This window comes from Eubalaena glacialis, chromosome 13 (assembly GCF_028564815.1).
Source record: "Eubalaena glacialis isolate mEubGla1 chromosome 13, mEubGla1.1.hap2.+ XY, whole genome shotgun sequence".
Taxonomy (NCBI): Eukaryota; Metazoa; Chordata; class Mammalia; order Artiodactyla; family Balaenidae; genus Eubalaena; species Eubalaena glacialis.
In genome coordinates this window covers 22,038,623-22,109,816 of record NC_083728.1, presented here as the reverse complement: position 1 = coordinate 22,109,816, position 71,194 = coordinate 22,038,623, and the positions used below count along the sequence as shown (strand labels likewise).

The 71,194-nt window shown below is 48.3% G+C and overlaps 1 protein-coding gene across 1 annotated transcript; it reads right to left on the bottom strand.

The window, feature by feature from the left end:
• Nucleotides 1–27,475: 27,475 nt before the first annotated feature.
• Nucleotides 27,476–69,556, bottom strand: KIAA1755 (KIAA1755 ortholog). The gene is made up of 15 exons (XM_061209814.1): nucleotides 69,280–69,556; nucleotides 69,048–69,211; nucleotides 58,117–58,314; nucleotides 53,128–54,448; nucleotides 52,442–52,639; nucleotides 44,625–44,748; nucleotides 41,997–42,090; nucleotides 41,017–41,103; nucleotides 39,548–39,664; nucleotides 37,543–37,641; nucleotides 36,552–36,700; nucleotides 33,694–33,832; nucleotides 32,497–32,619; nucleotides 31,627–31,845; nucleotides 27,476–28,177 (listed from the first exon to the last, which is right to left on the bottom strand). The coding sequence occupies exons 1-15, from the start codon at nucleotides 69,554–69,556 to the stop codon at nucleotides 27,476–27,478; spliced, it is 4,011 nt and encodes a 1,336-aa protein (XP_061065797.1).
• Nucleotides 69,557–71,194: the final 1,638 nt, after the last annotated feature.

The window sequence follows — 71,194 nt, the reverse complement described above, 5'->3', positions numbered from 1 at the left end:
GCTTGATGAAATTTCACAAACTGAACATGACAGATCAAGAAATAGGACACGACCATCTTCCTGCCTGTCTTGCATCCAGTCACTAACCCCCCAGAGGTAACCGCTATCCTGACTTTTAATAGCATAGATTAGTCTATATTATATATATAGTATGTTGACTTCTAATAGCATCAGTTAGTGCTGGTTTGAGGACTTTATAGAAACGGCATTGCTCAGGACAACCCCTTTTATGTCTGGCTTCTCTCACCCAACTGCATGTTCAGGTAAGATTCATCTGCAGTGTTGTGTGTACTTGTAAATAGCTCGTTCTTTTTGCTCTGGAGGATTCCACTGTGTGGCTCACCTCAGTTTATGTATCCATCCAGCTTTGATGGATATTCCGTTGTTTCCAGTTAGGGATTATTAAGAATGTGCTATTGCCAACATTCTTGCACATGTCTTTTGGTGAAAACTTGTAATGTTCTAGTAGGATATAAACCCAAAAGTATAATTGCCAAAGCCTCTTTTTCATAGCAAATATTTTATGCTTCCTTTCATTTTAGTTTTCTGAAATGAAATTCACAAGGGATAATCTACCGAAACACATGTATATCAATACGATGCCCAGTCTGTAATATAAAGGAGGTATAAAAGAGAAGTCATTTATAATAAAATCATGTGTATCTCCATATGTTCTTGGGCACAACTACCCAAAAAGACATAATAACCCATATCTATTCATAATGAGTAAGTTTGGATTCCAAAGATGTAAGCAGATCAGACACCCATAAACGCAAGAAGTGCAGAAAAATGACAGGGCAGGAGGTGCAGGTGAAAATTAAAATAAAAACAGTTGTTAGGGCAAGACACAACAGACCCAACTCATTCGTATACGATAAGAGAAAGAGAGAAATAACCTTAATTGAAGTAGGGAGAACACACCAAGACACATCGCAACCTGTCAGGTGGAGAGAAAAAGGAGGGTGAACATCTAAGTGTAGTGATAAGTAATTCCCATTTTACGGCACATGACAGGTGAGTGGTGTGACCACGCAGAAAACACATCTTCCATAGAATCTCACTCCTCAACAGAGGGGTGCTTTCTGCCTTCAGAACTTTAAAAAAAAAAAGCCTTTTACTACCACATCCCTCATTAAGGATTAGCAGATGGATCACAAGAGGAAGCTTTCCATTCAATGTTATCGAGAAACCATGTGGTGCATCCATGGGGACAGTTTCTGAGTAAGACTGAAAAACAACAGGTAACCCCCAAATAAATCATCTCAATGTGTAGTTTTCACAACATAGATTCAAAGCAACTGTCCCTAAAGAAACTCAGATTTCTTGCATCTCTAATTTATTAATATTTGGCTCTAAACCTGTAAAAAAAAAAAAAAGAGCTACATATCTCTTCTATTCAGTATTTACAGTTGGTTTCACTGTCTTTGCTGTAATTGCATCCATGCCCTGGAAACTTTTCCTCTTAATATGTAATTGGTGATAGTCTAATACATTGACTAGACAGACTGCCGAAAGAGAAAATTATTCAATAACTGAGTTGCTGTCCTTATTCCATTTACGCTTCCCTGTCAATAACAACCTTCTCCTAAGTTACTGAGTTTTTCACATGATGTCTCATGAAAACCTTTCAGTATTGTGATGCACTAAAGCCTGACCTATTTAGATTTGTCTTGAGTTTTCATCGGGTGGACATTTGAAAGTTGTGAAGGATGCAGGGCAATTACCAACAGGGTGAGACTATTCTGTGCATTGTGAGTTGCCCAGGATCCCTGGCCCTTGCCCCTAAATGTCACAAGGGCCCCCCAATTGTTAGTGACAGCCCAAAATGACCCCATGAATTTGTAAAATGCCCCCTAGAGAACTACTGGCTTAAATCTGCTTCATCTCAATCCTGTCCTCTTCATCCCAAACTCATTTGTTGGTATTTGGGTTCAAGTACAGGGGTTGACATTCACCCTTATTATATTTCATCTTCTTATATTCAGCCCATTGGTCCTGCTTGTCAAGGTCTTTGGACACTCTTGTTCTGATACTCAATGTCCTATTGCCCTTCCCAGCCACACTGTAAAGGGCCATCTTTCCATCTTAAAATGATGGATAGATAGTTGAACAGGATGGGGCTGGGACAGAACCCTGTGACAATCTACTCTAGACCTCAGGCCAGAGGTGAGCTGATATTTGACATCTTCTGGCTGCTGGTTATTTGTGGTCTCACAGGATGCAACCCACATCGCATCAGTTTCTTCTTAGAACGTTTACATTTTACAACTTCCTAGGAGTGGAAAGAGCACAACTCAGAACAGAGAATTGACTTGCCCAAGGTCACTTGGCAAATGAGGGTCAGAGCCGGGGTACAGCTGGCTGCCCCAGGGCTGACCCACTCCAGGCTCCAGAAGATTTACATTCCTCTAATGGCTACTAAGCAGCCCAGGGTGGACCGTGCACTGCTCTGATCTGGCCTAAAAAGGGGTGGAATCCAGGGGCCTCTCCCAGCCAAGGGCACCGTGTCCACAAGTCTATTTTGGCATCTGGCTTGTCTCTGGAGAATGGGCAGGGAGCCAGCGCTCCATGGAGAGTGTGGGGTGAACACTCATCAGATTACAGACACCAGCAGCCGCCTGCTCAGGCATCCGGGACAGAGTGGTGGACAGAGTCCCAGGACAGGTGACCCAAGCAGAGTCTCCATCCTTCAGCCCTCTATTTCCCTATCTGTAAAGTGAGAGCAATCCCTCCTCCCTTGCTTACCTCCCAGGGGTATTATAAGGAGCCAACAAGGAGGACCAGACTGTTTAGGCCTTCTAGAACATTCCAAAGACACTGTCTTTTACTCTGGGTTTGATGGGAGCCATTGAAGGAATTTGAGCAGAGGAGACAAGAGATCTGACTTAGGTTTTAACAGGTGTTCTGGATTCTGCAGGGGTGAAAGCTTGAAGTCGATAGATGCATGAGGGGGCTACCGCAACATCTGGGCGAGAAATGATGGTGGTAGTCCGGGAGGTGGTGATATATCTGGATAGATCTTGGATATATTCGGATATATATATATATTTTTTTTGGCTGCACCACGCGGCTTACAGGATCTTAGTTCCCCGACCAGGGATCGAACCTGTGACCCCTGCAATGGAAGTGTGGCGTCCTAACCACTGGACTACCAGGGAAGTCCCTATCTGGATATAACTTGAAGTAGTGCCAGTAGGATTTGCTAACAGATTGTGAGAGACAGGCATCAAAGATGATTCCAAGGGGGACTTCCCTGGCGGTCCAGTGGTTAAGACGCTTCCACTGCAGGGGGCATGGGTTCGATCGCTGGTCGGAGGGAGCTAAAATCCTACATGCCACCTGGTGCAGCCAAAAAAAAAAAGAAAAGATGATTCCAAAGGTTCTGACCTAAGGAAGGAGGAAGTTTTCACTGTCTGTGATGGGACGGCTGTGGGAGGAGCTGGCCAGAAGTTTGATTTGGGACGTGGGAAGTTTGAGTTGCTTCGAGTGGGAATATCAAGTTGATCACCATTACATAAGTAAGCCCTGATGCTTCTCCCAGAGAGACACTTGACTCTGACAGTGTGCACTTGATTTTGTGATGGTAGCTTGGTCAAAAATCGGTGTCTGTATCTGGAGCATCCACCCCTCCTCCCCTGCTTGTTTGCTCTCTCTGCTTGGCGCCTGGATACACTTGCCTCAATTCCCACCAGTCTCTTTTTGTGCCTCAGGTCCAGCCCTGCTAGATGGTAGCTGCTTTCTCCCTGAGATGCCCCGAGTAGACCTGGAAACCCCAACGTGAGTTCTGAATACTCTAGCGTGGCCTATATTTAGCATCAGACTGTCCCAAACATACCCTCCCTGGTGTGTGAAAATCCACTCAGTTGTTTTCGTGTGATATGGTAACAGACAGTTTATGTAAGTGGGCTGTAGTTCATGCAGAAGGGCTCTGGAACCCATTCCTGCTGCTGAAAGGTGAGGAATTATTAGTGAGCTGCTGAGTCTCTGAGCCTGTTTCCTCATCTGTAAAATGGCCATAATGTCCTTTCCTGGGTGGAAGGGAAGAAATAATCCCAGTGAGGTTCAGAACCGTGTCTTCCTGTCACTAGCTCAGGGTTAGACAGCCTCCTGAGTTAGGATTCTGGGATTCAGCCCCAACCGTCAATTGCACTGGAAGCAACCCTTCAAGACCATATGGTTCTAGCTCCCAGCCTCTAAGAAATCTAGGACCTACAAATGGGCAGTGGCTTTCCTATGTCACCCAGCAGCACACGCCTGAACTGGAGCTGGGACCCCGGTTCTCCTGACCCCAGTCCAGGGCATTGCCCTTACCCCAGCCTACCCACCCCCCCCCCCACCACATGCACACACCCTCAGGGTCTCTTAACCTAAAGTAAAGCAGTCCATCTTCCCAGTCAAAGAAAGATGGGCTCCACCTGCCACACGTTCTACCTTGCCCTGGAACCTCTCTCTCTTCTCCCCCCTCCTTCCCTGGACACTCTCCCTGTCTGTCCTGCTGCCCATCTGTTTGGCATTGCTCAGGTCTCCAGGAACTAGACCTTCAGGTAAGGGTCTGAACTTCGGGTCTCCCACAGGTCCCTGAATCTAAGTACAAACTTATTATGGTGTGTGCCAAGCTAATATAATATCGCTTATCCAATCTTCTTAGCAACACCAAGAGATGGAAACTATTCTTAGTCCCATTTTACAGATGAGTAAACTGAGGCCTAGCAAAGTTAGAAGGCAGAGCTGGGATTTTAAAAAGCAGCCATCAGGCCCTTAACCACCATGCTCTGCTTGTCCAGAAATCTCACCGTGGTCAAGCCCTATGGTCACTGCTACAGGCAGCCCCCTTGGCCCTCACCGCTGCTGGTCTCTGGTGTGGGAGAGCCAGGCCCCTGAGGGTGGCTTCCAGGGGAGATATGCCCAGGCTGAAAAGCAGGAACTGCCGACGTGGGGCCAGGCCAGCTTTGCCCCCTGGTACCTCCCGCCCCAGCTGAGGCCTGGCTGTGCCAGGGGCTGGGCTGAGCCCTGAGGCTAAGGACAGGACGCCCCCAGGGAAGGCCAGGCCCTGAAAAACAAGCCTCCTCCCTCTGCCAGCTCAGCCTTCCCAGCCCTGCTGGGGGCCTGGTGGCAAAGCTGCCCTCCTCTGGGCTGAGGCTGCGCTTGGTGGGACTTTCAGCCCCAAGAGTTTGAGGCTCCCAGCCCTGCCCTGAGCTCCGGCTTCCTCTTCTGAAAACAGACTCCTGTTCCCTCCCTGAGCACATGTTTTGGCCCTTCATTTTCCCCAGGGCCAAGAGACAGGGAGAGGAGCCCCAGAACTCCCACAAGGACTTCTACAACTGGGGAGATTGAGGCAGTGAGTGTGGAAGTGACTTCCCCAAGGTCAGTTAGCTAGCAAAGGAGCCAGACATCTGTCTGTCTGACTCTCCAGTCCAGCTCTCCACACACCGCAGGGCCTCCCAGAGGAGGTGGGAAGAGGCTGGGCGGGTACAGTGTGTGTGGGAACCCCCAAAGGGGAAGGCGTCAGTTGCTACCCCTGGACTTGCCAGATGCTCCCGTGATGCCAGGGCCCATGATTTCCTGGAAACGAGAGAGTTAAGACAGGGCCCCTCGGGACTGAAACCGTTTCCTTAGAAAAGGAAAAACCAAAAATGAAATGAAATGAAATCCAAAACCAGACAAACCCACAATGAGCAGTTAGACCCACCCCCAGCCCTGACATTTGAGCTACAAACTTACATGATAAATCTGGCGGTGGCTTGATGTCTTCATTCATTCATTCATTCACCAAACATTTGTTTGACCTCCTACTGTATTCCAGGCCCTGTGCTGGGCGTTTGGGATTCAGTAATGAGCAAACCAGTCCCAATTCTCCTGGAGGCAGACAAGTCAAGAGGCAATTACAAAAAGGCACATATGTGGCCAGCTCTGTATTGGGTCAGGAACGGGAGATGTGGGTGCCCAGAGAAGGCGTTAAACCCCACCTGGGGAACAGCATGGTCAGGGAAGGTTTCCAGCAGGAGGTGACATTGGAGCTGGGCTTTAAAGGATGTGTAGGAGTTCACTGGACAGGCATATGATAACAGTAGGTGCAAAGACCTGGAGGAGCAGGAGAGTGCAGCTTTTTAAAGAACAGGTAGGAGGCCAGGCATCCTGAAGTGAGGCTTGGGGAACCCATGCAGATCCCTGATGCTTAGGTCTCTGAGTACTTCAAGACCTGCTCTGACCCAGACAAGGGGCAGGAGGATGCTGTGGGCATGCTGGAGACTGGGCCAACGACACTCAGCAGGGACAGGAAGCTGCAGGCCAGGCTGTTTCTTTGGAAATTTATAGAACAGACCCCTGAGCTCCTGACACATGCACAGCTCAGGGCCAGGGTGGCTGCTTTTCTGAACTTGTATATCCCATTTGAGGCTTCAACAGGTGGTGGGATCCAGGATGTTTAGAGTTAGAACTTGCTGGTGACAGACATGGACACTTACTGTCACTGAGACCCAACATGGACTTGGCCTGGATCAGGCACCCCACAAACACCGTTTCTAATTCTTGCTGCTGCGTCTTACAGAGGAGGCTGGGGAGGCGGATGAAGGTGCCCAGGGCTGCACAGTTGGTCAGAAGCAGAGTCGGGGCTGGACCCAGGAGTGTCTGACTCAAGCTTCTGCCAGGTGTGAACGGGGTCCTGAGTGAGATGAAGCAGAGCCCGGGACAGGATTGCGTGCAGGTGGTTTATTAGGGAGTGTCTCCAGGAAACACCAGAGGCTGAGTGGGGAAGTGGGACAGGGCAAGGTAGGAAGTCAAGCAAAGGTGCACCAACCAGGTAAGTGCCCTACCGGGCAGATGGGGCAGAGAGCTGGAGTCTTTATTACCCTGTACGCAGGAGGCACACCCCAGGAGTGGGCAGGGGGCCTCAGTTCCCAGGTATTCCCAGCTCCCCCCCGGCATAGGCGATGGGGCTTCTGGCAGCCCGAGGCAGCCCAGGACAGAGACCCAGGTGCAGGCTGCGGAAATGAGCGCACACCAGAAGCTGGTGTGCAGAAAACAGGAAAGAGATCCAAGGATGTGGGCAGAGCACAGCCCGAGAGCTTCTGAGGGAGCAGAGCCACGGTCCCAGTCCCTGGGCCAGCCCCTGTGGCCGCCTTGTCGTCTATAATATGCTCCTGCACTGTCTAAGCGTCTGCACGTGTTGTGTGTGTGTTCAGTCAACCAATGGGCATCGAGTCCCTGTAACCTACCCACCATGTGCTAGGCTCTGAAAACGGAGGTGACTGGAATAGCACCTCATGGTCCCTGCCTGGTGGAGGTTAGAGCCTGGTTGGGGACACAGACACCAGACTGTCACTGCAAATAGATGTGGGCTCTGAAGGGAGAGTGTGTGACTCTCTGAGAACAGAGGAACTTGACCTAAACTGAGGGTATCAGTGAGGGCTTTCTGGAGGAATTGACATCTGAGGAGGATCTGGAGGAGGAAGGGGCACAATACAGGCAGTGGGAACCGTGCCTGGCACTTCCCAGATCAGGGCCTTTCCACCCAGGAGCTCCTGTGGGAGATGGGCCCTGCTCAGGACACTTGGACAAGCCAATTCCCTAGGCTGAGCCTCAGTTTCCTCATCTCTACAATGGTGCAGAGGAGGCTTGGATATCCAGCTCTGATCCTTGGTTCAAAACATCCACTGGGAAGTGGGAATAGCAGCCTTCTCAGGACTCTCAGTGACCTCTCTCCTTCCTCCCTGTGCCCTCAGCCTTCCTCCCTGTGCCCTCTATGGTTAGACCGTGACCTCTGGACTTATCAGTCTGACCGCTGAGTTCCGCCACATATGACGCCTGGAGTTGTGAAACAACTGCCCAGTTCTCTGGAAGGCTGCCAGTTCAGACTCACTCTGCCCAAACCCCAGACAGCTGTTCTTACTGCCCAGGAAATGTCAGCCCCCAGGGGAGGCTAACCTGGGGTCATTGCTTTAAGGGACCTTCCAGAAACAGCTCCATTTCTGGAGAAAGCCTGGGCTCAGTGCTAGCAAACCTGGGTCCTGGACTCAGAGCCGACAACGGCCTGGAAGCCTGTGACTGTACAGTCATCACATCTTATCCTTTTAGGGCTTTTAAACCTTCGGTGTATGTTTCTTAATTTGACAAATATTTACTGCATACCTACTATGTGCCAGGCACTGTTCTAGGCACTTGGAGAGACAGCAGTAAACAAAAACCAAGCAGAAAAACAAAAACAAAACCCTTGCCCTGGGACTTCCCTGGCAGTCCAGTGGTTAAGATTCCATGCTTCCACTGCAGGGGGCATGGGTTCAATCTCTGGTCGGGGAACTAGGATCCCACATACCTCACTGCAGGGCCAAAACAAACAAACAAATAAAACCCTTGCCCTTGTGAAGCTCACATTCTGTTAAAGGAGTTGACAAAAAATGGACCACAATGTTGAGTGGTGACAAGTGCTTTGCAGAAAAATGCAAAAAGGATAGAAGCTACTAAATAAGACAAGGAGGTCAAGGAAGTATTACCTGAAGCGGCAAGATGTGAATAAAGTGAGAGAGGGAACTGTGTGGATATCTGGAGAAAGGATATCTCCTCCAAGCAGAGGAGAAGGCAAGCGCAAAGGTCCTGAGGCTGGAATGTACTTAGTGTATGAGGAAGGGCAAGAGCCAGTGTGGCTGGAGTCCAGTGATGGAGATAAAGAGTGTTAAACATCAGGGTTGCATCTGGGAGTTCACTTTGTTTGTCTGTGTGTGTGTGTGTGTGTGAGAGAGAGAGAGAGAGACAGAGACAGAGACAGAGATGCAGTCAGAGAAAGAGAAACCTAGAGACTCACAGTCTCCTGTCTTTCTTTCACCTCCCCCTCCTCATCTTGGCATCTCAAGATTAAGAGGGGGGAAAAGACAGATGATTAAATGATTTAAATGTGCAAGTAAAATAACACCTCAGTGAGCACATTATGCAAATCTATGCAATTAACATCACAAATGAGGTGAAGCCACGGGGGCCAAGGAACTAATTTCTCTGGGAGCTCCAACTCCATTCTTGCCCCTCCCTGCAAGCCAGAAACTTCTCAGGGTGGAAGGGAAGAGGATAGGCAGCCGCTCACAGGACTGAGGGCCTGCCGTGCGCCATGTGCTGGGCTTGTAGGCAAAGGGTCTTTACCCTCCTTTTTCCTCCATCCTCCCTGCACCTGTCAGGAGCAGGAACAGTTATTGCTCTATGTTGTAAAAGAAAAAAGTGAGGTCTGCAGAGAAGGAGGAGATTAGAACCCAGGTCTCCTGGGGTTAAACTTAGAGCTTTTTGCTGAAAATTTTCCGTTTCATCCCTTGGGGAGGTTTGAGCTTCTGGGAGGGGCTGCAGTTTCCTCAGGCCTTTAAGGAAGGCGAACGTTCAGTAAAGGACCAGTTGGTAAATATTTCAGGTTTTTGGGGGGTTTTTTTGAATTTTTGAATCTTATTTTATTAATTTTTTTATACAGCAGGTTCTTATTTGTCATCCATTTTATACACATCAGTGTATACATGTCAATCCCAATCTCCCAATTCATCACACCACCACCCCCACCCCCCGCCGCTTTCCCCCCTTGGTGACCATAGATTTGTTCTCTACATCTGTGTCTCAATTTCTGCCCTGCAGACCGGTTCATCTGTACCATTTTTCTAGGTTCCACATATATGCGTTAATATGCGATATTTGTTTTTCACTTTCTGACTTACTTCACTCTGTATGACAGTCTCTAGATTCATCCATGTCTCTACAAATGACCCAATTTCGTTCCTTTTTATGGCTGAGTAATATTCCATTGTAATATATGTACCACATCTTCTTTAGCCATTTGCCTGTCAATGGGCATTTAGGTTGCTTCCATGACCTAGTAAATAGTGCTGCAATGAACATTGGGATGCATGTGTCTTTTTGAATTGTGGTTTTCTCTGGGTATATGCCCAGTAGTGGGATTGCTGGGTTATATGGTAATTCTATTTTTAGTTTTTTAAGGAACCTCCATACTGTTCTCCATAGTGGCTGTATCAATTTACATTCCCACCAACAGTGCAAGAGGGTTCCCTTTTCTCCATACCCTCTCCAGCATTTGTTGTTTGTAGATTTTCTGATGATGGCCATTCTAACTGGTGTGAGGTGATACCTCATCGTAGTTTTGATTTGCATTTCTCTAATAATTAGTGATGTTGAGCAGCTTTTCATGTGTTTCTTGGCCATATGTATGTCCTCTTTGGAGAAATGTCTATTTAGGTCTTCTGCCCATTTTTGGATTGGGTTGTTTGTTTTTTTAATATTGAGCTGCATGAGCTGTTTATATATTTTGGAGATTAATCCTTTGTCCATTGATTCGTTTGCAAATATTTTTTCCCATTCTGAGGGTTCTCTTTTCGTCTTGTTTGTAGTTACCTTTGCTTTGCAAAAGCTTTTAAGTTTCATTAGGTCCCATTTGTTTATTTTTGTTTTTATTTCCATTACTCTAGGAGGTGGATCAAAAAAGATCTTGCTGTGATTTATGTCAAAGAGTGTTCTTCCTATGTTTTCCTCTAAGAGTTTTATAGTTCTGGTCTTAGATTTAGGTCTCTAATCCATTTTGAGTTTATTTTTGTGTATGGTGTTAGGGAGTGTTCTAATTTCATTCTTTCACATGTAGCTGTCTGGTTTCCTCAGCACCACTTATTGAAGAGACTGTCTTTTCTCCATTGTATATCCTTGCCTCCTTTGTCATAGATTAGTTCACCATAGGTGCGTGGGTTTATCTCTGGGCTTTCTAGCCTGTTCTGTTGATCTATATTTCTGTTTTTGTGCCAGTACCATACTGTCTTGATTACTGTAGCTTTGTAGTAGAGTCTGAAGTCAGGGAATCTGATTCCTCCAGCTCCGTTTTTTCCCTCAAGACTGCTTTGGCTATTCGGGGTCTTTTGTGTCTCCATACAAATTTTAAGATTTTTTGTTCTAGTTCTGGAAAAAATGCCACTGGTAATTTGATAGGGATTGCATTGAATCTGTAGATTGCTTTGGGTAGTATAGTCATTTTCACAATATTGATTCTTCCAATCCAAGAACATGGTATATCTCTCCATCTGTTGGTATCATCTTTAATTTCTTTCATCAGTGTCTTATAGTTTTCTGAATACAGGTCTTTTGTCTCCCTAGGCAGGTTTATTCCTAGGTATTTTATTCTTTTTGTTGTAATGGTAAATGGAAGTGTTTCCTTAATTCCTCTTTCAGATTTTTCATCATTAGTGTATAGGAATGCAAGAGATTTCTGTGCATTAATTTTGTATCCTGCAACGTTACCAAATTCATTGATTAGCTCTAGTAGTTTTCTGGTGGCATCTTTAGGATTCTCTATGTATAGTATCATGTCCTCTGCAAACAGTGACAGTTTTACTTCTTCTTTTCCAATTTGTATTCCTTTTATTTCTTTTTCTTCTCTGATTGCCGTGGCTAGGGCTTCCAAAACTATGTTGAATAAGAGTGGCGAGAGTGGACATCCTTGTCTTGTTCCTGATCTTAGAGGAAATGCTTTCAGTTTTTCACCATTGAGAATGATGTTTGCTGTGGGTTTGTCATATATGGCCTTTATTATGTTGAGGTAGCTTCCCTCTATGCCCACTTTCTGGAGAGTTTTTATCAAAAATGGGTGTTGAATTTTGTCAAAAGCGTTTTCTGCATCTATTGAGATGATCATATGGCTTTTCTTCTTCAATTTGTTAATATGGTATATCACATTGATTGATTTGTGTATATTGAAGAATGCTTGCATCCCTGGGATAAATCCCACTTGATCATGGTGTATGATCCTTTTAATGTGTTGTTGGATTCTGTTTGTTAGTATTTTGTTGAGGAGTTTTGCATCTCTATTCATCAGTGATATTGGTCTTTAATTTTGTTTTTTTGTAGTATCTTTGTCTGGTTTTGGTATCAGGGTGATGGTGGCCTCATAGAATGAGTTTGGGAGTGTTCCTTCCTCTGCAATTTTTTGGAAGAGTTTGAGAAGGATGGGTGTTAGCTCTTCTCTAAATGTTTGATAGAATTTACCTGTGAAGCCATCTGGTCCTGGACTTTTGTTTGCTGGAAGATTTTTAATCAGAGTTTCAATTTCATTACTTGTGATTGGTCTGTTCATATTTTCTATTTCTTCCTGGTTCAGTCTTGGAAGGTTATACCTTTCTAAGAATGTGTCCATTTCTTCCAGGTTGTCCATTTTATTGGCATGGAGTTGCTTGTAGTAGTCTCTTAGGATGCTTTGTATCTCTGTGGTGTCTGTTGTAACTTCTCCTTTTTCATTTCTAATTTTATTGATTTGAGTCCTCTCCCTCTTTTTCTTGATGAGTCTGGCTAATGGTTTATCAATTTTGTTTATCTTCTCAAAGAACCAGCTTTTAGTTTTATTGATCTTTGTTATTGTTTTCTTTGTTTCTATTTCATTTATTTCTGCTCTGATCTTTATGATTTCTTTCCTTCTGCTAACTTTGGGTTTTGTTTGTTCTTCTTTCTCTAGTTCCTTTAGGTGTAAGGTTAGATTGTTTATTTGAGATTTTTCTTGTTTCTTGAGGTAGGCTTGTATAACTATAAACTTCCCTCTTAGAACTGCATCCCATAAGTTTTGGATCGTCATGTTTTCGTTGTAATTTATCTCTAGGTATTTTTTGATTTCCTCTTTGATTTCTTCAGTGATCTCTTGGTTATTTAGTAATGGATTGTTTGACCTCCATGTGTTTGTGTTTTTTACATTTTTTCCCCTATAATTGATTTAGAAATCAATTACAGGGAAAAAAAATCTCACAGCATTGTGGTCAGAAAAGATGCTTGATATGATTTCAATTTTCTTAAATTTACTGAGGCTTGATTTGTGACCCAATATGTGATCTATCCTGGAGAATGTTCCATGCGCACTTGAGAAGAAAGTGTAATCTGCTGTTTTTTGGATGGAATGTCCTATAAATATCAATTAAATCTATCTGGCCTATTGTGTCATTTAAAGCTTGTGTTTCTTATTACTTTTCTGTTTGGATGATCTGTCCATTGGTGTAAGTGAGGTGTTAAAGTCCCCCACTATTATTGTGTTACTGTCGATTTCCTCTTTTATAGCTGTTAGTAGTTGCCTTATGTATTGAGGTGCTCCTATGTTGGGTGCATATATATTTATAATTGTTATATCTTCTTCTTGGATTGATCCCTTGATCATTATGTAGTGTCCTTCCTTGTCTCTTGTAACGTTCTTTATGTTAAAGTCTATTTTATCTGAGAGTATTTTATAGCTACTCCAGCTTTCTTTTGATTTCCATTTGCATGAAATATCTTTTTCCATCCCTTTATTTTCAGTCTGAATGTGTCGCTAGGTCTGAAGTGGGTCTCTTGTAGCCAGCATATATATGGGTCTTTTTTTTGTATCCATTCAGCAAGCCTGTGTCTTTTGGTTGGAGCACTTAATCCATTCACGTTTAAGGTAATTATCGATATGTATGTTCCTGTGACCATTTTCTTAATTGTTTTGGGTTTGTGTTTGTAGGTCCTTTTCTTCTCTTGTGTTTCCCACTTAAAGAAGTTCCTTTAGCATTTGTTGTAGAGCTGGTTTGGTGGTGCTGAATTCTCTTAGCTTTTGCTTGTCTGTAAAGCTTTTGATTTCTCCGTCGAATCTGAATGAGATCCTTGCCGGGTAGAGTACTCTTGGTTGTAGGTTCTTCCCTTTCATCACTTTAAGTATATCATGCCACTCTCTTCTGGCTTGTAGAGTTTCTTCTGAGAAATCAGCTGTTAATGTTATGGGAGTTCCCTTGTATGTTATTTGTCATTTTTCCCTTGCTGCTTTCAATAATTTTTCTTTGTCTTTAATTTTTGCAATTTGATTACTATGTGTCTTGGCGTGTTTCTCCTTGGGTTTATCCTGTATGGGACTCTCTGCGCTTCCTGGACTTGGGTGGCTATCTCCTTTCCCATGTTAGGGAAGTTTTTGACTATGATCTCTTCAAATATTTTCTCTGGTCCTTTCTCTCTCTCTTCTTCTTCTGGGACCCCTATAATGCGAATGTTGTTGTGTTTAATGTTGTCCCAGAGGTCTCTTAGGCTGTCTTCATTTTTTTTCATTCTCTTTTCTTTATTCTGTTCTGCGGCAGTGAATTCCACCGTTCTGTCTTCCAGGTCACTTATCTGTTCTTATGCCTCAGTTATTCTGCTATTGATTCCTTCTAGTGTATTTTTCATTTCAGTTATTTTGTTGTTCATCTCTGTTTGTTTGTTCTTTAATTCTTCTAGATCTTTGTTAAACATTTCTTGCATCTTCTTGATCTTTGCCTCCATTCTTTTTCTGAAGTCCTGGATCATCTTCCTATAATTATTCTGAATTCTTTTTCTGGAAGGTTGCCTATCTCCACTTAATTTAGTTGTTTTTCTGGGGTTTTATCTTGTTCCTTCATCTGGTACATAGCCCTCTGCCTTTTCATCTTGTCCATCTCTCTGTGAATGTGGTTTTTGTTCCACAGGCTGCAGGATGGTAGTTCTTCTTGCTTCTGCTGTCTGCCCTCTGGTGGGTGAGGCTATCTATGTGGCTTGTGCAAGTTTCCTGATGGGAGAGACTGGTGGTGGGTTCAGCTGGCTGTTGCTTTGGTGGGCAGAGCTCAGTCAATATTTCAGGTTTTGTGGCCCATACTTGATTGTGCCCCTGTAGTGTTAAAGCAGCCACAGGAGATATGTAAATAAATGGACATGGCTGTGTTACAATAAAACTTTATTTATAAAAACAGGCAGTGGGCCAACCCCATGGCTGTCATTTGCAATTGCTCTAAGAGATCTTGTTTAATCAGAGCTTCCCCGCAGCAGGGCAGCTAGCCACTGAAGTCTGTGGTACCCTAGGCAAGTCCCTGGTCCTCCTGAACCTGTTTCTTCACCTGAATAAGAGGGGATGTTCTGGGTGAGGTTCAGTAAGGAGAGGGAGATGAGACCCACATGGTGGGGGAGGGCTCAGGACTTTGGGTGGGCACCCTCTAGCAAGGCCACTGCTCTCGTACACTCTCAGCATTACAAACCACCCAAAACTTCATGGTCTAAGACAAGCATTTTATGATACTCCCTGGTTCTGTGGGCCAGGAATTTGGACATGGCACAATTAGGGACAGTTTTCCCTGATCCATGTTATCAGCTGGGAACACTCGAAGGGTGATTCAGTGGCTGGAGGCTGGAATCACACGGAAGCATCCTCACTTGCACGTCTGGAGATTGATGCTGGCTGTCAGCTAGGGGCTCAGCGGGGCTGTCGCCAAAACACCTACATAGGGCCCCTCCTGGTGGTCCTTTCTATGTGGACAATTTTGGACTGCATTACAGTCTGGTGGCTGAGTTCCAAGATGTTAGCAAGACAGTTATAAGGAAAGGATGGGGTTAAACCAGACTACATTGTATTTTGCGGAAGTAGAATACAATGCAATAAGAGAAAGTGTAACATGAGCTGGACAAGCTTAAATTAAGAACCAGAGTGTGAATTTCAGAACCCCTCTGTGTTCTCTTTACTGATGATTGGGAGAAAGGTGAACTATAGCCTCCTATAGGTCTTCACGTGGAAACAAAAATAGGTCTCAGTAATTAATGATTTTAAAAAGAACAAAGAATGCAGGAACAAACGACAGTGATCAGGCAAGAGAAGTAACTATAGCAAAGGTAGTAAGTCAATCGTGAAGACTCCCAGTTCTGTTTCAAAGGTAGAGATCAGCTTGAAGCACATTTTTGAGTTGTTTTGCAGGATCCAACCTCCCTCGAGCACTCAACCACCAGACTAACTGGAGCCTAAGGAATGAAGATACTGACCTTTGCTGACCCTCGTGATTTCACTCAACTAAATGCCTGGATTTTGTCAACCTAGACTAAACTTTGCATCACTGGTGGTGCAATGGTTAAGAATCCGCCTGCCAATGCAGGGGGCACGGATTTGAGCCCTGGTCCGGGAAGATCCCACATGCCGTGGAGCAACTAAGCCCGCGAGCCACAACTACTGAACCTGCGCTCTAGAGCCCGCGAGCCACAACTACTGAAGCCTGCCCGCCTAGAGCCCGTGCTCCACAACAAGAGAAGCCACTGCAATGAGAAGCCCATGCACCACAACGAAGAGTAGCCCCCGCTCGCCGCAACTAGAGAAAGCCCGCGCGCAGCAACGAAGACCCAACGCAGCCAAAAATAAATAAATTTATTAAAAAAAAAAAATTTCCATATCTTAAAAAAAAAAAAAAGAAAAGAAAAGCATATGAGATGGTAGGGGCTCTCGCGGCCGCCTTTGGGAAATGCAACCCGCCCCATACACATGGTGTGAGGGCCCCCGAGTGGGGTCTGGGCCCAAGATCTCCTGGTTCAAGGCAGCATCGGCACTGTCACTGGGAGCCCATATGGCTCAGACCCCTTCCTCAGACCACATCATGCCTTTTCTGGTCAAACCCAGCTCATGCTCAGTCTTATATCTTCTTCCAGAGCTAATCCTGGGTCTCTTCCTCAGCGGGAACGTATTAACAGCCAGAGTTGCTAAGCCTTTTTCTTACAAACAACGAAGGAAACAAGAACAGCCACCTCCACGCACACAACAGCCCTGGTGACCCTAGCTTTGCAGGATGGTTGGCCAAGCAGGTAGGGAAATGCTGAGACAAAACCAGCTGGGAAATGCTTCCTTGAGCCACAGGACGTGGTTATGTGTTGAGGGCTGGAGGATGGAGCTGGGATCCTGGCCTGGACCCACAGAGCAGAGACCCTTGGAGAGCAGATGGTAGAAATAGGGCCCCTTTAAGAGGCCAAGGGCACCCCTGGGTTACATGGTCATGAACAGATTTCAGAGAAAGAATCACTGAGATCAGCGTTGCTGAGACTCAGAGGCAAGATGTGAGAACCAGGCCAGCCCCCAGGTAGATTAGCAACAGCTCCCTGATCCAGATGATTCCAGACTTCCACCTCCTCCACCATCTGATACTCTCCCCAGTAACCAGAGGAGAATCTGGGGCCTAGAGAAGGGGAGGGACTTGCCTGGGGTCTCATGGTAAACCAGTGGCCAAGCTGGGACTTGAACCTGGGGCCCCATCTCCTTCCACTGAGGTGGTCCAGCAGAGGTCTCTTAGGGTTCAGAGTCCCTTGCAAATGGATCATCAATAATGATGCCACCTCCCATTTATAGCCCTCCAATGCTGAGCATTACATGCGTCTCTGGAATACTACTCAGCCATAAATAAAATGAAATTTTGCCATTTGCAACAACATGGATGGACTTGGAGGGTATTATGCAAGTGAAATAAGTCAGACAGAGGACAAATACTGTATGATATTACTTAAGTGGAATCTAAAAGATGTAACGAACTAGTGATATAACAAAAAAGAAACAGGCTCACAGATATAGAGAACAAGCAGTTACCAGTGGGAAGAGGGAAAGGGTGAGGGGCAAGATAGGCATAGAGGTACAAACTACTATGTATAAAATAAATAAGCTACAAGGATATATTGTACAGCACAGGGTATATAGCCAATATTTTATAACTATAAATGGAGTATAATCTTTAAAAATTGTGAACAGCTATGTTATACACCTGAAACATATAATACTGTAAATCAATGATACCTCAATAAAAAATTTTAAAAAAGAAAGAAAAAGTCATTGCTCCTGTTTCTAAAGAACTTAATGATGCCCCCTTTTCTCGGTATAAACACCAAAAAAGAAAGTTCGTTTAAGTTCTGCTTTCTATCTTCACAACAACTTCCATGCTCTTTTTGAGACGTCAAGTATCAAATTCTTTTCCCTCAGAAGTTCCTTTTGGGGGACTTCCCTGGTGGTCCAGTGGGTAAGACTCTGCGCTCTCAATGCAGGGGGCCCAGGTTCGATCCCTGGTCAGGAAACTAGATCCCGCATGTGGCAACTAAGAGTCCGCATGCCACAACTAAGACCTGGCGCAGGCTAAATAAATAAATAAATAAATATTTTCTAAAAAACTTCCTTTTGGGATCCTTGAGCTCACATTTCATCTTCTATTGCTTCATCCCAGTTGCAAGGAACACAAGGCCCTAGGGCTTGCTGAAGCATGAAAAGAGACAGGGAGCAGAGGTGGTGAGTGCTGGAAGCAGTACTGAGCAGGGCAGCCAGGCCTCAGGGTTGGGGCTTGGGGATGGGGGCTAGACTGGGAGCCAGGGCCTTTGCTACCTCTCGGTCTCTTGAGGCTGGCTCTGGGTGCATCAGCTTTGGTCCTCCACCCCCAGGACTACTTTTCTGCTTTCTATGTACACAGCTGGACACAGTGGCCCTCTGAACTCAAGTTTACACATGCTCAGTTCAGAAACTGCCTAGCATCTCTGATTCCCAAATCCAAATCCTGGAAAAGGAATCTTATTGGTGAGCTTGGGTCACATGTCTATCTTTTCATCCAACCGGTTTATGACTGAGGGGCTGTGGCACGGTATAAGCAGAGAACGAAAGGGGCGGATGTTGGACATTCACCCTGTAGGAAAGGGAGAAGGATTTTCCAGGAGGAGGGCACAGCAAGGTCAAAGGCTTAGAGGTGGGGAATTGGAGGCTTCATGGGGACAGTCCTGAGTGGCTAAGTTTGTGACAGCCCTCCTGTGACTGCTTAAAGGGCAGCTCCCATAGGACCATCCCTGTCTCTGTGCCTAGTGGCACAGACATGGCCCAGAGAGGGAAATCACAAGTGAATCAGCAGAAGAACCAAAGCTCAAACCATTTCCTTCTCCCAGCCCTGGCTTGAGTGTCTGAGGCTTAGGAGGGAGTCAGGTTAGAGGAGCAGGGAGAATGAAATCAAGAAATAACAGGCTTCACAGGAGTGATAATGACATTTTAACTTGAAAATTGCAAGGAGACAGAGCTGTGGAGGCGTATGCAAATTTCCATGCAGATGAAATGCAAATGAGCTTGCTTGCTCCTGCCTGGTGCACCTGGATGTTGCTCAGTGACAAATCTTAATGGCGCCGCATGGCTGTGTGATTGATTATCAAGGCCAGCTGGGATGACAACTGCACTCTTCTCCTGGGAGCTGGCAGAGATGAGACTGTTTGTAGAGCGCCCTCTGATGGGGTACCCTGAGGGATGGCCCTCTGTAATTCAGGGATGGCAAATTTGGGACAAGGCTAGTATCTCTATAGCGGCCCTCCTCCATGGCAGAGATCATTAATCAGTCATAGAATTCCTTCTTACTGAGCCAGCCAGGTGCTCTAGGAAGTCCCTACTAATCAATCAAAGTTGGTATTTATTCATTCATCAATTCGTCTAACAAATTTTGTTGATTTTCTTCCCTGTGCCAAGGATACATTGAACAGGCAGGTTCAGTTCCTGCTCTTGTGAAACTCACAGTTTAGTGGGGGTTATGAGCATTAATAAAATACTGCAAAATGGCAATTGAGATAAGTGCTATGAAAGAGAACTACATGGTCTTTATAAAGGGGGATTTTGACTCCTTCAGAGTGACCAGGAAAGCCTGACCCTGTTGCTGATATCTGAAGGATGAAGAGGGCTTAACTAATTGAAAAGATAGGGGAAGGACATTCCAGGTATTGAGACAAGAAAGAGCTTGTAAGCAGAAATTGTCAGCGCTACACTAGATTCCCTATGATGATTTTTTGTTTCTGTGCATCCCTCCTCTGGCTTCTATCTGTTTTTGTTTGTTTGTTTGTTTAAAGAAAAGAAAAAGCTTTATTGAGATATAGTTCACATACCATACAATTCACCCATTTAAAGTATATAAATCAGGGCTTCCCTGGTGGCGCAGTGGTTGAGAATCTGCCTGCCAATGCAGGGGACACGGGTTCGGGCCCTGGTCCGGGAAGATCCCACATGCCGCGGAGCAACTAAGCCCGTGCACCACAACTACTGAAGTCTGCGCGCCTAGAGGCCGTGCTCCGCAACGAGAAGCCACCACAATGAGAAGCCCTCACACCGCAACGAAGAGTAGCCCCCACTCACCACAACTAGAGAAAGCCCGTGTGCAGCAACGAAGACCCAATGCAGCCGAAATAAAATACATAAATTTAAAAAAAATAAAAAATAAACTATACAAATCAATAGCTTTTACTATATTCACAGATACGTGCAACATTTACCATAGTCAATTTCGGAACATTTTCATGACCTCAAAAAGAAACCCTTTGCTCTTTAGGGATTCATCTCCTCCCACCCCACACTCCCAGCCCTAAGCAACCACTAATCTAATTTCTGTTTCTATAGATTTGCCTGTTCTGGACCCATTAAATACTAATTCTTTATTCCTCCCTCCTCCCAGCCCCTGATATACTCTAACCTACTTTATGTCTCTATGAATTTGCCTATTTTAGATATTTCATGGAATCATACAATATTGGTCCTTTTTGTCGGATTTATTTCATTTAGCAGAATGTTTTCAAGGATCATCCATACTGTAGCATGTACCAGAACATCATTCTTTTTACAGCTGGATAATATTCCACTGTATGTATGTACCACATTTTGATAGGCATTTGGATTATTTCCACCTTTTGGCTATTATGAATAATGCTGCTGTGAACATTGGTGTACAAGTATATGTTTGAGTCCCTGTTTTCAATTCTTTTGTGTATATACCTAGGAGTGGAATTGCTGGGCCATTCTATGTTTACCTTTTTGAGGAACCACCAAAATGGTTTCCACATGGGTTGCACCATTTTACATTCTCACCAGCAATGTACAAGGGTTCCAAATCTCTACATCCTCACCAATATTTGTTATTTTCTGCTTTTTTGATTATACCCATCCTAGTAGGTGTGAGGTGGTGTCTCATTGTGGTTTTGACTTGCATTTCCCTAATGACTAATTATGTTGAGCATCTTTTTATGTGCTTGTTAGCCATTTGTATATCTTCTTTGGGGCAATGTCTATTCAAGTTCTTTACCCATTTTTAAATTGGGTTGCTTGTATTTTTTTGCTGAGTTGTAGCAGTGCTTTATATATTCTGGATATTAAACCCTCATCAAATATAAGATCTGTAAATATTTTCTCCCATTCTGTAGGTTGCCTTTTCATTTTCTTGATAATGTCCTTTGATGTACAGTTTTTAATTTTGATGAAGTCCTATTTATCAACTTTTACTTTTGTTGCTCATGCTTTTGGTGTCATATCTAAGAACTCACTGCCAAATCTAAGCTCATGAAGATCTACCCTTATGTTTTCTTCTAAGAGTTTTATAGTTTTACCTCTTAAATCTAGGTTGTTGATCCGTTTTGAGTTAATTTTTGTATATGGCGTGAAGCAGAGATCAAACTTCATTCTTTTACATGAAGAAATCCAGTTGTTCCAGCACCATTTGTTTAAGAACTTACTCTTTCCCCATTGAATGGACTTGGCAGCCTTGTTGAAAATCAATTGACTGTAGACCTATGGGTTTATTTTGATTCCATGTGTCTAGATGTCCATTCTCATGGCAGTACCACACTCTTTTGATTACTGTAGGTTTGTAGTAAGTTTTGAAATTGGAAACTGAGAGTCCTCCAAGTTTGTTCTTCTTTTTCAAGTTGTTTTGGCTACTTGGGGGGCCCCTTGAAATTCTATAAGAATTTGAGGATCGGCTTTTCTATTTCTGCCCCAAAAAAAGGCTGCTGGAATTTTGATAGGGATTATGTTGAATCTGAGGATCCCTTTGGATAGTATTGACATTTTAACAATGTTAAGTCTTCCTACCTATGAATACAATGTCTTTCACCTCCTTGGTTAAATTTATTACTAAGTATTTTATTCTTTCAGATGCTTTTGGAAATGAAATTGCTTTCTTAATTTCCTTTTCAGATTGTTCATTGCTGGTGTGTAAAAACACAGATTTCTGTGTGTTGATCTTGTAACCCACAACTTTGCTGAATTTGTTTATTAGCTCTAGTATCTTTCTTGTGGATTATTTCATATTTTCTATACACAGAATCGTGCCATCTGTGAATAGAAACAACTTTATTCCTTCCTTTCCAGTTTGGATGCCTTTTCTTTCTTTTGCAGGGTAACTGCTCTTTTTCTTGTCTAATTGGATTCCTTTTATTTGTTTTTCTTATCTAATTTTCTTGTCTAGAACTTCCAGTACAATGTTGAATAGCAGTGGTGAAAATAGGCATCCTGTTTTGCTCCTGACCTTAGGGAGAAAGCTTTCAGTCTTTCACTATTGAGTTTGATCTTAGTTGTGGGTTTTTCATGAATGCCATTTATCACATTGAATAAGTTCCCTTTTATTCCTTGTTTTCAGAGTAGTACTTTTTCCTGTTGTTCTTGTTTTTTTTTGTTTTGTTTTGTTTGCTTTGTTTTTAATCATGAAAGCTGTTGGATTTTATCAAATGTCTTTTCTGAGACAACTGAGATGATCGCGTTTTTCTCCCTTTATGCTATTAATGTGGTATATCACATTGATTGATTTTCTTATCTTTAACTACCCTTGCATACCTGGGATAAATCCCACTTGGTCACACCGTATAATTCTTTTAATGTGCTATTGTCTTTGGTTTGCTAGTATCTTGAGGATTTTTACATCTATACTCACAAGGTATATTGACCTGTAATTTTCTTTTCTTGTGATATATTTATCTGGCTTTGGTATCAAGATAATGCTTGCTTCATAGAATAAGTTAGGAAGTGACTTCATTCCTTTTAATGGCTGAATAACATCCTATTGTATGGATATACTACATTTCGTTTATTCATTCATTGGTTGACCAATATTTGGGTTGCTTCTTCCTTTCAACTATGATGAATAATTCTGCTATAAACCTTTATGTAGAAATTCTTGTGTGGACATATAGTTTTGTTTCTTTTGGGTGTATACCTAGGAGTGGAATTGCTGGGTCATATTGTAACTGGATGTTTAACCATTTGAAAGCCTGCCCAACTGTTTCCCAAAGCAGCTGCGTTATTTTACATTCCCCCAGCAATGTATGAGGGTTCCAATTTCTCCACATCCTTCCAACGTTTATTATTGGACTTTTAAATTTTAGCCATCCTAGTAAATGTGTAGTGATATCTCATTGTGGTTTTGAGTTGCATTTCCTTGATGGCTAATGAGGTTGAGCATTTTTTCATGTCTTTATTAGAATTTTGTGCGTCTTATTTGGAGAAATGCTCATTCAGATCCTTTACCTATTTTTAAGTTGGAGTTTTAAAAATTTATAATTTAGTTGTGAGAGCATTCTATATATTTGTAATACAGAATATTATCTTCTATGGGCCCACACCAGCAACCCTCCTCCAAGCAAGCACTGCCCTAGGGTTCCTGGACCCTGCTTTGTGTGGCAGGCTTTTGCAGAGGCCTGCAGTGCCTCAGGAGGTGTAAAAATACCCTCCAGCATTCCCCATGTGATCAGGCAGAGGCTGAGCCTTGATCTGAAATTGTACATTGGTTTCCTTCCCTTCTCTGTCCTGTTTCCCCTTCCTGTGGTTTCTCTCATGATCTCCTCTTCAGCAAATCACCTGTACCTGAATCCTTGTCACCAGGTGTGCTTCTAGGGGAACTTGAAAGAGCTTGGAATGGCTGAGGAACTAAAAGGAAGTCAGTGTTGTTGGAACTCAGAGAACATGGAGACTGGGGAGTAAGGTGAGGCTAGAGTGGTGGGCAGAGGCCTGACCCCACAGAGCTTTGTAGATTACAGCGATGGGCAGGATGGGGGTTATCTGGAGAGCCATGGGATGCCACTGGGCTCTGTTAAGCAGGGAGTGGCATTATTTTACATTTTGCAAAGGTCCCTCTAACCTCTCTGTGGAGGATGGATAAAAGGGCCCAAGTGGCTGCAGGAGGACCACTGAGGATACTGTTACAACTGTCCAGGGGGAGAGAGGATGGAGACTGGGATGAGGATGGGAAGGTGGAGGGAGAAAGAAGAAGAAGATTAGAGAGAGATAAGGGGGGTGGATCTGGGAGCTCTGGGGAAGTTCAAGAACAACTTGTAGGTTTTCAGCCTGGGTACCTGGATGCATGGTCAGTACACAGAGAGGGAGGCAGGATTGGGAGGGCAGATCAGGAGTTCCACAGGCCAGACGACACCCGTTTGCCATCCCTGGTCTTGCCCAATCCCCCCACTTCACAGACGGGGAAAATGAGGCCTGAGGAAGTGCGGTGGTTCACCCAGGTCCCCGTCATGCCCCAGACTGAAGTGGGTGGGATCCAAGGATCCTGCCGCCCAGCCAGAGGGCTTGTTTATTCTCCAGGAGGCCCACTGGCTCTGGCCTCAGAGAGCTATTTTGCAGCTGGGAGGTTTCGGGCCTGATGGGTTTGTCCTGGGCTGGAAGCCAGTTCACAGCTCGCAGAGAACAGAACATCTCTGTTTCAGGAGGGCAGCCTGTGCTGCCTGCTGCCCTGTCAGGGTCTGATGTAGGTAACTTGAAGGCATGAGGGTGTGGGGTGCCCACCTCAGAGTGGTTGACATCTGCTCTCCTGGATTAGGCATGGACAAGAACTAGGTCCAGATTCTGAGGTTTCCCCTTCTCTAGTCCTTCCTTTCCTTGCTGTGTGACCTTGGGCCAGTCACCTCCCCTCTCCAGTCCTCAGTCTTCTCATCTGTAAAATGGAGACATCCTATAGTGTGACTTTTGTGCCCTCAGGGTTGTAGGGAATATTGGATGAAGAAATGGATGGACAAAAAATACACCGCAATCTGTAAAGTGCCTAGACTACAATTTGGGTTCAGTCCTACCACTGCCCCAGTGGGTTTCTCAGACTTTACAAGATGACCACCCCTCTGGAGAGGAAGAGGCCTGGTGTGGAGCTCAGGGATCCCAGGATCTTATTATCCTGGCCCAGCAGGCTTGACAAACCCATTGGACAGATGGGAAAACTGAGAGGTGGCCATCTGCTCAGAGTCACCAGGTTATTAAGCCTGGATTCAAAGGCTGGCCTCTCTGATTCCAAAGACAAGAAAGATCCTTATCCATTCAATGACCTGATTGTACAGATAGGGTAAACCAAGGGCCAGAAAGGGGAAGCAACCTGCCCGGGGTCACACAGGCAGCTGGCAGCAGGACGGAAGTGTCACGTGAGGTCCCTGACTCCCAGGCCATGCTCCTCCTATCACCTCTTGCCCACCAACCCCTGGAGCTTGAAAAGCAGTTTCCTCCTCAGTAAAATGGGGTGAAACTAGTATTGGCTTCATTGGATTGTTGTGAACATTTCAACAAGCCCCGCAAAGCTTTTAAAGGGCTTAGCACCAAGTCAGGCACAAAGAAAATGCAGAATAAATGTTGGCTAGTAATATTATTATTCATTATTATATTTCATTTCTGCATTCCCTTCTCCCCTTTGGGCTGCGGTGAGTAGACAAGTTGTGGGCATTCGGCTCTTTCTGGAGACAGAGGGATGTACAAGATGGCTTTGGGGGCCCCTCCCTCCCAAGGATTCTTGGATGATCCATACCCCTCCTCAGCCCCGCTGAGCACTAGCAGTAGCTGTAGTCTCTCAGAAGTCAGTTTTCTTCCTTGCACCCCGGGTACCCTGGCTCCCTGCCTGTGGTCCCTACTGGCTGGATGCTGTTGCTATGGCAACAGCATTTTAAGAGCCTTCGGCCCCCCTCTGAGGCAACAGGCCTGGATGGAGATGGACTGATCAAATGCCTCCTGCATCCTCAGGCCTGTCTGGACAGAAGGCAGGAGACTGGAATGCAAGAATCAGAGCTGGCTTGGGGTGGGGTTTGGGGGCGGCTCAGTTCTCAGCCACAAGGGTTTCCCAACAGCACCCCACCTCACTGTGTTGCATGAGCACTTGGTTACACGTGCAGACTCCAGCCACCCCTGCCCCAAGGGTCTGGTTTTAACTATCTGGGGGGGGATCCCCTAAGACACTGCCTTTGATCAGCTCTGCTCGTGGTTCTGAGGCAGACAGGCCCCAGACCACTCTTGACGAAATCTTAAGTCCTGGAAGATTCCCAAAGGCATTTTGGGCATTGAGGTTTGTGTGGCTCTCTCTGCTGAGATTACTCTTTTTTTTTAAATAATTTTTAAAAAATTTACTTATTTTATTTATTTATTTTTGGCTGCGTTGGGTCTTCATTGCTGCGTGCGGGCTTTCTCTAGTTGTGGCGAACGGGGGCTACTCTTCATTGCGGTGCGTGGGCTTCTCATTGCGGTGGCCTCTCTTGTGGCGGAGCAAGGGCTCTAGGCGCACGGGCTTCAGTAGTTGTGGCGCGTGGGCTCAGTGGTTGTGGCTTGTGGGCTCTAGAGCGCAGGCTCAGTAGTTGTGGCGCACGGGCTTAGTTGCTCCGGGGCATGTGGGGTCTTCCTGGACCAGGGCTCGGACCCGTGTCCCCTGCATTGGCAGGCGGATGCTTAACCACTGAGCCACCAGGGAAGCCCGAGGTTACTCTTGAGAAACCCTGTTTGTCCTCCCAGGCCTGCTCCGGTCCTGCCTCCCTCTCCTTCCACAGCCTCATCTTGTGGGAGGATGTGCACCCCACCCTCTTCCTGGAGCCAGGAAAATTCCAGGGCTGGGCTACCAGAGGCCATCTTGGTGATGCATCTCAGGGCAGAGATGGGAGCACTTTCTCAGGATAATGACATTCAGGGGAGGCGCTAGCCATGGTCACTCTGGGCTGTCTTCTAGATGCTCTATCTGAAATGAGAGCATCTCAAGCCTCTTCCCACTGTCCTCCCGCACCACCTGCTGGATGGGGAAAAGACTCCTTACCCTCCAGCCCCAACCATAGCAGAACCCGATGACGCCAGGCACCAGAGGCTGTGCCCAAAGAGAGGTTGGGCTTGGGGGTGGGTCTGAGGAGCTGTGGTGGGGAGGGGAAGAAGTCAGAGATCATGGGAGAGGGAGGTGGTCTTCTCTGGGGTTCCTTGAACTTGAGACTGATGCTCATGTCTGTTGGAGGAGCCAAGTGACAAAGTAGAGGTGCAGCAGACGGTCCTCCTCCCTTACCCCTTCCTTGTGCACTAACTGGCCTCCAGCAGGTGATTCTCTTTGCCCGAGGCCAGTGGCGTCAGTGGATAAATTACATGTGGTAATTCACTTGACAGCACCCCCTTTATTCCCTTCCCAGACTCGCTCCCCTGCTCCTCCGCCAGTGTTTCCTGGGGTCACTGCCAAATAAATGCGCACTCGAATCCTTGTGGGATCTGTTTCGTAGGACCCTAAGACAAGAAGCCACTCCCCCAATCTCCCCACCCTGGGTTCTATTATGAGGGCAACTTTGCCCCTTGTGCCCCAAGGGGAAGCTTACATACCCCTGAACCCCAGGTGGGCATCTGGCCTGCCTAAGTCGGAGATCTCTGGAAGGATCTGTACCAACAGATCTTTCCACGATGAGACTGCAGGGTTTTGGAGCCAATCTCACGCTCTTCCGCGTCCTGCCCTGCCCTCCACTCTCACTATTCTGAATGTGTGAGTCGCGTCTTCCCAGAGCTTCCTGGGGCCGGGAGCAGCCGTACGTTCTTGTCCACCGAGCACGGGCCAAACTCAGTAGCCACGTCCTGACGGATGGTCCGGGGCTCCCCAGCTCTGTCTTTAGCTGGGCCCCACCCGAACCATACCCATCCCTGCCGGAGCCTCGTGTGATTGACGGGAACTCTCAGCTAGAGGGATGCAGGGGGACTTGTGTGGGGTGAGTCCTCCAGAGACGTCTGTGAGTCTGTCCCCTCCGAGGAGAAGCTGCCCCCAGTGGGCCGGGGGATCTGACTCTGCCTGGGGAGCCGCTGCCAGGAGAAGAGGGTGGCGAGAAAACGCTCAGGGGCAGGATCCAGGGGTCCATGCGGGCTTCTGCCTTCATCAGCCTCAAAAGCCTGGCCAGCTTCCTGGGGTGGAGGGGCTGCTTGGAAATTTCTGTTCTGTACGCGTCTGGGGGCCCAAGGAGGCCAACAGGATATTGGCGAACGATCCAGACCCAGTGAGTCCTGGAGGGGCAGGTCCCGTCTTCCCTTGTAAGTGACTTCTCCATTCAGGCCCTGGCCCTTGGCGGCCGCCCCTCTGAGTTCCCCGCCCGCCAGGTGGGAAGGGGGACCTGCTGGGCATGGACAGTGGGCCAGTGCCTTCTTCAGGAGGGTCTGGATCTCCTCGTGCCTCTCCCGGGCCTCCTCCCACAGGTCCTGGCCCAGGCCCTCCCAGCTCAGAGAGGCCACCTGCAGCCGCATGGCCGTGAGCTTCTCAGCAGGGAACTCGGACGCCAGGCGCTGCAGGTAGCGGTGGAGGCGGCGCTGGTCCCCAGGGCTGGCCCTTTGGGCCTTGCCCAGCCTGAGCTGGGCCATCAGGTCCTGGCAGTCCATGTGGAACCAGGTCATCTGGGAGACAAGAAGAGAGGGAGATGGGGGTTCCATGAGGGCAGGGATATGCCTCTCTGAGCCAAGAGGAGGCTTAAAGAATAAATATAGCTAGACTGAATTAATACAAAAATGTCCAATCAGTGTTAGGGCCTCTCTTAGCACAGCTGTGATTTTCTCCACTGCTGATGACGACAATATTTCCCTTTCTTCCCCAGGGAACACCACCCTCCGTTACCCACCGGGAAACAGTCCCCAGCACCCTTGGGATCTTCAGGCACAGTCTTACAGACTTAGGGGCCAGCAAGGACTCACCCCTCTCTGGGGCTCAGTTTCCCCCTCAGTAAAGTAGAGGTTGTGATACATAATCATGAAAATTTGAGTGCTGAAAATTTGGATTCTCAGGTTGTATGAACCCCTCATAAGTGGTGCTGAGGGAGGAGTCTGGCTAATATTTATTGAACACTGACTATGTGCCAGGCTCTGTGCATCTCATGTAGGATCACACTGAACCAGCAGCCCATTTTACAGAGGAGGAAACTGAGGCTCACACACGTGAAATCACTTGTCCCAGGTCATGCTGCAAGTCAGGGAGGAGCTGGGATTCAAACTCAGCTCTGTCCAGCCCTCAGGAGGGTATCTTCCAAGCACCTCCTTGCACAGGAGAAACTGGCCCAGGCAGGGCCCTGCCCTTGCAGTCACACAGTGAGACTGTCAGCCAGCCCAGGCCCGGAGGCCCCCTCACTCTGGCCGGGCCTCTGCCGCATTTTAGGATCCTGCCTGTCCCCACTTCACCCGCAAAATGTCTGCAGGCTGCAAAGGAGCCAACATGTTCCCAGCAGCTCGTGAAAAACATAATCTTTCTCTCCATTAATTTAGAAGCCAACAGCAAGCTGTTAGGCGGTGGGGATTGGAGAACCATTTTCTCCGAGGAAACCATCTTTCTGCGGATTAAGGGAACTTGTCTTTAGATAAATGGCTTCATATTTGCAGAAGCACGCCGAGCTCATGGCTGGGAAAGGGCTCCATAAATCTCCGTTAGCGACACAATCGTGTTATTATTATTTAGTGCCAAAGCTGCCGCATGCCTGCTCCCCACCTGGGGCTGAGCCCAGCACTGAGCCATCCTGTCTGTCCGTCTGTCTGTCTGGGACCAGATATTCCAGGCCAAGCTGGACAGAGGTGGAGAACACCTCGGAAATCATCTTGCCCCACCCCTTGTTTTGCAGATTAAAATTCAGGGCCAGAGAGGAGAAGGGGCTGTAGAGGGGAAGAGCTTTCCAGGCTGAGGGAACAGCCAGTGCAAAGGCCTCAGTGCTGGAGCCAGTTTGCTTCCTCCAGGGAAGGCCGATGGGGCTGAAATCAGCTAAAATTAGTAAACAAGGTAGAGAAGCTTCCAGATCCCCTTAATCCATGAGGCATTACTCCTCCTACCACTACTACTAATGATAATAATAATATCAGTGTTAAAAATAATAATTCCAGATTTGAGCAAAGTCGGGTGTAGGGGCGGGGGGAGGGGTTACTTATGTTTAATTTAATTCTCACTTCTCTGCAGTAGAGCCAGATGACCTGGGTTCGAATCTCAACTACGCCACTTCCTAGCTGTGTGACCCTGGGTGAGTGACTTGATTTCTCTGTGTTTCCTGCCTCACAGGGTTGGTGTGACAATAAAACCATATGTGAAATGACTAGAACAGGGCCTGCAGACAATAAGAACTCCGTACGTAAGCATTGGTTATTATTATTATCATCATTATTCTTGACAAGGAGCTGAGGCCCAGAGCAGTGAAGGCCACTGTTGAGATCACAGAGCCCATGCAGGCGTAGCCCTGACTCTAAGTCTCAGATCCTGCTGCTGTCTCGCTCTCTAACTTCTGAACAGCTGGGCGTTGCCTCTGCCCACATCTACCTCCCTTGCCTGAGGGAGCCAGAGAGTGGCCTGTCCTCCCAGTGCCCCAGGTGTGAGTTGACCGAGTCCCTCCCGCTGCCCCCAAAGCATCTGCGTTCTTGGTGCCCTGTGTGCTGGGCTGGCCTGACAGCTGGGAGGCTGGGGTCAGGCTCTTCCCATGCTCCATCCTCAGTGGCCAGTGCGAGGGGCAGCTGAGGGCACTGGGCCCAGGCCAGAGGTGTGGGTTCTTGTCTCATCTGGGTTACAGCTCTCTCAGGCTGCTCCCTTGCTCCCCCTAGGCCTCAGTTTCCCCATCGGAAAAACGAGGGATTTGGCTAAATGGATTTAGGAGGGGCAGGGGCTCTGAAGTCAAATCCTGCTTGACCAACCGGGCTAGGGGATGTGGAGAAAGCCACTTTCCTCTTTGGACCTTAGTTTCCTCATTTGTAAAATGGAAACAATGTTGGTGCCCCTCCCTCACAAAGATATGATGAGAATTAAATCGGGCAAGGTTTGCAAAGTGCTTTAGGAGGGTCTGGCGTGGAGAACACAGTCAATAATGTGGGCTACCCCATAATAGTCATCTAACCCTCATCACCATCGTCATCACGTCTGCTTGGACACAAGAACTGCTTGTCATTTCCCTCCCCTTTGGAGAAGAACATAGCACATGGACACATCTGGGTTCAAATTCCAGCTCTTCTTTTCTCTAGCTGTGTGGCCTTTGGCAAGGTACTGCCCCTCTCTGGGCCCTCACTTTCCTCGTCTGTACAATGGAGCTGGTCACCCTTGCCACATTGGGTTCCAGGAGATGACAGATGCAAAGTTATGGAGTTATTCTTGCTTCCTAACTCACCTCTGCCCATGCCCCCGACCCTTGCCCCAGTAGCCCTACCCCCTCCTCCTCCCTCCTGGCCAAACGCTGGGTTCCTGGTGAGGACTGAGGCCTCTGTTCTGAGGATGCTCAGAGCAGCCTCTGGGCCCACCCTCAGCCAACTGTCCCCTCCTTCCTTCCCCAGCTGTCCCCCTCCAACCCATCTGTGCAGGGCAAGGTGGGGCATGGGAAAGAGCACAAGAATGGTGCCATGGCTTGCTGTGTGACCTTGGCTAAGTGATGGCACTTCTCTGATCCTGTTTCCCTAACACTGCAATAGAGGGGTGGGACGAGATCAAGGTTCTGAGCCTGGTCCTGACCCTGTGAAGTTGCCTGCAGAGGTCTATGTGTGGAGGGAAAGTCTATGGCTTTGATCAGATTCTCAGAAATCCCCAGGATCCTTCCCCTAATCCCAACATTTAAGAAGCAGGTGATTTCCTTTGAGAGGTGATAACCGGGTCACTGGGAGACTGCCTGTGTAGTGGGACAAGCTGGGGTCAGGGATTAGCCGGACCTGGTTTAAGGAGGGTAACTTAACCTTGCAAACCTTGTTTCCCTTCTGGAAAATGCAGGTAATGCGTTTTCCCCCTCACAGGACTATGGAATGAAAAGAGCCTAGTGCTGTGTCTAGGCTGCTCCCTGCCCCCACCCTACGTCCTAGGTGTTGGGGGGGGGGAGTCTATGCAGGTGGGCTGCCAGGCTCACCTTCTTGCAGAAGTGGTGGAGATGGAGCAGCGTCTCCAGGTCTGTGCGTTGCCGCTCGGCTGCCATGTAGAAGTGGGTCAGCTTAGCCTGGAAGGCCCGCTGGGTGAAGGTGAAGCCTGCCAGCTCCGGGAGCTCTGTTCCTCCCGCCTCCCTGGCCCTGGCTGCAGCTCCCAGCTGGGCCGCCTGCTTGCACAGCTCCAGGCCACGGCGGTACTGGGCCTGAGCAGGGAGGGGAGGGGTGTCTACTCAGCTCCAGCCTTACTACCGGGTTATGAGACTTCCTGAGCCTCAGTTTCCTCATCTATAAAATGGGAACCCAGGGTTTACTTTGCCTGCTGGGATTCTGCTTAGCGTCACCCTCTTCCGGCAAAATTCTCCAACCCCAGAGTCTGGGTTACAGGCTCCTCATCTGTGTCCCCACAGTTCTCCCTTTCTGGCTATTTCCCTGTTGCCCCCAGCCCCCCATCCTGTCTCCACCCTCCACTGGCCTGGAAGTTCCCCAAGGGCTGAAACAGAGGCTGAATCACCCTGTGCTCCAGGGCCCAGCACATCAAGGATGCAGATTCTCTCCCCCCACCCCAGCTCTCTGAGGCTCACTCAGTAGGGCTAGAGTAGGACCCTGGAATGTGTATTTTAAGAAACCCTCCAGGCATTCTGAGATGTGTCATCTTTGGACTTGGTAGTCAGGGAAGGCTTCCTGGAGGAGACAATATCTAAGCTGAATGCTTTGTGATCCAAGTTGCTCTCCTCACTGTCTTGGGAAGCTTTCTTGCACTTTCCCGCCTCCACAACTTCTCCCCAGTAGTGCCACCCCCATCTCCTGCCCTCTCTATCTGCTCCCACCCCCACCCCTCAGTTTTAGAAACACACCGCAGCCTGAAGGAAGAAGTCCTCAAACTCTGCGTGGGCTTTCTCCACTGTCTCCAAGCTTCCGTCCTTGGGGGTCAGCACTTGCAGCCACTGGCTTCCTTCCTGCTCCATCCAGTTGCTGACCTGGGGCAGGGGAGGGAGGTATGGACATGAGGGGCTGTTGAGGAGACATCCTTAGGCCAGTTCGCCGCCTTCCTGGGAAGCTGAAGTCTTGTCCTCAGTCATCTGGGGGCTGGGCCTATGCCACCGGCCTAGACTGAAACCCTCCCAATTCTGGGGAGGAGAGGAGACAGCTTGGGGTGGGGGTGGGGTGTGGGTCACACTGTCATGTTCTTCAAATATCCAAAGGGGTCCCCGTCCCTGGGGGAATCCAAACAGCGCCAGAGGAAGGTGCACGGACCTGCCATGAACTCCCTGTGTGAACTGCGCAAGTCACTTCCCCTTTCTGGACTTCAGTTTATTCAGTGGCAAAATGGGGTAGACGTGAGGATTCATGGAAGGACAGAGGGGGTAAGATGGCTCTCGATCCCATGAGCAGAAGTCTTCTTCGTATTCTGGGGTGTCTTAAAAGAGCATCACCCACTTTATCCTCACAAAGCCCCATGCGGCAGGCACTAATATTATCCCCCATTTAACAGGTGAGGAAACCGAGGCACTGAATAGTTAAATACCTTGTCTAGGGTCACACCGCTAGTAAGTGCTAGAGCCAGCATTGGAACCAGGCCGTCTGGCTCCAGGCACACTGTGCTCCATGGCCCAGAGCATGAAGGGATGCGTTGGTTCTAGGCATCAACAGTTGGACAGAGTGGTGCCAGGTGTGGGCTCCAGGATCAGACCCCCAAGTGTGCGACTACGGGCAGATGACATAATGTCTCCCAGTCTCAGTATCCTTATCGATGAGTAGGAGAAATCCTAGCATCTTCCCCACATCACTGGTAAGGGATGAGGTTGGAAAGCGGCGATGGACACAAAGGCTCTGGCCCAGGGCTTGGCGCAAAGTTGGTGCTTAAGAAATGCAGCTTCTGGAGTTATGTCTTCACCTATCAAGCACTATGGAGTGCCTGTCATGTGCTCCAAGAAGTGCCAGCCTGGTGTCATTATACCAGAGCAAAGCGCCTGGCTGGGGTGGGGCCTGGAGAGGCAGGAGCCGCCCACCCCCCCTCACGTCCCAGGGCCAGCCTCCTCCTCCTCTCTCACCTGGTGGATGGCAGCTTCCAGGCGGCCCAGGTGGACGCGGAGCTCCAGCCTCCTCAGGAGGTGGTTGGACACAGTGACGAGGACATGCAGCTGTTCATCCACGAGGCTGTACAGGGCAGCAGCTTCGGCCAGATGGCTCCTGGGAGGCCGAGGAGTGTGAGAGAAAACCCAAGATGCTGACCCCCTGCCCTGGAGCCCCAGCACTCCTGCCCAGCACAGGCATGACTCCCTGGCTCCCACCAGCTCTGTGGCCCTGGCCTGGGTATTTCAGCTGCTGACTTGCTGTGTGAGCTTGGGCAGGTCCCTACACATCTCTGGGCCTCAGCCTTGGCCTTCCGTGGGACTGGGAGGACCAGAGGACACAGCGAGAAACCAAATGACCCTCCTTTTCCCCAGGAGGGTATGAACCGAGCTGGAGAGATCTGGGTTCAAATCCCAGCCCTGCTACCTTCTAGTAACAGAACCTTGTGCAAATTTCTCAACCTTTCTGTGTCTCCGTTTCTTCAGCTATAAAAAATGGGGATAACAGAACCCATTTCACAGCGGGGTTGTGAGAATTAAATGATCTAACCCCTTGGCTCTCAACCCTGGCAACACAATTAGAACCTGCTCTGGGAGCTTTAAAAATCTCAATGCCCAGGCCCCTCCCCGACCCACTGGAGTCCCGCTCAGAGTGTGGCCTGGACCTCAGCGCTTTCCAAAGCTCCTCAGGCAAACCCGCCCTCACGCACTCAAAACACTTAACACAGTGCCTGGCCCACGGTGCTGTTAGCGCTTGTTATTTCTTTTTTTTTTTTTTAATCAATTTTTATTGGAGTATAGTTGATTTACAATGTTGCATTAGTTTCTGCTGTACAGCAAAGTGAATCAGTTATACATATACATAGATCCACTCTGTTTTAGATTCTTTTCCCATATAGGCCATTACAGAGTATTGAGTAGAGTTCCCTGTGCTATAGAGTAGCTTCTTATTAGTTATCTATTTTATATACAGTAGTGTGTGTATGTTAAGCCCGATCTCCCAATTTATCCCTCCCTCCCCCTTCCCCCTGGTAACCACAGGTTTATTTTCTACTTCTGTGACTCTATTTCTGTTTTGTAAATAAGTTCATTTGCTTATATGTGGAATCTAAAAAAATGGTACAAATGAACTTATTTACAAAGCGCTTGTTATTTCTATTGTAATGATGACAAATGGCTGTAACACACCTCTCCACTCTGGCCTCTATTTCACAGATAAGAAAACATTTACACGTAGGAAAACTGATCCTCCAGAGAGAGGTTCTGACTCACACGCATGGCAGTCTGAATTGGAACTCAGTCCACGGCCTTTTCTGCACATGATTTAAAAAAATGATCAAAGCCAGCAAGACATAAATGAGGGGGTGCGGATGGGATTTCAGGAGAAACTTGGGTGAAGGGAGGAATCTCAGGGCTTTCCCAACACCCCTCAAATCCCACCCCACCCTCCTCTGCCCTTGGGGTCATTTAGAAGGAAAAGGAAAAAGAAGAGATGGAAGGAGAGCCCGTTTTCCTGGAGGGAGCCTTGCCCTAAGCCTCCTTATCTGACTGTAGCTTCCCACAGGTCACTGCCCTTCCATGGAAGGGGTGAGCACCCAGGGTGCGTGAACGGGATGGAAAATGCCAGTCTGTCTGGCAAAGGGAGGGAGAAACGGGCGGGCAGGCAGGAGCTGCCTAAGAAACACGCAGCGGCTCACGTGGGACCACAGCGCCCCCTGGTGGAGCTGCTGGTGGCCAACGGTCTGGAGGGGCCTAGGTTGGACCAAAGGGGCTTGGGGGCCCAGTCAGTGAGGCAGGGGCATGCTGGGAAAGGCAGTGCCAGCCCCACCAGGCTGTGTGAGGCGCAGTGAGGACGACTCCACACCGAGCACTAGGGTCCACTGCTGCCCAGCGCTCACAACAGCATGAATCTCTCTGTGGGCAGAGCTCAGGGGTGGTGTGTTCAAGATTCTGGGCTAGGCTGCCTGGGTTCAAGTCTCAGCCCCACCACATCCCAGCTGTGTGGCCCTGGGCAAGTCACTTAACCTCTCTCTGAACCTCAGGCTCCTCCACTGTAAAATGAGGATAATACTAGGATCCATTTCATGGGTGGGAATTAACCACGTTAATATTCTTAAAGCCCTCAGAACAATGCTGTGTTCATACTAAGTGCTATTGGGAGGAGGAGGAGGAGGAGGTCAAATAAATAAAATGTTCTTGGAAGCTTATGCAAACTTTGTAATTGTGCTCATTCTAACAGAGATAAAATACATACAACTACCGGCTGATTTAATTACTGATTTGCACCCCTCCGCCACCCCACCCCTAAATTTAAGAAAATTGGTTCTTTCTAGGAATGCGTATTTCTTGCTCCGTGGTTCTGTGACCCTGGCACACCACGAGGTTCCCCTGGCCCCTGCCACGAAGGGTAGGGCAGTGCAGGGGTTAGTGCTCAGTTGGTCTGGCTGTTACTTCCCTTCGCTTAGCCTCAGGTGTCCATCAGCCAAATAGGAGGAAGTGAGCCTCACATGGTCTTTTGAGGAATAAGAGGTGGGCTCTTAAAGGGGCTCAGCCCAGTGTCTGGGTCAGAGAGCGTCCTTGGTCCATGACAGTGACCAGAAATGGGGGTGCTGTCCTCTGATGCCTGGGCTGAGGAGGGGCAGCAGGGAAGGGACTTGCCAAGGTATAGGCTGGGGACCCGTGATCAGGCCTCAGCCCAGGATATGGGCCCGGCAAACACCCCATCCTGGGCATCTTCAGAGCCCACCCTATGTGTCCCCTCAGCGAAGTGACCCCAGCTCCGAGTCCCAGCCTGGGGAACAGGATGGGGTGGGAAAGGAAAAGCCTGGTGTCCGTACCTGACGTCCGGGTTGAAGTTCAGCCTGCTGCCTTCCTGTCGCAGCCTGGCCAGGGTAGCTCCGCCTTCCCTCTGGAGGCCCAACAGGCCTGGGTCCCTCAGCACAGCCTCCATCAGCTCCTTGGACTTGCTCAGACACCTGGAGGCCTCCTGCCAGGGTAGGGAGGTAGCCTGAGGCTCAATCCCCACTTTCCTTCTATAACCTTCCAGGGCTCCCCACACCCCAGTCACGCCTGACTCCCCCAGTTTGGCATTCAAGGTTCTACAGAAAGTCTCTCCTTTCTATCTGTAAAACATCTTCTCAAGCCGAGCTTCCTCTCATCACCGTGGCAACCTCACTGGTCCAAGCACCATGATCTCTTGCTGGGACGCCCATCCCAGCCTCTTCACTGATCTCTCTGCGGCACTCTGGCTCCCCCTGCAGTCTGTTCTCTGAATGACAACCAGATGGATCTCAAAGTGCCAATCTGATCATCCCAGTGCCGCTGCTTAGAACTCTCCAGCGGCTTCTCTGCCCATTTAGAATCAAATCCCAACCCAACTCCTCCCTGATACAGCCCCGTGGATCCAGAAGATCCTCTCGTTCTATCCTCCCCTCCCCCACTCTGTTCCACACTGGCCTCCTTGCTCTTCCTGAACAGACCAAGCACAGACCAAGTCCCATGGCTCTGTCTCATCCTTCAAGGCTCAACTTCTATACCCTCCTTTCCCATTTTTCTCAATCTTACTTTCACAGCATTCAGCATCACTTGTAACGACATGTCCATTTCTGTTTAGTTTTTAAATCATGACCTCTCGCACTGTACCATGAGCCCCATGAGGGCAGGGACAAGTCGATTTGCCCCAGGCTGGGTCTCCAGGCCGTGACACATGGTGACTGTCCAGTAAATATCGGTTGAATGAATGAATGAAAACAGAGCCCCTTCGCTGAGCCCTTGGTCCATGAAATAAGGGATGTGGTGTGGTTTCCCCACCTCAGGCTCTTGTCTCACCTGCACCCCTCCAGGGGGGTCACCCTTCTCAAACTCCTTGATGGAAGCCTTTAGCAGCGAGGAGGCCTGGCGGAGGTCAGCAAGGAAAGGGTCCAGCTTCTGCAGGAAAGGAGGCCAGAGTGGGGATGTTAGCCTGGGCCAGTGAAGAGGGTGCCTCTCCCCTCCTCCCACCAGAAGGACATGCGGAGTGGTGGTTCTCAAACTTTAGCTGCATCAGAATCACCTGGAAAGTCAGTTAAAAAGCAGGCTGCTGAGCCTTCCTCCTGAGTTTCTGGTTTAGTTTCTCTGGGGTGGGTCCTGAGAGTGTGCATTTCTAACAGGTTCCCAGGTGACACTGATGCTGCTGGCCCAGGGACCACAGTTTGAGAACCACTCATACTGGGAATGAGAGAGTAAAAGAGAGAAGACAGGCCTGACCTGCTCCCAGGCCTGTGGGAGAGGGAATGGTAGGAGGGGGTGAGAGGGCAGGGGTAGAGGACATCCTCTCTGGGTCCCACTTCAGCCCAGCTCCACCACTTACTAGCTCTGAGGCCTTGGGCAAGTTTCTTAACCTCTCTGTGCCTCTACTTCCTCTTCTGTAAAATGGGATCATTTCCCCATTTCCTGCCTTAGAGGCTTGTGGGAGGACTAAATGGGTTTATTTGTGCCAGACACTTAGAATAGCACCAATATTCATCCTCATTATCAGTTTTATATGCTGGCTCTATAGGTAAGATTTCATTTAAAGGGAAGGTTTTAAAGCAAAAATATAGTTCAAAAGCCCCTGGATTAATTGGAGGCCTCTGGATAGGGGAACTGGGGGCCTGTGGGACAAATAGGAAAAGAGATTTTTTCAGTATATACCCTTTTGTACCATTTGAATTTTGAACATAGGGTCTATTCAAGAATAGAAAAATGGTACAGATGAACCAGTTTGCAGGGCAGAAGTTGAGACACAGATGTAGAGAACAAATGTATGGACACCAAGGGGGGAAAACCGCGGTGGGGTGGGGATGGTGGTGTGCTGAATTGGGAGATCGGGATTGACGTGTATACACTGATGTGTATAAAATTGATGACTGATTAAAAAAAAAAATAGACCCAATCTTAAAAAGAAGAGCACCAGGCCGAAAGCAAATAAGCAAACAGCCACGTTAGACTATAGACCAGTGGTTCTCCGTGGGTGATGGTTTCGTACCCCAGGGGACATTTGGCAATGTCTGGAGACACTTTTGGTTGTCATAATCTGGAGGATGCTATTGTCAGAGTGGGTAGGGGCCAAGGATGGTGCTAATCACACGACAGTGCACAAACAACGCCCCCAGAAAAGAATTATCTGACCCCAAAAGTGAACAGTGCTGAAGTCGAGCTGCCCTGGTCTAGAGAAAGCCCTGGGCGGGCAACTACGGGCACTGGTCCTGGTGCGGTTTAAGCCCATAAGCTCCTGTGTGTGGCCGTGGAAGTTGTGCCCATCCTATGCATCCTCACGTGTTAAATTGGGCATGAGGTGCCCCTTTGCAGGGTTGCGGTGAGGAAGGATTGAGGTCACACAGGAAAGGAGCCCAGCCCTGGAAGTTTCCTTACTTCCTCCCTCTTACAGGAGGGAGCACATCTGCCTCCCTCACCAGACCCCAAGCTCCCCGAGTTGTGTGTGTCCACAAAGCAGATGTCTGTAAATTTATTTGCAGTTAACACTAGCATCACTCTTAGCATATGCCAGACATTCTTCTAAGCTCTTTACACACCTTAACTCAAGCCTCACATCAGCCCCATTTTGTCACTGAGGAAGAGGGCTCTGAGAAGGTGTATAACTTACCCAAGGTCACACAGCAGAGCTGGGATTGAAACCCAGGCCTTCTGGCCCCAGAGCTTGAGCTCTTAGTCACTCCACTCTGCACCCTCATTATAAACACTTGTTGAATGACTGTCTTTGAACCTGATAAGTTCAGTGGATCCATGGGGCAGGACGGTGAAGGGAGAAACAGAAGGGGTGAGGGTGTAGGGTGAAGGCTGTGATGGTAGACACCTGGAAGAATTGCACCCATTCACCGTGGCAGTAGGGGAAGGGGCCTTCCAGGGCCATGGGCAGCTGGCTGGGGTCCACGTGGTGGCTGAGGGCCTTCAGTGAGGTCAGCACCTCTACCTGCAGGCAGAGAAGCAAGTCAGAAGGGCCAGGGGACTCAGTGTAGAGGCAGATGTTTGAGAAGGTCCTGCCCAGACCCACGCCCCAGCACCACTCCACTTCCCACGGGTAAGGCTGGCCCTGGCTTTAAGAGCTGCTTTCTGGGCAAGGGATCTTCTCTGGAAACTCTGACAAATCAAAATTGAGAACCAGACCCTGGGTAAGGAATGGCAAATAAACAGCATGTGTACTGCCACTCTCTTAGCCTGTGCCCGAGGCAGATATTAATCAATCACGGCACTCCTTCCTTCTGAGCTGGGCTCTTTCCCAGCTCAGTTGTCCAGGCAATCAAACAAACCGACTGAAGCTGGCCCATGTCATGTAAGTTCTTTGTAATCATTGTACTGTTCTCTGGAGACCCATCAAGGTACTATCTTCTTGGGGTTGTTGAGAAAGGTCACCAAATCCTAACAGTATCCCCTAAGATATGGAGCAGGGACTAGGTGACCGCATCTCCCAGGCAGTGATGCTTGAGGCTTATGCTATGAATGGCTCCAGATACCTAGGCTTGGGATGGGGAGAATTCTGTGGCGTTTTGGAGCCCATTTTTCATGCCTGGTATTTAAAGTGTGGTCCACGGGCCAGCAGCACCAGCATGACTTAGGAGCACGTTAGAATGCAGAATCCCAGCTCCCATCCAGAACTACTTAATCAGAACCTGCACTTTGACAATCCCCAAGAAACTCATAGGCGCCTAAAAGCTTGAAAAGTACATCTCTAGTTTACAATGTGCCTCTTTGCTAACCAGGAGGTAGAAGTGAGACCTTTAAAATCATTTCCTGAAACAGGGCAGAGGGCAGGGTGCCCACGCTCGTGACTGTGGTACATGGCACTGATTAAAGGGAGCTGCAGTGCTCTTTCCTGTGAAGTCCCGAATCAACTTAGCATCTAAGTTGGAGATGCTGAGAGAAACTAGGGAGAGAGATACAGGAAGAGCCAGGTAAGGTGTGGAAACGGCCCCTCTAGCTTGCTGTGTGGCCTTGGACCTCAGTTTCCCCATCTGAGAAGAAGGGGGGAGGGGTTGACAAGATGAAGCTTTCAAGTGGGTTTCATGCTGTGTGCAGCTCTCAGTCACGTGGTAGTGCCCACCGGGAGCTGCTAGGGTTGCCAGGGAGAAATAATTCTGGGGCTGATTTGGCAATGCTTGCCATGGGGGCTGGGCAGAAGAGTTGTAGCATCCTGGACTCGTATCTAATGGACTTACACTTGATTATTTCAGGGCCTCTCCTAGCTCGTGAATTCTGCCATTATTCACCCCAGCTCAGCTCCAGCCCGCCTCCCCTCCGCCTCAGCCGATGCTGCCTCCCCCTCACCTGGATGTCAGATAATGCCTCCAGCTGGAGAGCGGCCTCCTGCTCCCCCAGGACGAACATAGCACGGATGGAGGTTGGGACCAGAGCCTGTCAGAGAGAATCATTTCAGAGCTGATCTGCCTAGGCTTTCACTGAGCCTCCCGGCTAAGATATAGGCAAATGGGCCACACGGATGGGGTGAGGGTTCCCCATGGCTGGGACCCTTATGTGGTATGGAGGGCTCGGATCCTTATTTGGAGGGTGAGTCATTGGAAGTCAAGAGAACAGCAGGTCCAAGCTGGACTGCAAACTTCCCAGGTGCCCCACCCCCTCTGGGTCTCAGTTTCCCCATCTGTAAAGGGAGAAGGAAGAGGAAGAGGGGGTGGAGGGAGGTGAGCATATGCCAAACTTCCATTTATGTTGCTGCCCATACTGGTGAGTTAGCAATCTCTTCCCTCCCCCATTCTCAGTGCATGAGCTAAGCCTAAGCCAATCAGTATGTCACATTCCCCTGACACAGAGATTGGCTGATGGATGGACAGCTGAGCGAACCTGGGCTAAGGAGACACAAAGAAACTTTTGCTGAGACTTCTGGGAAAAGAATCACTCTTTCTTACTGGACTTAAATGAAAACCCATATGAAGTTAGAGCTGCAGGGAACCACACTGCCACCAAGAGGGGGACCTGGCTGAGAACGGCACTCTCCCAGGAGAATGGGGCCAGAAATAGGGAGATAGAAACCCGATCTTGGTGGCAATATTTGAGCCCCTGAATCAAGCCACACTTGAAGTTGGATTTAACTCCCGGACAGTCGAGTCAGATAAACCAATGAATGACCTTTGTCTTTAAGCGTGGCTGGGCTGGGGTTTCTGTTACGTGCAGCTAAGACTCCCTACCTGGGCTCCTGGTCCCAGCTCTGAGCCCCTCAGGATCTGTGAATATCCTAAGGCCCCCGGTGCTCCCAAGACTTGAGAGGTTGAGGCTGCCCACCTCCCACTCACCTGGGTGGCCTGCAAGGCACTGACCAGACCAGGATGTGGAGGCTGTTTCCTGGCATCAATCACGACCGCCAGCCCCTTGGTTTTATCTTCAGGCCTGTGGGTGGTAAACAGAATTGGCAGTCTTGCTGGATGAACTAGGGCCCTCGAAGGGGAAGGACCTAGTGGAAGCTGAGGGAAACTGACTGCTAGAAGCCTGGATTTACTGGTGAACTCTTCATCCCATGGGACAAAGTTCCAGTGCCTCCCTGTGCCCCTGACACACACCACTTCCAGGAAGCCCTCCATGATTCTTCTCCAGGCAGAGTCCATTATTCCCTCTTCGGTGCTCCCAGTGCCTCACACAGCTCTCTCTTACACCCTAGTAATCATGAACTATAAGCTACTATCCCAGTTGCAGTAGGAGTCACCTAACCTTCATCCACCCCTTTTGTGTGGGCAGAAGGTTCATTTTGTTCAAGAATCCAATTCCCTCCATATAATCATGTCCCCCCTCCGCCAGGGGCTGGTTTCTGATTGGTTGAGGCCCACAGTAGACCCAATTCCCCTGGCCAATGATTGGTTTAGATAGGGAACATGTGACATTTTCTGGCCAATGAGATGTGAGGGGATGTTTGCTGGGGGCTTTTGGGAAAGATAATCTCTCCTTTAAAAAGTTCTTACAAAGAGATATAAGGCAGAGACATAGACTGATACATTTCCTTAGCAGGTAAGACATTTTGAATTGGAATTTGTTACTTGCAGCCAAAACACCCTCATGGGTTCACAGTGCACTTTTCAGTGATTACCTTAGGATTTCCCAAAGTGGCCCAATTGCAGGACTTGTTAAAATACCAATTCTTCACCCCCACCCCCGCTCCACCCCCCCAAGAAATCTGTCCAGCAGGCTGGAGGTGGAGCCAGGGAGTCTACACTTACAAGTGCCCTGACCATTCAGCCAAATTGGGAAAATAGCCCCCAACCGCCTTCAAGCCTTACAAGCACCCAGTTCATAGACGAAACCAGAGGTGGCCAGTGGGGGGGGGGGGGGGGGTGGAGCTATGGCAGTCACCCGGGCACGCTGTTTCACCTCTCTGGGAGGATAATAATCGTGCGGGCTTCAGGGGGCTGTGCTGAGGACTGATGGATTCATTACTGTAAAGTACTCAGGGACCGCGCAGAGTAACAGGCATGTCAATGTCTGCTGTCATCACTATCCTAGGGGGGGAAACTGAGGTACACGGCGGTGCCATAGCAGACAGTGAGAGGAGGCTCTCGGAGATGAGGCCAGGGCTCTGACTTCGTGCCCCACACCTCACCTGCCTCTAGCTATGCCCATGCTGGGAGAGAGGTTTATTTCTACACCTGCCTCCACTACCAGCCTGGATGGCCCTAGAGGTCAAGGCCCAATATAGGAGTATCTGGGTCCCTAGCATGGCCCAGCATGAAGCCTGGCCCAGGGCAGGTGCCCAGCAATGGAGTGGAGAAGCCAGCCCAGCGTATGAGAACCCCATGCATAGTTCACACTGCACCTCACCCCCACCTCTTGTGACCATGCTTGGTCCTCAGAGCACATTTAGTCATCCCCCTTTTTCAGGGAAGCCTCAGAGAGGGGAGGTTACCACCTACAGGTAACACAGCAAGTTGGTGGGATTCCAGCATTCTGTCTACCATGCCACTTAGCACAGAATGGGGGTTTCCATCTCCTCCTCAGACCAGAAAAGCCACTCCACTTTGGACAAGAAGAAAAATCTCAGTGGCCAGCAGGTGGTGGTGATGGCTCCTGTGGGGTGGAGAAGGTTCCAAAGGGTTCCATCAGTCCCTCCACCCCCTACCCCAGCAGCAGAACCTCTAGGTTGGGATCTAGAGCCACAGTCCCAAGCAAACATCACCTCTGAGACCGCTCTGGCTGGGGGCTGGGACTCAGAGGAAAGATAGTGCCTCTTCCCCAGCCAGTCCAACATGAAGTCTGAATGGGGGGGTGGAGGGAAGGGGAGGTGTTAGAAATCAGCCTGGTCACTCATCACTCATTCATTCTTTTACTCTCTCACTTATTCATTCATTCACCTTTTCCTTCATTTGTTCAACAGATATTTATAATTCATATGCCAGCTCAATTATCACCTCCTCAGAGAAGCCTTCCCTGATTTCTCAATTGAAATTAGCTGCCCCCTACCCCCTTCTCACTCTACAACAGTGGCTCTCAAAATGTGTCCTCAGCCCAGCAGCATCAGTATCACCAGGAAACTTGTTAGAAATACATGTTCTCAGTCCTTATCCAGACTTAGTGAATCAGAAACTCTGGGGGTAGGGCCCAGCCATCTGTTTTTACACACCTCTGGATGATTCTGATGCCTGTTGAGTTTGAGAACCACTGATCTACAACATCCCTGTTTTCTTCACCACATTAACACCCCTGAGAGCTGCTTGTCCATGTCCGTTTCTTGCACACCATCCACCTCCCCCGCCAGCCTGTGAATGCCCTGATGGCAGGCACCAAGTCTGTCCTGCTTTCCCCCCAGCATCTGGCTCAGGACCAGCTCTGGAAACAGATGACTGGATGGAAGGATCTCTCCATCTGCTACCTGGTGCTGGGCTCTGGGCTGAGAGGTCGAGGGGGGATGGGGTGGTCAGGCTGGCCCAGCCCCTTACCTGGGGATGGTGCACAGGTAGGAGAACAGCTTGGTGACCTCTGAGGCCGTGCACCATGGTGCCTCCCAGGGCCCCTTGGTGGTTGACACCAGAAGCAGGGGCCGCCCTGCCCTGTCCCGACCTCCTACAGGAGAAAGCACACACATTGAGAATTTTGGTGGAGCCCCCTCTACGGGAACCTGCTCTGTGGTCTCCAAGCCTTTGCCTGTACCGGTTCCTCTGCCTGGAATATGCTTTCTCTCCTCCCCCTGTGAACTCTGAACTCTTATTCATCCCTCAAGACCCAGCTCAAAAGACACTTCCTCAGAAAAGTCATCCCTGAAACACTCCTCCATGCAGAAGCAGCCTCACCCTCTTCTGGGCACCCTCTGTACTGGGCAACCTGGGAAACGAAGCTCATGGAATGAGCTTTGGGGTCACACAGACATGGGTTTAAGTCCCAGCTTAAACCCATGTTTAAGGGACACACTGACTTGCTGTGTGCCCTTAGGCAAGTCAGTGTGTCTCTGAGTCTCAGTTTCGTCATCTGTTAAGTGGGGAGAATACAATACTGAACTTACGAAGGTATTTTGAAGACTAAATGAAACAGTTCCTGAGAAGCACTTGACACAGGGCAAGGGCCTAATAAAGAGCAGTCGTTATAACAATCATCATTTCTGTCCTCATCTCAGCCCCCCGTGTGGTGAGTGTGCAGCCCATGGCTGCCAGCTCACTATTTATTCTTGCTGACTTCCAGCCATGAGTTCTGCACCGGCTATTTCCTGTTCCAGGAATCAGGACAGGGTGCCCCGTGCTCCCCACAGGGGTCAAGAGTCTGAGTCCCAGGGGGTCAGCACAGCCTGTCTACGCTGCGGGGAAGGGGAAGTACAGGGGGAAAGAGTCCCAGGCCTCTGGAAACTGAGCCTGTCCTGCACCCTGGGCTCGGAGCCCTGCCCCCCAGAGTCACCTCATTCAAGGCCACCCTGCAATGAGCAAGATCTACTGCATGCGGGTACAACCCTCCACAGTGTATAAGTGTGTGAGACCCTTTGTAGCTCATGAAGCCTTGGACAAACTTAACCACCTTCACAAGTGCTCCCTTACATAGGGGTGCAACCATCTAGAGCATTCTTTCTTTCACATATGTTTGAAAATTTTTAAATTAAAAAATTTAAAAATCTACATTTGTATATACATTTTATGCAAAAATATATACATTAATATATACATTTGTATATATATACGAATATATATATTTGTACATATATGTGCATATATATGTATATATATTTTTTTATATCCTCTTGATATCATGGGTTTGATTTTTCCTAATATTCATTTATACTAAATTCCAAAAGGAAAACATTTTGTTGGGGACAATATGAGAAATTTGAATATGAGCTGGATATTGAGTAGTATTAGGAATTATTTTTAATTTTTTTAGGTGTGCTTAATGACATTGTGGTTATTAGGGAAAATGTCCTTGTAGTTAAGAGATGCGCATTAAAATATTTACAGGTAAAATATGAAGATCTGTAATTTACTTTAAAATACTTCAGGAAAAAAAAAAAGATGAAACATGCCAAAATGTTAAGATTTATTAAATCTGAGTAATGGGTATGTGGGTTTTCATTATTCTATAGTCTCTACTTTTCTCTATGTTTGAAATTATTCATAAAAGAAAGTTTTTAAAAAGTGAAATAATTAAATCATGAAAAAAATTACATAACTTGCTAAGTTAGAGATGTTTGTACATATCCCTCTGAAATCCTCTCAGAGCCATTGGGTCCCTCAGGTCAGGAAATGCTACATTATGTCCCTGGGCCCATTTTATTGATGAGGAGACTGAGGCCTGGAGAGAGGAAGCAGCTTCCCCATCTGCCACAGTACCCAACTTGCCAGTTAAGGTGGGGGTCATGCCTGATTCAGCCCTTGACCCTGGACCACACCGAGAGATGAGCTTTTGTCTGCTGTATTGGAGCTCAATCACAGCTCCAGTGGTGCTACTCCCCTGCTCTAGAACCTTCCATGGCTCCTCATGGCCTCATGCAGAAAGCACAAATTTCTCAACCTGGCACTTAAGTCTCCCCAGGATCTGCACACTCTTCCAGCCTCATTTCATATACTTTGGGTTATGACCTGAATTGTGTCCTCTCCCCCCAAATTCATATGTCGAAGTCTTAACCCCCTAATACCTCAAAATGTGACTGCATTTGGAGATAAGGTCTTTAAAGAGGTGATTACGTTAAAATGAGGCCATTAGGGTGGGCCCTAATCTGACTGGTGTCCTTGTAAGAAGAGGAAATTTGGACACAGACACACATTGGGAAGACCATGTGAGGACACAGGGAGAAGATGACCATCTACAAGCCAAGGAGAGAGGTTCAGAAGAAACCAGCCCTGCCAACACTTTGATCTTGGACCTCTAGCCTCCAGAACTGAGAGAAAATAAATTCCTGTTGTTTAAGCCCCCCAGTCTATGACACTTTGTTAGGGAGGCTCTAGCAGACTAATGCACTACGTCTCTCCTTGTCACCAATGGCCCAGCTGGAATGAGTCATCCGTCATCGTGTAAATTAGCCTGACCCTTTCCCACCTCCCCACCTTTGTTCACACTGTTCCTTCTGCCAGAGGTTCCCTTCCCTCTCCCCTCTCCATCTGGTGAAACTCTCCTCAGCTTTCAAAGTCCAGCTGAGATGCCACCTCATCCAGGAAGACATCCCCCCTGCCCTCTATAGAGACCTTTCTCCCACCCCAGGTTCCCCCAGCAAACCTAGGCCTCTTTTAGATCCTGCAAGACTGAGGGCTCCTTAAGGGTGTTCACTGGGTCAAACTCTTTATATGCCAGTGCTCAGCACAGGACGGGAGCCAATAATCTATGTCAGGAATTGACCAATCAATAAATGGTCAGAGTAGGGCCTCTCAAACTGTGGTGTGCTAGGGATCTTGCTACAATGCAGACTGTGGTCCAGCAAGCCTGAGATTCTTCATCTCTCTCTAGCTCCACGTGATGCTGATGTATCTGGTCCCCAGACCACACTTTGAGTAGCAAAGGGTTCAAGCACTCAGGACATTCCATACTGGGACACAGTGACCAGTTCAAGTGTCTGGTCCCCCACCAAGCTCTGCCTGGCACAGGGCCCTGCACACAGCCAGGGCCGGCTGAGCACACAGATGCTGGCTGAGTGCACTGGAGTGATGGACAGCTGTCCACCTGACCTGCTTTCACCTGGGAGGCCCCTTGGCCCCAGATGCTGCCCTCATCTGACAGCTGGTGCCAGGAATACCATCGTTAGCATCTCAGAGCCTGGCTGGAAGCTGCGCTGTTCACATTGGGTTATGATCTCAGGAAGAAATGGAGACAGCAGGTTGGGAGGTGGTGGGTGGGTGGTGTTACCCAAAGGCACTGAAAAACTTCTTGTACCTTCTGAAGCACTCACTCCAAGTCTTGCGGGGGGCGGGGATGCTAGTAATTTAATTGGCAAGCAATTTAAAGCATTTTTAAAATATTGAAATATATATTTTTATATGAAAGTGTAAATATAATTCTTAATTATAAGAATTATAATAATGTATAGAAATTTTAAAGACAAAGATTTTAAAGATATGTACAGAGCAACTGAAAGCTCAGGGTGAGGTCTCAACCCCTGGGACCCTATTCCCTCTCTTCTGCATCGGGGCTTTTTGTGAAAAGCCCTCTCCAGAGGCTCTGTGCCTGTGGCTGGCAGACTCATGGCTCCAAAGATGTCCATTCTGGAATCCCCAGAGCCTGTGGATGTGCTAGCTTACCTGGCAAAGGGACTTCGCAGATGTCACTAAGGTAGGACCTTGAGATGGGGAGATAATCTAGGCCTAGATTATCTAAGTGGGCCCAATCTAATCACATGATCCTTAAAAGTAGAGACCCTTTCCTGGCTTCAGCCAGTCAGAGAAAGATATCAAGATAGATGAAGGGTCAGAGGTATGTGCTGTTGCTGGATGTGAAGGTGAAGGAAGGGACCACAAGCCAAGGAAGGTAGGCAGCTTCTAAAAGCTGGAAAATACAAGGTATGGATTCTCCCCTAGAGTGTCCATAAAAGAACACAGCCCACTGACACCTTGATCTCAGCCCAGCGAGATCTGGGCTTTCTAACCTATAGAACTGTAAGATATTACATTTACGTTTTTTAAAGCCACTGAGTTTCTGGTAATTTGCTATGACCACAATTGGAAATGAGTACGTAACTCCCACCCTCAGAATGGGAGCAGTCATTCACACCTTAGTGCTGATTAGTCTCTTTCCTGAGAACAGATCTTTGTGGAAAGTTTGGAGCTGAAGGGACCTGAGGAAAAGAAAGGAGGAAAGCAGGTGAGGGAAAGATCCTAATGGGGAGCCTGGGATGCCTGCTTCACACGGGCTGGCCTGGAGCAGATCTTGATCTTGGAGCACAGACTGGGGACTGTTTCCGCTACAAGGAAACTCCAATGGAAGCAAAGAGACCAGTGAGGATACTACTGTAATAGGCAAGCAACTATGCTGGTTTGGCCCTGGGTGGTGTGAAGTCATCAAATTCTGTATATAATTTGATGGAAGAGTTGACAGGACTTGCTAACAAATTGGATGTAGGGTGTAAGAGAAAGTCCTCCAGGATCTAGTGTTCTAGGAAAGACTAGTAGGCTGGGAAGGGTGCAGGGGGGTGTGAAATCAGGAGTCCATCTTTGGTCATGTTAAGTTAGAGATGCCTGTTAGACATCTAAGTAGAAACATCAAGTACACGGATGGATGGATGAGTATGGAGTTCATGGGCAGAGTCCAGGCTGGAAAAATAAATGTGGGGGTTATCAGTGTAGAGACAACATTTAAAACAAATATTCACCAGTGAGACAGGATGAGATCGCCAAGGAAGTGAGTCTAGGGGGAGAGGAGAAGGGGTCCAAGGACTGAGCTTTGGGGAGCCTCCGAGGTTTCCAGGTTGAGAGATGAGGAGGCGGCAGCAAAGGAGGCTGAGAAGGTGTGGCCAGTGAAATAGGAAGAAACCCAGGTGAGAGTAAAGACTGAAAGACAAGTTGAGAAGGCCTTTCAGTAAGAAGGGAGTAGTCATCTGTGTCAAATGCTGCTGACGGGTCAAGGAGGATGAGGACTGAGAATTGACGATTGGATCTAGAAACATGGAAGTCATTGGTGACCTTGAAAAGACCTGCTCCAATGTCAAGGTGGAGGAAATACTCTGATTAGAGTGAGTTGAAGAGAGAATAAAAGGAGAGGAGGTACTGAGATACAGAGCACAGACAACTCCTATGTGGGGTTTTGATGTAAAAGAAAGGTGAGAATAGGGGCCTAGAATGGGTCATTCCAAGCTGGGCATGCTCTTATGCTGATGGAAATGGTCCAGTGGAGAGGAGGAAAGGTGATTATGTAGAGAAGAGAGGAGAATCTTGCCAGAGGGATGTCTTTGAGTAGGTGGGGAGGTGCAGTGTACCAGTGGAGGGATTGTTCCCTGTATCTGGAATAGAATGCTGAGGGGGTGGGTACCGATGCAGGTAGGTAGCTAAATGGGGTGGCAGAGTTTGTGGACTTTCCTTTTGATTGCTTCTACTTGCTCAGTGAAACAAGAAGGAAGGTCATCAGCTGAGAGTAAGGCTGAGGGAGATGGTGGTGAAGGTCAGAGGAGGGAGCAGGTGTGAAATCGTCATTCAGGAAGGACAGTGGGGGCACCTTTCAAGACTCTGGAAGAGTAACAGGATCCATGGGCACCAGTGGTACCCACTGGAGGCCAGTGATCAGGAATCAAATGGGCAACCAGTCGGTGTGGTTATGTGGATTTTCTGGCTTTGTTCAGCTGTAAAGGTGCAAGGGGGGAAAGCAGGCAGAGAGTTGGATTTAACTGAGGTTGGGATTTCTCCAGGAAAGTACGAAGGCAGAAGAGAAAGGCAAGGGACGTGAGAGTGTTTAAAAGGAAGTGATCACATCGATGAGCCATGGAATGGAGGCTGGGAAGGAGGAAGTGGGGACATGATGGAGGGTGGGGAGGGACAGTGAAAAGGTGGTTGGATCAATGGGTTGAGAGTTCTGGGGGACAAAAGGGCTATTGAAATTGAGGTAATGTGTGATCTGGGAAGAGAGACATTGTAATGAGGGAGGGAGCAGTGAGTTATGCGGGACGGCCATGGGAGGAGTAGCTAGGGTAATGAGGACAAGATCGCTGATGAAGAGGAAGTCAAGGAAGGGAATGGAAAGAACGTCCATGTGGAGAATGTTCATTCACTCCAATATTTTTGAGCACCGACTATGTGCCAGGCACTGTTTGGGCACTTGGGACCCATCAGTATATGTTGCAAGCCAAACAAATTACAAGAGAGTAATTGTGGAAAGAGTGACAGCGAGTCAAGTCCAATGTGCTTCCTCTCCTTCTCCTCTTACACAAGGAGGAGCATGAGGCTCAGAGAGGGCAAGTGACTCTTCCAAGGTCACACAGGGAGCTAGGGGTAGAGCTGGAACTAGAATGAAGGTCTCCAGCCTCTAAGAACAGGGACTTTGATGTATAAAATCTAAGCTCTTGTAACATGACAGCCCTAAAAGGATTGTGAGATTCTGTGTACATTAATATGGGAATAAACAGCATGAGCTTCAACAATGATGACCAAGAAGATGACAGACAATGCTCCCCAGGAGCTTCAAAATGACAGAGCAATGTCCCCACAGACGTGTCCTGCAGAGATTTAGAAGTCTATGAAATAAAACAGACTTGCAGAACAGTCAGTTCCCAGAAAGCACGGTGGTTTCTCTTGCTGCCAGAACTTTGCACATGCTGTTCCCTCAGCTTGGAACACCATTCCCACCACTTTACATGGATAACACCTACTCATACTACAGGACTGAGCTTCACATTGCTTCCTCCACCCCAAGCCTGGGCCAGGGGACTCATCTGTCCTCCCACAGCCCCCTGTACTGCCCCACAGTCACAATTTTTTTACACTGTATTGTAATAACCTGTTGAATTTTCTCCACCATTAGAATACAGGCTTCCTGAGGGCAGGCTTGGTTCCCTGCTGAATCCTCAGTGCTAAGCCCAGGGTGTGGCACACAGCGGTGCTCAATAAATATTAATTGCAAAGATGAATAAATATTAAACAGGAGTGATAATGCTCTCAGTATTGGATGATGTTAATGCCCAACCAGACCCCTTCATCAGGCCAGAGCACCCATCCCCCAGAGACTGTAATTATTGGCTGTAAATTGGCTTAGAGATGTCCCCTTGTCTGAAGCATTGCCCTCGGCTGAACTGGATCATGGGCTCACCTGCATCCCCATCCCAGGATCAGGCTGCAGTTGATGACTGACAGATCCAGGGGTACAAAAGTCAGCCCCTGAACCTTAAGATGGAACCATCTCTGTGATGGAATTCATGCTACAGGAACCACCCCCCATCCCCCATCCCCCGCCCCGGGGAATCAGTCCACATCCAGGCTTAGCTCCTCCCTTGCCCTGCCCTGCTTCCCTTACTCCCCTTCGCCTGAGAGCAACCCTCAGTAAAATAAATCACTTTTTCAAGGATCCCTGTCTTAGGCTCTGCTTCTAGGGAACCTGAACTAAGACATCCACCTTGATGGCCTCGCTGAAAGTAAGATAGAAGGATGGATGGATGGATGGATTGCTAGAAATTGCTTTAACCTCCTTCATTGGAAACATATGGAATCTGAGTCCCAGGGAGGCTTGATCCAGAACACAGGTCTCTAGGACTTTCCCTGCCTCCCGTATACCCACCCGCATCTGAGGGTACTCAGGGACCCCAGTCCCATTCCCCATCCCCACAGCTCTTTCCCCTCCACCTCCACTTGCCCCTACAATCCCTGAGGACCTGGCAGGCATGCTATCCTGGAATGGAAGATCTCCATGCTCAGAGCCCCAAACCTGGGCTCAGGCCCTGGGGGCTCCTCATTCAGAGTGGGGCCTTTTTCTGGAGGGCCTGCAGAAGCTTCTGGGAAGCCAGGCTTTTCCTCGGTCAGTGGGTCTGAGTCAGCGTCTGGGCCAGATGTTTTGGTCTGAGTTGTTCCAGCTGGGGAAAGAAAACAACAAAGAGTGTTAAGCAGAAGATGGATTTTCCCAGGGAAAATATTTTCTCTTTCACATTCTAATAGTAACAGCTTACAATATTGATCTCCTTCTATGGGGCAGGCATCGTGCTAAGCTCCTTACTTCTGGTGTGTCTTTGACCCTCAAAACAACTTGAGGAGGCCGACGAGATCCCCATTGTATAGACAGGGAGACCTGGACTTAGAGAGGTTACGTCCTTGATCAAGGTCACCCAGCCAGTGCGTGGCCAAGCTGGGGTGTAGACTCAGGCCATCTCAACACAATCACAGAACCTTGCTCAATTCCAGGCCCATGAGACCTCAAGCCTTTTGACATGCCACCCCATGCTCTAAATCCCTGAGACTGAGCCAGCCCAGGTTGGTCTCTGTCCCTGACAGCCTGTGCCACCTTGTCACCTGATCACATGCAGAGAACAGTTCCCCTGCCCAGCTGAGCGAGTGGGCAACTTACCTTTCCCCAAGCACTTGTCTCGGTTGGGTTTGGGAGAGTAGAGTGAACACAAGACTTTCCAGGGCCCGTCATGCTGGAACGAGGCTTTCTCCTGGGTCACAGGGCCTTGCCTCTGCCACTTTAAGAAAGAGAATTTGAGCCCAGGAGTGGGGGATGTGTTTTGCTGGGGCCTGGCCACAGGCTTGGGAAGTCTCCCATTTTCCTGTTGGGTCCTCTCTTCCATCTTGGTTTCAGGGGCTGGAGGAGCAGGAGGGGAAGCTGGGCGCAGCTGGGCAGAGGATGCCTGTTTTGGTCCCGGATTGAACTGGACTATATTCTCTGAGTCTCCCAGAGGTCTCTGTGTCTCGGAGGGAGCTGGCTCTTCTGAGACACCGGGTCCGAGGCCAGAGGCACAATGCAGTGGGTTTACAAGGACGCTGAGGTAGGGCTCTTGGGGCTGGTGTTCTGAGTCTCGGGTGGGAACTTTACGATTAACCTTTCTCCTCAAGTCCCAAACACAGGGTTTCTCCCCCGAACTTGCTGGCTTCTCACAAGTCCATTTTTCCAAAGAAGGCCCCCCATTGGCCCCTGAGAGAGGCAGTATCCTTTGAAAGAAAGGGATTTCCTTCTGTGCCCCAAAAGGATACCCACTGGATGTCTCCACCTCCTTACTGGGAGACCCTCCTCGGTTCTCTTGGGAAAAGTCCAGGAGAGCCACATAATCTCCCTCCAAGTCCTGGCTGGCCACTTCGTCCATCCTGAAGCCCACCTCCCCAGGCCCAGCTTGCTCCACTTTGATGAGTCCTGGATACTTGTCCCCATGGGTCCTGCCCTTGCCCTTGGCCAAACTCTGGGCAAGTAGCACCTGGCTGCCTGGGGACCTGGCCTGGTGCAGCTCTTGGGGGCTGCTCAAATCTAGTGCCTCTAATTGAAGGGATCTCCAGGCTGGGGAGAGGACATTTACTGCTTGGGGTCTGTCATCCACAAACTCTGGGCTGGTTATTTTGGTCCAGGGCACAGGGGCAATCCCACCTTCTGAAGCTACCAGGCAGTTGTGTAGGGGACTGCCCTCAAAGTCACTGTTGATGGCCTCCAGCCAGGCTTGGGTGAAAAGTATAGGGTAGGATGACTCAGGAACAGGCTTCGTGTCCACTGTGTGGAGGTCCACAGAGAGGTACTTGATCATGATGCAGACGGACTGCTCCTCCCGGGGCTCAACTTGGAGGTAGAAGTCACCTTGGCGCAATAAGAGGGGATTGAGGGATGCCAGGTGGACCACAACCTCATCCCGCAGGCACAGCGGCCAGCCTTCATGCAGGAAGAGGTGGTGTGAGTAGGGGGTCTGCAAAGAGAAGGGGATGGCATCAGAGAATCTGGCCCTGAAAACCCCGCCCACGGGTTTGCTTCCTTCCCTCTCCCAGAAGGAACCCTGAACAGGTCGGGGACTCAGGTGAGGCAAGAAAGGTGCCTAGGACACAGCATCCAAGGAGGCCCCACTCTCAGCATCCTGCAAGTCACACAGCCCCAAGAGGGAGCGCCTCCTTAAATGTTGTGCCTTCCACGCCTCTGGCTCACCCTAGTCCTGGTCCTGACCTTGAAAATACTTGCTAGCCTACTGCGCCAAAGGAGAAAAGCTCTGAGTGCCAGGCACCAGTTAGCAAGCGCCTTTCCCATGAGGATCGTCCTGCTGGCTTCCTTCTCCTCTCCACCTATCAAAACTTCTCTCAACCCAGCTCAAGCTAAACCCTCCCCTTTAGCCAGGGAGACATGGCTTCCAAGGTCTGAATCACTAATTTGTGCAAATGACTTAACTTCTTTGAGTCTCCATTTCCCTATTTGCAAATAGGAATAATGATACATAGTGGTATCATCGGGTTGGTATGAGGATTAAGTTAGATTATAAATACATTCATGTTTTTTGAAAAACCAACACAATGCATAACATATAATAAGTAGATGTTCAATAAATATTATTTCCCTCTCCCTTTGACAATATTTACCTTTTGAAAAATTGTATGATTTCCAGTTTTTAAAAAAGGTTACTTACTGCCTTTATTCCATTCTCTAATTTGTAAAGTAGAGAGATTACAGAGTGAAGTAGAAATGCTACTAAGTGAGAAGTTAGTTAGGAAATCTGACCCTGCCATGAACTTGCTGGCTGGCCCTGAAAAATCATTCTGCTCTTCTGGGTCTGAAAGTCAGACCCAGAATATTTATCTGTTTGTTTATTATTTATTTATTTCCCATTAGCAGTTAACAACACGGCAGGTGAGGCTAAACAAGAAAAAAAAATTTTAAACACAAGGTGCCAGCAATTCTCTATATAGGTAGACACAGCAAGTCATCCTGGGGCCTCTCCAGGGGGCTGTCAGGGCTGTGCAGACCCAGTGTTCAACAGTGACACCATGTGGCAACAACAGAAACAACAACTCCACCAGACTGACAACAGGTCTTTCTCTACCTGACTTTTGGAAAAGAGTCTGATCTGATTCCTACAGATTGAATAAGCCCTGGATAATCTCATATAATTTGGATGTGTATACAGGAGACCTCCAGAGGGTGACACTAAACTTCCTGTTAATTAAGCAGGTGTTTCCTGGAATTATTAATTGGGGAAATAATGTGATCTGACCATACTTGTACCTACCATATTGATAAACCAGTTCATTTCAGTTACACTGCAGATTCGGCTGTCTCCAAGAAGCTTCATATCCATAAACCCCACGAGTCTGTGTTACTCCAGCCTTTTCACATAGCCTTCTGCTGTTTTACAACATCCTTTTCATCACCTTCTCAGTGAACAAGACGAAACAGCCCAGAGGTATTTTGCAAATAGCAAAGCACCATAGAAATGACTGTTGCGATCATCTTATTTGACTCTCAGTAACTCAGTGGTGCAGGCAGTTCAGGAAAGTTCCTCAACTTTACAGATGCGGAAACCGAGGCTTAAGAATTGCCTCATAGTCACAAAGCTGAAAAGTAGCAAAAGCAGGACTTGTGCCTAGACTTTCACATTTGGAGTCGGCTGTATCTGTCCTTAGTCCCTCTAGACTTCATTGATGGTGGCTGTCTTTCTGGGTGCTGGTGGTTATAAAGGCAGACTTTGAGGCTGGCACATTCTTATTCCAGAGGGAGAAAGGAGACAGTGGGAAAGTAACAGCCAGCAGCTACTGAGCAATTACTTCATGCCAGGCTCTGGGCTAAGCTGTGTGTATCATCTCGGTGAGGTACATACATCCTGTGTTATTAACATTCCCACTTCCTACATAAGAAAACTGAAGCTCAGAGAGGTGACATAGATCCCCCAACTTCATAGTGATGGAGACTGGATTTGAACCTGGGGCACCTGACTCCTGAGGGCATACATTAATCCCACACTACTACCCCCTGCTCTGAGGCGACACGAATTCACCTATAATTATGATTAAAGTTAAAGATAATTGAAAATAAAGAAATCTAAATGTTGTGACCCTTGTCCCTGGAAGAAATGGGGAAAGAGACAGTGCAAATGCAGATTTAATGGCCAAATAAAGGAAGCAGGCAGTTGTACAGCTTGTCAGGGAGAAGAAATAAGGATGGGGAGGATATGGGTTAAATAATGTCAACATGGATGTGTGGAAATTGGCTGCAATGTTTCAGTGAGACTCTTCCTTCTCCTAAAAGAACAGCAAATGTGTATGGAGCTATTTCTGTGTGTCAGGCACTGTGCTAAGTAGCTTAAATGAATGATCTATTCCTTCCAGTTCCAATCATCTCTAATTCTGGCTCCTAAGCCTGAGCTTTTAGCTGTTACATTCAATTTCTTTCTATCACTGAAATGACGCACATGGTCCCTCTGCTTATTTGTCCTCCTGATGTGCCAGGTCCCCGACAGGCATGACCAACTCAGGAAAGGCTAGTAGGACCTAAGATGCTGTTAGCGATGCTTGACGCTGGGGCAGTAGGGGTGGGCACTGAATAACAGAAGAGTAGGGCAGAGTCAGCAACTCTGTGAAGGGTGTGGGTAAGTTCTAGCAGTGGGCATCTGAGGCTTTGGTCTCCAAAGGCCTCTCCCCACCCTTTCTTAAAACAGTCTCCACCCTCTGAGCTTAGAGGTAGGCATATGACTCAAGCCTGGCCAATCCTGGTATCCCATTCCTCTGGCTGCAATAATTGGTCCAAGCATGGACACAGGATCCAAGCCTGGCCGATCCTGGTACCCCATTCCTCTTGCCACAGGGATTGGTCCAAGCAGGGACACAGGACCCGAGCCTGGCCAATCAGGATCCTTCCTTGTGATTTTCTATCTGCAACTGATGGGGAGGAGTTCATTTTCCTCTCCAGAGTAGGATTTTGATCCTAGTGCTGCCCTGGGCTCCAGCCTTGAGAAACACCTAGCCTGTAAGAATGATTCTGGCAAGCAGTAGAAGCAGAGACAAGAGACAGAAAGAGTCCTCGAGGAGTTTGATCCGTGGAACATCTCGGGCCTTGGTCCAAATCACCCTGTCCTGGTCTGAGTAAGGATCTGTCATTTGCAGCCAGTGAGTCCTGCCTAAAACACTTTTCTTTCCCCTTTGCCTCAGGAGAGGCCTCCCTGAGATCTGGGTTGAAGGAGTCTCCAGGGAAGAAAGTGAGAGTCCTGATGCCACGAGGGCTCCAGGGAAGGTCTGGGACATTCTCTACTATTTCCATTGAAGCTGCACCACTTCAGCCAAGACAGCCAGATGATGCCCACAATGCCAGTTCCTGGGGGGCCAGAGAACCCACAAGGCTGGCCTCCCTCCCTGTTAGTCAAAGTGCAAACATGATTGACTCCTAGATGTCAGAGGGTAAAGGGCCAAGTGACCTTCCTGTCCATTTGTGGGGCTGAAGTCTTTTTTGGAGCAAGCAGTGATACCTGAAAGCCATCCCACGTCCCCAGTTCATGCTCTTCAACAACACACTCACCAGCCCACCTCCTTCTCTGCTCACCTCCAGCCCCTGGCCTTCTGGGAGAGCTTGTACCCCGGTCCCACATCCCTTCTGACTTACACAGGCTGCTTCACGCACTTGTTCACACAGGCGCTTGGCAGGGATCAGGAAATCCAGGAGGAAGTTCAGTCCATCGCCCCGGAAGTCAGAATCCAGGAGACGGAACACCTGACCCAGGATGGTGGGTGCTGTGGCCTCAAAAGGGGGATAGAGGCCCGCCAGGGCATGCTGGATGGCTGCATCCAAGGATGGGGGGTCCTGTGGGGGAAAGGAGGAGAGGATGAAAAGTGATAGTAGCAATAATAATAAGGGTAGGGGCCACTTCCCCTGACCTTCCTGGCCTCAGATAACTAAGGCTCCTGCTAACTCTGAACTCCTCTGCTACACCCTACCACTCACACACCCCCTTCAGCCACACTGGCCTTCTTTCCTGTTCTTCAAACATACCAGGCACAATCCCATCTCAGGGCCTTTGCACTGGCTGTTCCCTCTACCTAGAATATTCCTCCTTAAGACATCCTCATTCCCTCACCTCCTGCAGATCTTTGCTCAAATGTCATCTGCTGATCCAAGGTGGAGTAGAGGAACAGGCGAAGGAATCCAGGTCAGGGCCAGAGGGAAAGGAGAGGTCAGCATGCCCAAATCTCGCCACCTGGCTGACCTGCAGACCTGCAGACCTGCAGTTTGAAGCTGAGCCACCAGCGAAGCCCAGCCTAGATGAGACAAGCCCCAGTCCACATGCAGACGCATGAGTGATAATGAGTGATTGCTGTTTTATACCACTCAGTTGGGGTGGTTTGTTACACAGCAGTAACTAACTGATACAAGTTGATATGATTGATACGAGCTCCATCTTCATCTATCCAGGATGCCTCCTCTAGATGTTTATGGGGCACAGACCATCAATACATAAATCTAACTCAATACCCTCCTAAGCCTACTCCTCCCCCCACATCCCTACCTTAGTGATTGCCTCCCCATCCAGTCAGACTCCTAAACCAGAAATCTGCTCATCATCCCGCCCCTTCCTCCTGCCTCCGCTGCCCACAGACAACCCTCAGCCACATCCTATACAGTCTTCTCGCCTCCATCAGCTCACCAACCCACTCTCTCCGCTCTGTTCGCCTGCTCCGCCCAGATCCAGGCCCCCATCACCTCTTCAACTGAATCACCTCCTCACTGGTTTCCCATCTCTAGTCTCCCTCCTCTCCAACATTTCTCCACCAGGACCCTTGGGTGATCTTTCTCAAATGCAAACCTGGCCTTGTCAGTCTCCTGCTCAAAGGTTCGCCACTGCCTTCAGAAAGCACCCGGCCTCACCTCCAGCCTCACTGCTCTCCCTAGGCTTCTGCCACTATGACACACACGTTCCCGCCCTTGCCTCCAGGACTTTGCACATGCTGTTCCTTCCTCCAGGGATGCCTTCTACTTCCATTCCCACCAGGCTAACTCCTTCTCGTTCTGCAAGATCCAGGTCAGCCTTCGTCTCTTCTAGGAGACTTTCTCTGATCTCCCACTCCCACCCTAGCTGGATCAGGTGTCCCCATTTCTGGGCTCCCATGGCAAATCCCACGCTGATTTTTGTCTCCCTCAGTGGACCCCGGGCTCCCTGAGGACAGGAGTGGTAAGCAGAATAATCCTCCCCCCACCCAATGCCCACATCCTAATCTCTGGAACCTTACATGGCAAAGAAGAATTAAGGTTGCAGATGGAATAAAAGTTGCTAGTCAGCTGGCCTTAAAGTAGGGAGATTATTCTGGATTATCCAAGTGAGTCCAATCCAATCACAAGGGTCCTCAAAAGTAGAAGAGAATGCAGAAGGGGCGAGAGTCAGAAGGAAAGGTGACTGTGGAAGAAGTATCAGAGAGAGGCAATGCTGCTGGCTTTGAAAACGGAGGCAAAGCCAAGGAATGTGGGCGACTCCTGGAAGCTGGGAAAGGCAAACAGATTCTCACTGAGAGTCTCCAGAAAAGAATGCAGCCCATCAACACCTTGATTTGAGCCCAGCGAGGCCCATGTTGGACAGCTGATCTACAGAGCTGCAAGATGACACATTTATGCTGCTGTAAGCTACTAAATTTGTGGTCATTAATTTCAGCAGCAATGGAAACTAACACAGCTGGCACTGACTCCTATTCTTCTAGGGTTTTCAGTGCCTGGCACAATATAGGTGCTCAGTAAATGTGGAGGGATAAATAAAGTGTCCCTCTCTGAATCACACCTTTTCCATCTGTAAAATAGGCAAGTGGGACAAGGCCAGAGGGTCCCAACCAGGTATGGTACTAGGATCCAAGGGTTGTGATTTTCGACTCTTAAAAAAGCCTGATGAAAGCCATTCTGGTTGCCCCAGACTGGCTGCAAGTTCTGAGTCTATCTATCGCTGAAGGATGTAAAGGAAGATGAGAATAAACAAGAATCCAGCATAAAGGGAGCTTATTTAGAACAGAAAAATCACTTTTATAAATGAGGCCCCTGGAGACAGGGAAATAAAGACTTTGAGGGAGAGGAAGAGAGCATGTCTCCATCCCAGAAAGATTCTAATGCCAGGAGGCTGTAAAATAGGAGACGCTAGCCCAGGGCATTTAGACAGATGTTGGTGTCACTGCTGTGTTCCCAGCACCCACACAGAGCTGCGCACAAGGTAGGCCCTCCATCGCTATCTATAGAATGAATATATGAATGAAGGAATGAATGAATGTCTACAGCCCCCATTCTGAAGGAAAGAGTGTCCTGGCACTGTCACTGGTAAGCCCAGAGGGGACACACACACACACACACACAAGTGTACAAGCCCAGGAGGGGCTACTTTCACATTGAAGTCGGGGTGCGGGTTCAATTTGGCAGAACAGGGAAAGGCTCATCTGGTCTCGTGACCTCTTCCAATGCCTCACCTCCCTCCAAGCAAGGCCAAACCCCAAGCATGCCCAATACCACCTCCCCTCCCGACCATGTAGTACTGAGGACAGCAGTGAGGAGAGGAAGTTGGGGGACCCTATCTGACATCTCTGACATCCGTGAATACATAGACACACTAAGTCAGTTAGGCCAATACCCCTCCCCTGCCACATCCCTCCCCTCTCCTAGGTTCTACTTCACTGTGCTGCCTTGAGTAAGCGCTTTCCCTCTCTGGGCCTCTTTCCTCGTGTGCACATGGAGTTGGGCTAGCTCTATTTTGTTTTGTTTTTGGAAATTTAATCATTCACTGTCACCTTCATGAATGTTAGCATAGCTGAATACCTTTTGTACTATTATCACTTACTGTTTTTCCCCAAATCCACTTACTTTAAAAAATGTACATAATTGCATTTCAAATGGAGACTCTATGTCACCATACTGGTTATGAGAATGTGGCCAGACTGCCCGAGTTCAAATTCTGGCTCTGCCACTTACTGGTCATGTGACCTGGCAAGTTACTTGCCCCTCTCTGCTTCAGTTTCCTTATCTTTAAACCTGGAGATTGGGACTTCCCTGGTGGTCCAGCGGTTAAGACTCCACACTCCCAATGCAGGGGGCCCAGGTCTGATCCCTGGTCAGGGAACTAGATCCTGTACACTGCAACTAAGACCCGGCGCAGCTAAATAAATAAATAAAACAAAGAAAAACCTGGAGACTGTCATTGTACCTGTCTTAAAGAGTTGAGTGAGGTTGAGTGAGAGAATACATGTAGATTCTCTGCACAGGACTAGCACTTAGTAGGTGCTCTTTAAACAACAGCCATCACTTCTATTTTTGTAGTCAGATTATAGTTACTATTATATGGATATCACTACTTTAAATGGAAAAATCAGTATCAATTGGCATAAATAGAATGTAACTCCAAAAATAAATCAATGATGCATTGGGTGGTTTTTATTTATTTAAATATATGTATTTATATTTTAAAAATTTATTTAAATATATATTTTTATATTTATTCATAAGTATATTTATATGTATGATTATAATAGCTATGTATATATCTTATGTAAGTATATATTTATATAAATAATTTAATATAGAACTATAAAATAATTACACATTTATTATATAAAATCTATTTTTACCATTCAATTTCTAGAAAAATAAACTATTTTTAAAAGAAAAAGTAATGGATAAATAACAAGGTCCTACTGTATAGCACAGAGAACTATATTCAATATCCTATGGTAAACCATAGTGGAACAGAATATCAAAAGATGTGTACATATGTATAACTGAACCACTCTGCTGTACAGCAGAAATTAACACAACAACTATACTTCAGTAAAAAAAATATTGACAAGAAAAAGTAAACAATGAAAAGAAATACTACCATTAAATTGTAGGGACATCTGGTGATCTCCTGAAAGTGAAGACATCTCTCTTTCTTCCAAAAGGAGATTGCCACACCCTAGAAAGGTGTTAAAGACATCTTTTCACCAGAGGGAGACTTTCTCCCTGGGTCCTCAGAAGATCAGAGGAGAGTTCAAAAGAGACTGATTCTTACCACACGATTCCATGTTATTTGGTTTTGGTCTGTGACCACCTGTGTCTCAACTTTGGTCTGCATTCCAACTTCCGGAAAACAGTGACCTGCCTCAGTTTCCCCATCTGTAAATGGGGATTCTAGTTCCCATCCTGCCTTGCTCAGATGACTATTCTGGAGATAGAAGGGGATAACAGATATAGGAGTCTTAAGAAAAGTAAAGTTGTTGCTGCTGTTGTTTTTGCTGTTGTTATTTATTTTTACTCATCCTGTCGGACAAAGCTCAAGTCTCAGCCTCTGTTTGAAGACATCTTTCCCCTCCTGGTCCCTTCCTGAATCCACAAGGGTCACCCCCATAATAATGACAGTTTCTAGGTGCCTGCTATTCACCAGGCCCTCTACTCACATTCTCTTTCTTGGCCACACAACCATCCTAGGGGCAAAGCAGGAACATCCCATTCTGCAGATAAAGAAACTAAGACTCTTTATCTGGTCCAGGATCACAGAGAAGGGGAGAAAGACAGAGCCAGGATCCAATGCAGGTCTGGATGGGTCAAGTCTACCCTTTGCCTCTGTCCCTGGGTGTCTGCCTTGGGGCCACCACCAGCCACCAGCCTTGGAGGCAGCCTTCCCAGCTGTCTATCCTTCACTGTTTCAAGTGGGGCCCAATAATGATGTTTACCTCTCACAGACCAAGGCTTGCAGCCTGGAACGCCTTGGCTTTCGCACACTGGCTCAGCGGGCCGCACACTGTAACCATATAAGGGGCAGCCAGTAAAAAGGAAGAATGTTCCAAGTCAACGGGACTCCGAGCTCTTGCCCAGAGCATTACCTGCTACAGGCCTGAGCCCCAGGGGCTCATAAGCTGTCCAAGTATTGGGGGAAGCACACGGTGACGAGGCCCAGGCGGCTGCAGGGAGGAAAGCTGGCTACTCTCCACTCAAAATCAAACGGGCAGCCCAGCCTGGGACCACAGGAACCCAAACACCATCGGCCAGACGTGGGCCCCTCAAAATGATTTCCGTGAAACTTAATCGACATGTTTCCATTCCTCCCGCATGAGCGCAGCCCAGCCGGGACTTTAACTGTTCCTCGACAGGAGCTGAGGCAGGAGATGGTGTGAAGCTGAGAAAGAAGAGGGTGCCACAGGCCAGAGCCAATCTGAAGCCCTTCAGCCCCCTCCCCTGTGACTCAGGGCCAGAGATGGAGCCCACCAAGGGGGCTGGCGCCTATATGATGCTCACAGACCTTCTGGACTGACCCAAGGAAACTTGTATGGTGCCAAAGGACACAGAAGAGTGTCTGTTCCCAGCAGTCCTGTCTGGGCAGGGGAGGAGTGGGAGTACAGGTGTTTGTAAATTTCTGATCAATGTCTTTGCAATGAGCCTCTATTATTATTGTGATCTTAAGTCTTATCAAGTAAAATAAACAAGTATAAAGTGCATAGGTTGATGCATTTTTACCTCTGCATGTACCCTTGGAACCACTACCCAGATGGACAGACAAGATTTCCGCCACCCCAGAAAGAAGCCCCCTCCCAGGCCAAGCCCCCAGTCCAGCAGTAACTACTCTTCTGACCATTGGAATTTTTAAAAAATTTCCCATGCAGTGTGATCTCCACTGTGTAAAAATGTGTGTAAGCCGAGAGGCCATGAAATAAAGTGTTAACTGCAGTTACCCCTGAGGGCTGTGAGGGACAGGGGCCTTGTAAGTCACAGTTTTAATTTTCCTCATAGTTGCTGGATTTTCCAAACGTTCTGTTACCAGACTGTAGAGCTCTTATAATTGGGGGTGGGGATATAAAAGTGTGATTGTGTGTGTGTGTTTTTAAGTCTGGTTCCCTTTTTAAATCGTCTCACCAGATGTTGTTAGTTGGGCCTTCTGAGAGGTGGGCTGAACTCTTCTTAAAGGTCCAGATTTATCCATTTACTCCAACAGGCAAAGATTTTAGCATCACTTAGCATCGACACCTCCTAGCTTGGGAAGAGAGAGAACTGAGGAAATCTGAGGTAGGCAGTGTCCTAGGGCTACTACCTTCAACCCCTGCTCTCCTCCGTGGCAGAAACGCCTAGGGAAGGTGAGATTCCACCCTTGACTCACTGGGTTATCTTAGCCTCAGTTTCCCCATCTGTAAAATGGGACCATTGGGCTTATCTATCTCTAAGGGCCCTTCCAAGCGGGGCCTTTCTAGAATTCAAGGTACAATCAGGTTCAGGAAGGTTTGGAGCTGTGATGGTTCCCAAATGGGATCAGTTAACCCACAGTTGGTGAGAAAGGTTACAAAGGTCTGTCTCATCCATCTCCCTACTCAGGTCCAGGGAGGGTCTAAACCAGCAGCCACAAATACAAATACCTACGGGGGCCTGAGAGTTGACATGGAAGACGGAATTGGTCCAAGTGTGAGAAAATAACCCCTCTAGCCCCTTGGTAAGTGGCCCCTGACAGTCGGCCTCAGTGTCAGGGAAACAATAGGGAGTGGTGGGGCCTGGGGCGCACACCGCATCTCATCAGCTCCAGCCAAGAGTTGCCTTTGCCCAGCATTGCCAGGTCTACTGAAATTTTAGTAAAACCTCCCCAAATTTTAAAGGTTGGCGAAACCAAACACATCTGTGAGCCAGATGCAGCCCAGTGGGTGTCAAGCTGCGACCACCAGGCTCAACTACCAGGGGCCCTCCTCTTGAACTTCTCCAGGATGGAGAGTCTAAACCCAGCGTTCTGTTGCTCTGGCTGCCAGGAAGTTATTGCTCACATCCAACTAAAGCTTCTCCTGCTTTAAATCCTTTTTTGTGTGGGTGGAAGTATGAGTGAGAATTGGCTCCTTAATAAAACCTTTCAGAAACTGGCAAAACAACCCAGATGCAGTGAACTGAGAAGCAGGTGGGCGTTAGAAGACCCACATTCAAGTCCAGCTTTGTTATGTATCATCTGTGTGACCTTGAGCAAGTCAGTTCACCTCTCTGGGCCTTAGTTTTGTGTTTGTTCCTTTCCCTCTTATCCCTTTTGCCTCTGCCCTGGGGTTCACCATCCCCCACCTAAACCACATAAGGATAATAACAATTTTACTAGAGCTTCTTTTTACTGGGCAAGGCTTCTGTGGCATGCCTTATCCTAAGAACTTTTTGTACATTCTTTTATTTCATCTTCCCAACAACTCTATGGGATGGGTATATTTATTCCCATTTTACAGATTAAGAAACTGAGCCCAAGTAAATGGTAGAGCTGGGGTATGAACCTACCCACATAACTCCCAGTTCCTCTGCCTCTCCCCCAGCCTCCCTGCCACCAGGCCAGGCTCCCCTTTGGCCACGACAATAGTCTTTCTAACACACAGATCCAACTGTGACCCTCTACTGCTCAACGATTTTGAGTGGCTCCCCATTGCCTGAGCAACTCAGCCTGGCATTAGTTGCCCATCAATCTACACCCAGCATACCCTTCCTATGTCTAATACACACAACACTGTGGCTTGGGGCTTCCCAAAGACCCATGCGTCGCGTTCATGAGTTTTTCTTGCTGTTCACCTAACCTAATTTATTGTTTCCTTAATATTAATTCTTTACTTCATGTTAGTCTTTTTGTCACTTCATTTTCAACTTAAATTTATTTGTATTTATTATCATGTGATTGTGCTGTTTAAATCACTTCCTAACACCCATTAAGTTGAAAAGCTATATAAAAAATGTGTATTTAAGTGCCATCAAAAGTCTCCCCTCCTAGGACCCATGGTGGGTTCCTCACTTTGGGAAGCACTGCCTGAGCTCCCACTCACCCCTCTCCAGACTGGGTGAGCTCCTTCCCACCCTTCAGAGCCCTGCTGGACCCGCATCTCTTTTTCATGGTACATGTGCTTCTAGGCAAAGGGACGGACTCCCACTACCCATCATACAGCACAGAATTCTCAATGAATGGTCTGCCTTCACCAGGGACTGCAAGCCCCCCAGGCAGGGAGCAGGGCTGACTCATCTCCAGGCCCTGATCCTTACACAGGGCCTGGCACACAGTAGGTACTTTGGGGGACCACCATGAGGTAAGTACTTTGGCAATGTTGAATGAACTGAATTGGACTCAATCAGTTTTTCTCAAAGCATGCGATGGGATCACAGGTGGCCCACAAGACGATGTGGGGAGGCCACGAACTTGACGTGAAATCACAGTAAGAAAGTTACTTCAATTCTCTCCCAGTCCTCTTGATGACACCAAAGAGAAAGTTCAGTGCCAGTATATCCTGAACACCTCTCAGACACTTAGTTATTACTCCTTTTAAGAAAAAGAAAATCGTCCTCAGGCTTAGAATCATCCATAGCCAACTTGATCGAGCCAGAATTTTCTAACATATATTTGCCTTCATTGTATGTATTTTTACAGTTACTTTCTATTTATGACAATGAATACTGATTTTTCATGGTCATGATATAAAATTTCCTATTTAAATATATTTTTCAGTTTATAAAGTAAGTTGATTTAAAGAAAAATATTAAGCAAATAATAAGTAGTAAATTTTATAACTTTTTTATAATACCTTATCCAGTAAGTGGATATGCAAAATTTGTTATGATGATACTGAAATTTCAGAAATGTGGGATGGGATAAACCCTACATCCCTGTCATAAGATGCTCTGACCTTGGGCTGCCCCAGAACACTAAATAGCCATTAATCAAATTGCCCCACAAACATTACAACTGTGATGGGTACCATGAAGGAGAGATATACAGCATGCTAGAGTGAAAGTCGGGGGATCGGGAAAGGCTTTCCTGAGGAGGTGACATTTGGGTGGAGATTCACAGGATGAATAGGAATTCATTAAGGGAAGGTGTTCCACTTAGCAGGAACAGGATGTGCAAAGGCCCTGTGGCAGGAGGGAGCACGAAACACAAGAGGCTCTGAACCAAAGTCAGAGTGGCTGGAGTATAGAGGTGATGCCAGAGAGATGGGCAGGTGACAACCTTTAATATTTAAAGACAAAGGTGGGAGGAAAACTTGTCCCTCACTCCCATTCAGAAAAGAGTTGTTCACCCTTTGAGAGGAGCCACCCAGTGCCTGACCCTTGATCTGAGGGGTCTGGGGTTCAGCAAGGAATTTCTGGATTCGAAAGCTAATAATTGGGTTAAGTCTGAAGCCAGGCATAGTTTGGCAAACACCACTTGGTGCAGGTGGCTCTGGGGTGGCCATGACAGCCGAGTCAGGTTCAGAATTCAGGCTATCCTAACTGCCACTTCCTGGTAGAGTGACCTTGGGCAGCCAGTTAAGTTCCCAGAGCCCTGGGTCTCCATCTGTTGGGTGGAGACACCAGCAGGTTTACTGTTAGAGTAGGTGTGAGTTACGTGATCTCCTGCATGTAAATTGCCCAGCTCAGAGCCTTGCCTGTGGTGAGAGGTGAATAACCATTAGCTTATGATGATTACTGCCCAGCAGCTCCAAGAGTGACGTGTGTGTGTACACCTGCCCTGCGGTACACGGATTTAGGAGCCTGGTTTTGCAGTATGTCTGTAGTATGTATGCAGGTGTATGCTCATATTCCAGCAATCTGGGAGAGCAGGTGAACATGGCTCGTGTGTGAGAGGGCACGTGTATTCAGCCGTGTGAGTCAGTGGGAGCATGTTTGGATGCTCTCTGTGTGTATGTGTGAACATGTCTGTATAGAATTCTGCGTGTGCACAAATTCAACCGACACAAATTCAACCTGGTCGATCACAGTCAAGGGGCTAAAGCCACGACCTGTCCCCACAGCCCTTTTCCAAATCCCTACTGTTCCTGTGAACCGGCCTGGGGCTCCTCGGCCTGGCTGGAGCTGGGCTGAGATTCCCTGCTAACAGGCTTTTCTTTCATTTTCTGTTACCAGATATTGACACAAACACAAACACACAACACCGCAACCTTCTTGAGGTGCCAGCCCAGGAAGACATGGTGTGGGGTATTGCCTTCTATCCTCCCCCTCCCCTAGGCCTACCTCCCCACCCAATTCCCATGGGAGCACCTCATGTCGGGCCCATGTGCAGATCTGACACTGCTGCCCTGAGTCTAAAGGAGCAACACCACCCCAAGTTTTGGTGAACAATTCCCTCCTCTCCACTCTGTACCCTAACCCTCCTTGCCCTGTGCTGCCTGACTGGGCTGAGAGGGGACTTTAACCCCCATCCCCATCCAAACTCATGTGGCAACAGTGGGCATATCTGACCCTCAGCCCCAAGTCTGAAATGCAACACCACCCCAAGTTTGTCCAAGGTCCAGAGGTAGGTTTCCAGCTCTGATCTGTGCTATGGGATGGGGCAGTATCAAAGTTTACCGGACATCCAATCTTATTCCATCCACTTCACACACGGACAGATGGCGAGGACATCGTTGCCAGAGGTGGATTCCTGCACCCTCCACCCTTCCCCTGCTGGTGGAGGCAGTTAAGCACAGACCCCTAGCCAGGAATTGAGGGTTGTCTCAGTGTCAAAGGTAGGGGGTCTGCCCTGGACACCCCCTCGAGGGCTCTGCCCCATCAAAAGGGGACAGAGCAAGGTGGTCCAGGCCTTGGCAGGCGTTACCATGGTGACGGGGTACAAGCGGTGGCGGCGGCGGCGACTGCTCCTCTCCTGGGCGACGGCTCACTGGGTCCGGTCCGCGCGTCGGTCTGTCCGGTGCAGCCCCCGGCCCCCCGCCTAGCCCTGGGGCGGGCGAAGCGGGCTGGCCCTGGGCGCCGACCCCTGCCTCATCTCCGAAGGGAGCTGGGAGATGGTGAGAGAGACAGAGAGAAGGGGTGCGGGAGAGACGCGCGGAGACCGAGACTGGAGACAGGGAGAGACGGGAAGAGCCGCGGGCGGCGCCGGCCGGGCCATCACCGAGGGCGGCCGCAGGGGCGGGGGCTGCTCCCCGCGTGGGACCCGGCGGCGGCCAATGGCCGCCCCTCGGAGCCGGCGCCTTTCCCCCACCCCGCCCGCCGCGGCGTGTGATGAGAACCAGACGCCCCCCTCCCGGCCCAGGGCCGCGCGGCTGCCAAGGGGAACTCGAGCCGGCGCTGCTCTTCTCTCCTTCCCCGCGCTCCCGCCTCCCTTGTCTCGCAGCCCGTCCATCCCCGGGAAGCGCCCATTTTACAGAGCGAGGCTCCAGCGCAGTCCAGACACTGGGTGAAGCGCGTACTGACTTCGGATTCAGAACAGGGGTCGAATCTCTTCCTCATGCACTTGCCTGTTGGGGCATTCCAGCAAGTCACCAACTCTTATAAGTCTCAGTTTCCTCATCTGTAAGATGGGGATGCTGATGGTGATGGTGATGATGGTGATGATAGTACCTGCCTCTTAGATTTGGTGGCGAGGAGTAAGCATATGTCCCAACGCCCTTCCCCTGTGAAGCCCACCTACACCGCACCATGACCACCCAACTCGTGGCTTAGAGATGATGGCGGCTGTTTGTGAGTTCTGGTCTTGTTTCTTTCAAATAGTGACTGGCTGTGTGACTGTGGCCAAGCCATTGTTCCCTGCTAGGCCTCAGCTTTGGAGGGAGACTGGGAAACTAGACGGTAACTAAAGTTATTTCTGGTTGGATGACTCTCGGATTCACCCATTACTTTATCAAACATTGTACGAAGCACTGAGCCAGGGCAAGACAGAGCCCCTGCCCTCAGGTAATGTACAACCTAGTGGGGAAGATTGTCAAGAAACAGAAAAACAAAAAAGTAATACCTGAGTGTGGGAACTGCTAATAAGGAAACAGACAAATGTTAGCATTGGGCACAGTAGGGGGATCAGCCTAGAGCTGGTGGTCTAGGAAGGAGGAGAGAAACCTAGATCTAAAGGGGGAAGGAATTAGGTGAAGAGTGGGGGATGAAGGGGGAGAATCAGAGCTCCAGGCAAAAAAAAAAAGCATGTACAAAGGCCCCGAGGTGGTACTAAGCTTAAAAAAATTGGGAGTAAGTGAAGAACTGAAAGCAGAGTATAGTAGTAAGGGTTTAAGTTCAAAGTCCAAGCAACCTTCACAGCCCATCTCCCAACCCACATAGGTTAACCAGTCTTTTAGCAGATAGAACCGGAGCTAGGAGCCATTCCATCTTGCTAAGTAACTTTTAACAAGTCCCTTCACATCCCTGGACCTCCATTTGTTCATTGTTAATTCGGGACTAAGAATCCCCACTAGCTTCACAGTGCCATTCAGCCTGGGGGAATCCCTCGATGGTACGTATTCAGCAATCAAATAAACCTTCTCCAACCTGCAAGAGCCGGTCTGGATGGTTTTGGTATCACTACTCCAGACCCGAGTTTTCGAGAGAATAGACTTGTTGATGTCAGGTGCAGAATTCCGCTGGGAGTTGGGGGGATCATAACTTGGAGGTTCTAGAGTTCCAGCTTTGCAGTGAGACAGAATTGACATGACATCTAGTGTTCTGGGTTTGCAGGCAGCAGGACTGAGTGTGAGTTAGTTAGGCAGAGAAATGAAGGACTGGTGGAGTATCGGGTGCTCACAGAATCAGCGAGAAGGCTAGGGTCCATCCTCTGAAAAGCACCAGATAAGTGAGATGCTCCAGGAGTCTCATTGGCAGGAATGAGTTGTAAACCCTTGATGACCGATGGAATTACATCAAGACAGACAAACACACCAAAGTAGAACTTTCCTTGTGTCAGGTACTTCTCTAAGTGTGTAATACAGAGTTATGATGAAGATTCTATTATTGTCCTCATTTTACAGATGAAGGGAAAAGACTGAGGCACAGAGAG

Excerpts from the sequence above, each read along its gene's own strand:
- KIAA1755 (XM_061209814.1), bottom strand. The coding sequence starts at position 69,556 with ATGGACGGGCTGCGAGACAAGGGAGGCGGGAGCGCGGGGAAGGAGAGA. Across the intron at positions 69,212-69,279 it reads GGCTCTTCCCGTCTCTCCCT|CTCCCTTCGGAGATGAGGCA; the intron begins GTCTCCAGTCTC and ends ACCATCTCCCAG. Across the intron at positions 36,701-37,542 it reads ACCCCCCTGGAGGGGTGCAG|GAGGCCTCCAGGTGTCTGAG; the intron begins GTGAGACAAGAG and ends CTACCCTGGCAG.